Consider the following 67,338-nt stretch of genomic DNA (forward strand, 5'->3'; position numbering starts at 1 on the left):
AGCGCGGGACCCAGGTAAGCTGGCAACACTTTTTTTTTTTTTCCCCTATCCTGATCAGCTTCTAATTCCTACCCCGAGCTATGCTCGGGATTACTGCCAGGGAGGTTAAGTTATCTGAGCATTTACATTCAGCATGGCAAGTTGTCTTCTGAAGTAAGATGTCGCTGTCATAATTCCTACAGCAATATATGTTTCAGCACTCAGAATTGTCTAGCTTTAGCTATATGTTGTTACTAATCCTGATTAAATATTTTACTTGATTTGTTTCAGTGGGAAGCCTTCACAATTCCAGAATTACAAAACTTCTTGCGAATCTTAGACAAAGAAGAAGATGAACAATTGCAGAGCTTAAAGCGACGTTATTCATCCTATAAGGAGAAGCTAGAAGAAGCTTTGAGTGGAGTGCACAAACCTGGCTAGTATAAGGGCAGAGCGTTCCTCTGTCTTATAGCATGACAGAGCACTGCCGCTCTGTCCAGTGGAGACTTACTTGGCAAGGGGTTTCTATCTGAAATGTCATAAACTGACCCCAAATCTAGTCCATGTGGACAAGGCTGATGACTTTCACCTGAACTCGTTACCACTGCACAGGTGGTTTTTGCTGCAGACAATCCACAAAAGAAAATTCATCTGTTATTTTTCTCTTAATGTAAATTATTAAAGCTTTAATCTGTTAAGATTGTGTTAAATACATCAGGAACTTTTACTTATGTGAAGGCAATGTTCCTGTGGTGATTGTTTATTGAGACAACTGTTTCATAATTAGGCCAATGTGGGCGTTCGCTCAACACCTGAAGATTCAGTAGAATTAATGATGGTTGTTAGAGGCAATATAGAACGTGCTGTAAAGGGACAAGGCGAGAAGGATTCAGGCAGAGGCCTCCTGAGGGAAGGAGAGAGAGAGTTGGGCAACAATGGAGATGGGCAGTGAGGATGTGATTCAGCATCATGCCTGTGGGAGAAGTACTATGCAGTCAGCACAACATACAATTCACTGTGTGTGTGTGTGTGTGTGTCAAGCTGCTGCAAGCGAGGGTGGTGTGTACAACTTTACACTGCCTCTAAAGCTAGGTCACCAGTTCAAGTTTGGCTGCTTTTCAAAGAGAGAATCTGTTAATCTGTTGGTTTATCGTATGTTGTAATAAGGGGAAGGTCTGTTTTAAAGTTTTTAAGTCTTATTTTAAAGGCAAGTATAGTTTAGTTACAGGATAGCCATATATGAGGGTAGCTCTGACGTGCAGAGGATGCTGGCAGATGCCAGTAAATGGGCACAAGCACAGGGCATGAAAGTGGTTAAGTAGAGCATTCAGAAAGTATTCTATAGAGTGTTAGTGTTTTGCAGCAATGCAACACATCTATTGATATGAAATTATAGCATGACAAATGCATGTGTAAGAAAACCAAAGAACAAGCAAATTGGAGGTGGTGTTTTATCTCTTTAATTTTTGTTTTGTCATTTTAAAGTATATGTTTTTTGCAATGTCTAGATGTTTCTAAAGGATAAGTGCACTTTTAAAATAGGTTAACTCTTAATATACCAGGCAAATCGCAAGCTTTTACCTTTTCCACATACATCCTGTCCTTTCAGAGCCATCAACAGTCCAGCCAGTTTTCAAGCCATATACAGTATTGCTAAAGGCTCTCTCTGGACTTAGCGAGGTGTTTCATCAAATAAAGGCATCTCAGGATCCCTGTGGATGTGCCTGCTTCTAAAAGCTTGCTAACTACTTGCTGGCAAAGGTCACTTGGGTTTAGCTAGACTATCACCAGGGATGCCTTCTTTCTGCAGAATATCCATTCTTTTACTGTGCTGCTGCTTTGATACTCCTCTGAAGGCAGGAGTTGTATAGAAATCTTTTTATGCCTTTTGGAAAAGAATCCTGTAGGTAAGAGGAAGAACGTAGCTGATTATGACAGAGGCGCACTTATCCTTTTATTTTTCAGAAAAAACGGTGTAGTGTCAGTTTTGTTTACTTTTCTTTGCAGGTTGATCTGGTGCAAATATAGTGTTGCTATTTACCTATGGATTACTGATTCTAACTCAGGCCAGGCAGTTAAGCTTTCATCTCTCATAAGGGACAACTTTGACTAAGAAAAGTGTATTGGGAAACATGAATTAAGGAACAGTGTTAATGGGGATGTTTATGACCTCACAGGACAGTTGGCATACATACAGAGGCAGATGCTGCAGCCAGCATTTTCAACTAGAATACCACTATTTAATCAACTAGGCCCAAATTAATGGTATTTTTATATGTACTGTATGTAGCATGAAGCCATTTGTTTTGTCTTGGTTGGTTTGGGTTGGCATTTGGCTGTAATGTCTTATGCTGGCATCTAGGGGTCACTAGGTCACAACTGTTATCTTGTTTGAAGGGTTAATGTGGGTGTCCATGTTTGGAGAGATGGATTTTGATCTCCAGTTCTTAGATTTCACATGGGGGTGAAGGCAACAAAAGGTTTGAAACAGTCAGGTGTGGTTTAAGATGATTGGTGGTAGGTGGATAGAAGAGGTTAGTTTCTTAAAGTAGGATTAAGAGGTTAGGCATCCGGAAAGGGTTACTATTAAGGAGGGCTGTGCGTCAGGATTAGGGTATTGTTAAGGTGGGTAGCTAAAGTTGCGTGTCAGGAAGGGGTTAAGGTGGCTGTAGAGTTGGGCATCAGGAGAAAAGATAGTTAGTCATTGATAATGGCTAGCTAAACAGCTGTGGAAAAATGACAAGGGTTCAGCTAAAAAAAAAAATACTGCTGCATGGCTGATGTGATGTGACGGTGCTACCGGCACATGCACCGAATCTAAACTTGCCCCCATAAAACCCTTGCCTCGGACAAGGTAAGTATCAGTGAAGGGTAAGTTACATTCACAGAGGCTTAGTAATAAGCAGATGGCTGTGAAGGGAAGACCCCATGCAGGGAACTGTTTTCGTGATCATTGTTTCTTCAACTTCAGTTTTTAAGCTGTCTACACGTTTTCATAAAATTCTCAACTGTGAATGTCTACGTTTTGTTTTACTTGAAATATATATTCTAAAATGGACACATCCAATAATTTAGATCTAATTCTGATGCAATGTCTTATGCACTATGTATGGTCTTTGATTTATGACAGATTACTGTATTCATTTTGTCCATGATCAAGGTTTTATTTTTTATTTTTATTTAAGTAATGTTATTTAATGGCTTCCCTTTAAAGGGAAGCACATTCACTATTATAGGTCTTCATTTGCTTGTCTTTTCCACAGCCCCTTGTAGCCTTATGTATCTGTGTTTGGAGTTGGAACCAACCCAACCAGTCCTTTTCTAGCCTTAAGGTGGCCACACACTATACAATAAAATGATTACAGCAATTAAATAAAATCGTCTACACAGAAAAATCACCAGGAGATTTTTCTGATCATTTTTTTAATGAAAATTGAATAGTTTAGGGTAAATTGTTTTAGAGGACGCAAGCATTTTTCAGTTTTAAATCCTTTTTTTTTTTTTTTTCATAATTGTTGAAAAACTGAACACGTGTATGTGTTACATTGGTCAGATTTTCCAAATGTTACAATCAATCAGAAAAATAGATTGTAATTCTTGAACTGAATAGAAATTATAAAGTGTGTGTGTGTGTGTGTGTGTGTGTGTGTGTGTGTATGTGTGTGTGTGTGTGTGTGTGTGTGTGTGTGTGTGTGTGTGTGTGTGTGTGTGTGTGTGTGTGTGTGTGTGTGTGTGTGTGTGTGTGTGTGTGTGTGTGTGTGTGTGGCCACCTTTACTCTTCTACCACAGGCTAGAGAGACTGAGTGGAGGAACCTGGTTGGCTGTTGATGGAAGCTGGCAGGTCTCTCAGACACAGATATATGAAGTGTGTTCTACAGTGTGAATGAAGGTCTTTCTACATAACTTGGCACTGGAAATGTTCTGCACAACCAGAGTATGAACACGTGTGGATCTGTGGACATTAAATTAAGGAGCTATATATGAAAGTCTTAAGTTCTTCAGAGATAAATAACATTGCAATGATAGTTTCTCCTATTTGATGGTACAGGAGAGTCTAATTGGATTTCGGGATGACTTAAATAAAATGTTTAAATAGCTTCACTGTTTCTTTATTTTTTTTTTCTACCTTTCTTCTGAGAATCATCAATAAATGTCACTAAGCTTATTTATTTTTTCTTTTTAGGAAAATTGTATCATTTGTTACCTGTGTTTTATATGCTGCTAGTTGAATCACTCCTGTACACATTGTGAATGAGGAGTCTGTTGACAGGAACCCAAGGGTAAAGAGAGATCTAGAGGCTGCATTATTTATTACCTTTTTAAACCATACCAGTTGACTGGCAGTCCTGCTCACTCACCCGAAACAAGCATGCAGCTAATTCAGTCAGAAACATCTGACTGGCATACTTGTTCATATTCTATGGCTAGAATTATTAGAGACAGAGGATCAGCAGGACACCCAGGTTCGGGTTCTCTTAACCTTTTCTGCCTCCATGGCAGTATATCCATGCCCCTAAAAACTTCACCTACGCCTCAGGGGCATAGATACACCTACCTCCAGCCGCAATCGCCTCCCCGTTGCGCGCGTGGACCCACGCTCGCTCTTGCCACTGCCCAAAGATCAATTAATGGGAACGCAGTTCCCATTCATTGATCTAAGTCCTTGTAGCAATTATCGGCAGCTTCTGAGAAGCCGCTGATCATTCTGAAAAAGTTTCTCATCCACCCTACAGTTTTTTGTTTTTTTTAAAGTTTTTTTTTTTTAAGGTTTTTTTTTTCATTAAAGACCTTTTTTACATTTAAAATTTAACTCCTTCTCTCCCACACTCTCCCCAATGTTTTTAATAAAAAAAAAAATAAAAAAATTACCTTAGGGACTGAACTTTTTAAATATGTAAGTCAAGAGGGTATATTACTGTAATTTTATTTTTTTTTTAATTGTGGGCTTGTAAATAGTGATGGACGCAAAACTGACAAAAATGCACCTTTATTTCCAAATAAAATATTGGCGCCATTTATTGTGATAGAGACATAATTTAATTTAAAACGTGTAATAACCGGAACAAATGGGCAAATAAAATATGTGAACACAGAGTAGGGACACCAAGAACCAAATCTAGTGTAGCATGTACTGGTAGTTGAAATTGAGTATGATGGAGTAATAAACTATACTCACAAAGTAGTTACCTCAAAGGTAACCACTGTATAGGCAGGTGGGGAGATTAGACCTGACCCCACTCAGGATTAAGAAGTCACTCTCTGTAGATGAGGGGAAAAGGGGGTAACACCCCTCCCCCCAGGGGTGGACTTAATAAAGCCTAGTATGGATACAGAGGCGCCAAAAGGATAAAAGTATCTAAAAAGTTTAAAACCTGAGGAGGCTGTGGTGGACTTACCTCCTCCAAGCAAACACAAAAATTGCCAATGTTTGTCAAATACGAGTTCATTTACATACTCCAGGGGACAATACAATACATTTCGCAGGTTTGATCCTACTTAATCAGGCAATAACGGAGCAATAGCATATGTGGTCAGTGGAAGATACGAGGTGCCTGGCTAAATATATGTGGGTTTTAATTATGGTAGCGTGAATTTTTTTAAAACTATAATGGCCTAAAACTGAGACTATTTTTATTTCTTCTTATTCCTGTTAAAGCGGAATATAACCCTGCATTTCAACTTTGCTCTAAAACATTATTTACAGTATATTATATGCAACCAGCATTTTTTTTTTTTTTACTAGACCAGCATTGGAAGGGTTACACAGAGTTTTAAAGTTCCTGGAAAGAACTGCAGACGCATCCGAAGCTCAGATACATTTTGTTTACATAAATGTATCTAAGTGTTGAATGTTACACACTTTGGCTGTCCTCTAGCTCCTAGGTTCGCAACGTGTGGTACGCGTACCCCTGGGGGTACTTCTGATGGTTCCAGGGGGTACTCGGGCTTGATATACTTAACCAAGTATAACAAATTTAGAGTTTTAGATTATGATAAATCCTATATAAACAACACCAAATTAGTATTTTAGCTAATTAAAAGCAATAATAAATGCTTGGAAATGGTTTAGAACCAATTATTATGTACTATGATTAAAAATATATTTGTCAAGGGGTACTTGAGATAATGTTTACTATGCTAGGGGGTACTTGGTGAGTACAGTATTTTAAAAGGGGTACATACCAATAAAATGTTGAGAAACACTGCTCTAGCTCAGTCAGAGAGAGTGAGTCACATTCAACACTTAGATACATTTATGTAAACAAAATGTATCTATCTGAGCTTCGGATGCGTCTGCAGAAATCTCCTGGAACTTTAAAACTCTGTGTAACCCTTCCAATGCTGGTCTAGTAAAAAAAAAATGCTGGTTGCATATAATATACTGTAAGTAATGTTTTAGAGCAAAGTTGAAATGCAGGGTTATATTCTGCTTTAAAGGACTTCCGAGGCCAAAATCCGGGCCCAAAACATAAAAAAAGTTAGCTACCTTCATGGCTTTGTAAGGCACGGAGGACGCCGTCCGCGCCCTCCGTGCCGTTCCGCCTGGTCCCCTCTGGTGAATAGCCCCCCGAAAGGCTGCGACCCCACGGTCCGGGTCGGCATCTTCTGCCCCTATAAAGATGGCCGCCGGAGCTGGCCACGGCTGCGCAGTCCGCATAGCCGCTACTGCGGCTGCGCAGCTCTAGGGCCAACCCTCCGATCCACGCTGCCTGTTACGTGATCAGGGGGTTGGCCCTAGAGCTGCGCAGCCGCAGTAGCGGCTATGCGGACTGCGCAGCCGTGGCCAGCTCCGGCGGCCATCTTTATAGGGGCAGAAGATGCCGACCCGGACCGTGGGGTCGCAGCCTTTCGGGGGGCTATTCACCAGAGGGGACCAGGCGGAACGGCACGGAGGGCGCGGACGGCGTCCTCCGTGCCTTACAAAGCCATGAAGGTAGCTAACTTTTTTTTTTATGTTTTGGGCCCGGATTTTGGCCTCGGAAGTCCTGTAAAATGATTTAGAATAAAATAATTCTTAGTATAATGTAACACCCAAAGAAAGCCTAATTGGTGATGGGAAAAACAAGCTATAGATCATTTTGTTGTGACTAGTGAGTAAGTTATTGGCGAATGAATGGGAGGAGCACTGAAATGTAAAAATTGCTCTGGTCCTAAAGGGGAAAATGCACTGAAGGCAGAAGTGGCTAAGACAAGACAATATACTCTGTACAGCGGTGCATAATATGTTGGCACTATATAAATACTTAATATAAATAAAATAATTGGGTGATAAATCTGAACATAGAACACCTTTTAATGTACATTTCTGCCTGCCAAATTGTATAGTTATGTACAGCAAAACTAGTGTTCCAGCTGCTTTTTGAGATTGCACAGCCAGACTGTGGGGTTCATCTCACTGCATTCATTCTATGGCATCATTAGACTCCCACTCTGAATATTTGTATAATGAACAAGATTTTCCACGTCAATGAGGTCATCTCTGTGCTCTTCACATGCCTTTAGTTGTGTATTGGCATGGGGGCCATGGTGGGTAGTAGTAAAGGCTCCTGTGGCCTGCATTATTGCGACACACGCTCCTGTGGTTTTACTGCAGTCCCTATAACACACCTCCACAGCAAGATCCCATTATACCGTATGTCAGTTTGGGACAACCCAAGTGCTTTTTTTTTTTTTTTTTTTTTTTTTTTTTTGTGCCGAGCGGCTAAAGCCTTTTTGTTCTTTTTATTGATGAGGTGTGTAAATCTCTCCTGTGAGAAACTAGTGTGAATGGGGCTTTCTGAGATTATTGTGGAGTGTGCAAAACTTTATGGGATGAATATGATGGCCATCTCCCATTATGTTATCATAGAAGGGATAACCGAAGTTTACAAAAGATGAGGACATACTAGTGATACAGGTGTGTAGTAGTTTTTTTTTTTTTCTTTTTTTTTAATACAGAACACTGGTTATATCGTTCTGGAGTATAGTTATGTATGAAACAACATACCAGCCAATGAAATTGGTTCATTATGCTTTGCTTTTCATTTATTTGCATATGAAATGCAATTCTTATGCCAGAGTTTCAATGGTTCCTGCTCGATGCACCTTAATTACTCATGCAGGACTATGGGAAATACTAAGGGGGTTTCTGAGTGGCACATACACTACATGGCTTGTTTGGGGGAGAAAACTGCTTTTGGTCTTTTAGGCACTTCTAGACTTGCTTAGCTGGCTGAAAACTGAAAAGAAACATTAAACGAAAATTAGAAAAAGACTTGTGCTGCAAATGTATATCACAATGTTCTTTTTTTTTTTTTTAACTGATGTGGAATATCTAGAAGTTATCGCAGATCCCTAAATATATATTGTGCTAGTCTGAGTCACATTACTCAATTACCATCAAACGGCTCCATTAAAAATGACTGTTTTCCAACGGTACACCACTTGCTCTATGGTTTTTGTGACAGCCGATTCTAATGCTGGGTACACACTAGGCCTGAAAGATAAATCGAATTTAAACCGAAATCGCGATTGCAAAGATCACAATTTCGGAATCGTTGAAGTGATCATTTCTGTAATTACGTCATTTCCATGTGGAGGAAGTTTGAAGTGGCTTCAAACACACCCCAAGTCCAGGCGCGTGTGTGGCCTGCAGCATCGGCAGTGTTGGACATACCTTCCAAAACGAGTCCAATGCTGTCCATCCTTTATCGCCGTCTGCCAGCTCTTGTGCATGGCATAATTCCTGGTTCCGGTATGTCACATGACATACAGGAAGTATGCTGTGCATTAGAGCCTGCAGGAGGCAAAGTGGATAGATGGGCATCGCTGGACTTGTGCTGGAAGGTATGTCCAGCACTGTCGCAGCTTGGGGAACAGAGGAGATCCAGATGGGGCACAGAGGGACACGGTGGGCACAGAGAGAAAGGGCGGGCTCAGAGACAAAAGGGGCACAGAGATAAAAGGGACACAAAGTGGGCAAGAGACACAGAGGGTGCATAGAGACGAGGCTAGAGGCGCACAGAGGAGACGAACAATGGTTGATTTGAAGGAAATCGTGAATGGAATCGAAATCGTGACTTTGAACAGAAAATCGCTCAAATCAAATTTTTCCTAAAATCGTTTAGGCCTAGTACACACCATACATTTTTCCTCCATTTTATGGATTCGATAGATAATTTCCGACACTTCTGATATTCCTTCTGATCGATTCTGCACACGATTTATCATAGAAATGAATGGAAAAAGATAAGAAAAACGAGCGGAAAAGAGAATCGAGCAGAAAAATTAATCAGGTGGAAAATCGACCGGAAAAATGTATTGTGTATACCCTGCATTAAACAAAAGGGAATAATACAGGCAATCAAGTAGGTGTGTTTGCATGTGGAAAATTTTGCTGTGAACAGACCACATGCGTAATTTCGGCAGAAGCAAGTTCACTCCCCTAGCTCTTCCTTCATAGTGTCTTGCGCTCCACGGAAGGAGGAGCCAGGGGAGTGAACTTGCTTCTACCGAAATTATGCGCCAGCAGAAGCGGTGAAGAACAAACATACTGCGCATATGCGGCGCAGTATGTCCAGGTTAGAGGTTAGGAGAGTCGTCCAGACACAGGCATCTATTGGAGAAGACCGTGGCTGACGGCGGGGGAACGAGAGGTGGTAAGTATTTAATTTTTCCTCCCTAGCCACCGCAGCTTTCTTTCTTCTTCCCTTTTTTTTTTTTCAGTTATGGTATCCTTTAATCATAGCTATGATATGATTAAGGGCTGAATGGCCCGAAACATGTCAGCTTTGTACTTTTACTGCTTTTGAGGATATGTCCTAAATATAAGTGTTTTTTGAGACATAGTTGTGGACCATCACTTTTTCCTAATATTACCATTACTTCCGCAAGTTCTGCTGGTAGCATGACCCGTGGTACTCCAGTAGCATGACTATTCTAAGGTTATGCGCACATTACGGTAGTAGTGGTCGCACTACTAGAGTACCATGGGTTATACTACTAGTGTATCTTGCGGAACTTGCATGTGGCAGTGAAAATACACATACCGGCATTTGTTATGTTGTCCTAATGTCCTCTGGTGGTGCCCTTTGTATGGGCATCGGTTGCATTGTTCTGCCTAGTTTGAAGGAGAAGCTCATGTGCTCTCTATTCCACAGTGCCTGTAATTTTGCACTCCTGGCTGCTGTGCACAGCTGGCAGGGGTGTGAAATTTCAGAGAGCACAGTGTGGGTATAATATGCACTGTAACTTTGTCTTCCATGTGACTTGCTCCAGTTAGTGATGAGCTCACGAGTAGTGAACTACTCGAATCTGTAAATCTGAAAGAGTAAGTGCGCATAATGAGTCTTGCAATGCGTCCAATAGGACGTGTCCAAGACGTTTGGAATGCATTGAGGACTGCAGACTTATGGGTAAGTAACCCCCTCTCCCAGCCGCACACCTGAGGCAATTGAGCCTCATTTTAATCACTGATTCGAGTATCTCACTAATCGTGAGCTCATCACTAGCTCCAGTTAGTTACTGCCTTGAATTGTGGGGGAAGAGTGAGCAGCACATCGGAGAGGAGCCCATCCAAACTGTGGGATTGGTAAGTATCAGGTCCCAATAAGACACACATTGTCATGTTTTTAAAATTATGGGGATAGTTCCAGTGTCCTTCAAGGGTTTTGCCCCCCCCCCCCCCCACACACACACACACACACACACCTGCTTATTCTGGATTGAACTGCTTTACATGCCAACCTGTAATATCACAGATGTTGTCACTGACTTCCTTTATTTAAAATAATCTGAAGTATTGGCCCTGTAGCTGTTGTTTTTTGTTTTTTTTGTCCCAAGGTTCTAGCAACAAAGAATCACAATCCAAGTTAATACGGTAGTTACTTTTAAAAAGTGATGTGAATTGCTTGTATGTCAAATTGCTTATGCATTTTCCTTGTCTTCATTCACTTTGATACTGCTAGGTGGAGCAATTCCTACTAATGCCAGGAAATGAGATGATCTGAATTCCTTTAAGGACCACTATCACAAAAATGTGGAAAATATAAAAGGCATGTGTATGCATACGTATAAAATGTGTGTGCATAAAATGTACATTTGTTCCATTGTAGAATTCAATAAATGTATTTTTTTCTTATCTTTCACGAAGGCTCGGTTCACATCTGCTTTTTTTTGTGGATCGGGCCGTATGGATCCGGGAAACTGGTCCGTTTTTTACAGCCAGTGTGCTGTAAAACGTCAGTTTTCATTGGTTCCTATTTTGCTGCAAAACCTTCCGTTTCCGCAAGACGGTCTGGAAAATTGGGTCCTGCTACTTTTTTTTTTTTGTCCGTTCATCGGAACGGAAACTGGAACCGTACGGCTGAATCCGCAGGTAAAAGCTAATGTGAACAGGGCCTTACAGTAGGCAGTAAAAATCTGACAGGTTTTGGACTAGTCAATCTCCTCATAGGGGGTTTTCTTTGTTTTCAAAAAACTCTTACTGAACTGCAGTTGCTATGTCCTGAACTGCAGTAGCTACTGCGATGGACCTTTCAGTCTGGTTTTTCAACTGACTGGCAAGGAGGACACTGGCTGCTGTCGGCTTGCCATTAGTATTCGTTATGGGCTGTATATCCTTTCCCTTGATTATGCAACTCTAGGTAGGTAATGTAAGCGACACCAAACTCAAACATGTCGTCGAATGTTATCATTAAAGAGAACCCGAGGTGGATTTTCGGGGGGGGGGGGGGGGGGGGGGGCAAATGGGACACAGACATGCTCTCCGTCTCCTGGCTTGCCTCTGTGTCCCCACACTGCTGCTCTCTGCCCCCCGCCGCCGTGCTTTAGCCCCCCCGAGATAAGCGACAATATTTGTCGCTATCTCAGAGGCAAACATTGAGAGCAATTCCCTGTTTAACCACTTAAAGGGGGGTGCAACACCAAAAGTGTTTTTTTGTCCTCAATACTATGTATACCCCTTTAATTTTTTAAATGGGGTATGAAAATGCCTCCCCCTCATTTTCCCCCCAACTCACCCATGCCTGTGGCTGTGACGTTGCCGAGTCACTGGACTGGGAGGTTGTGAGGTAAGCCTGCTGGATTGTGGGGAAGGTTTTTTTTTTTTTGTGTGTTCCCCTTCCTCCCCTCCTTTGCAGTTTGAAAGCCTTGCAGTGTAGTGATGGAAGTCTGGATCTTTTCAATGAACCAGTTCATTCGAATCCATTTTTGAATCATTGGCCTCAATTCTGGTAGTGTTTAGTAAATAATTACCTCATGAAATTGGGTTTACCTCATGAGGGAAATCCAACTTTTGAATTCTCGTAGTTTAAGTAAAATTTACCTCATGTAATTTCATGAGGTAATTCCTGTGGTAATTTTCTACTAAAAATGTGTGCTATTTAGTAGTGAAATACCTCACACTTGAATTCTGAAGTGAAATAAGGTGCATGTTTGCATGTCTTTTACCTCACATACTTATGCTTCATACACACTTGAGATAAAAGTCTTTGGAAAATGCAAGATCACAGAGATCACCAATTTTACCCCCTTCCATGTAGTATGAGAGCCATACCTACAGTCTAAAAAATCCATTCCTGCAAATTGCATTCATAGTCTATGAGATCTGCAGATCCTCATACACACCTGGTTTAACAGACTTCATCTACATATCTGGCAATCATCTGCAGATCTGAAAATCCATCCTGGTGGATCTGATCTGCAGATGATCTGCAGATAATTGTCTGTTAACCTTCTGCCGCCTGCGTCACGCCAGTAGGCGTGGCCGCGGCGGCAGCCCCAGGGCCGCCTAACGCCAATTGGCGTAAAGTCCTGGGGCTCTGTGTAGCATGAGATCGCGCGCATGGTGCGCGCGCATCTCATGCTTGGAGGGCGGAGCTCCGCCCTGCCTTCGGTCTCCGAGCGGCTATTGCCGCTCGGGAGACTGTTAGCCGGCGATTACGCTATTTACTTGGTGTAGCGCTGCACTGGGGACAGCCGTGTGACACGGCTGTCCCCCTGGGGGACAAGAGAGCGATCGGCTCTCATAGGCAGAAGCCTATGACAGCCGATCGCCGTAATTGGCCGGCTGTGGGGAGGGAGGGTGGGAGGGAGGGAATAAATTTAAAGAAACAGGAGGTTTTAGGAAAAAAAACCAAACAATAATATTTATTTAAAAAAAAATAAACATGGGGGGAGCGATCAGACCCCACCAACAGAGAGCTCTGTTGGTGGGGAGAAAAGGGGGGGGGATCACTTGTGTGCTGAGTTGTGCGGCCCTGCAGCTTGGCCTTAAAGCTGCAGTGGCCAATTTAGCTAAAAATGGCCTGGTCACTAGGGGGGTTTAGCCCTGCAGTCCTCAAGTGGTTAAACCAGGTGTGTATGAGGATCTGCAGATCTCATATACTATGAATGCATTTTGCAGGAATGGATTTTTTAGACTGTGTAGGTATGGCTCTCATACTACATGGAAGGGGGTAAAATTGGTCTGTGATCTTGCATTTTCCCAAGACTTTTATCTCAAGTGTGTATGAAGCATTAGACCTACCTCTACCACATGATAAATGCAGTGTTATGATAGAATTGTGATATCTGTCACATAACATGGAGCCTTTTCAGCTTGTTCTGTGTTCAGGGCCCCCATATTTTGCTGAAATAAGTAAAAGTGATCTGACCAACAAATCCCCCCCCCCCCCCCCCCCCAGCTTCCATTTTGTTTTAAAAAAGAAAAAGTGCTCCAAACCCTGTACAATCCTTCATCTGCCCCCCTCCTCCTCCTCTGGTTAAAAGTGCTCCGAGGCCCCCCCCCCCCCAGCAGCCTCTAAAAGTAAAAGTGCTGTAACCCCCCCCCCCCCCCTTCCAGACCCCCAGCCTCTAAAAGTAAAAGTACTCACACCCCCAGTCTCTAAAAGTACTGACCCCTCCTCCAGCCTCTAAAAGTGCTCCGACCCCCCCCCCCTCCCCCAGCCTCTAAAAGTGCTCCCCCCCCCCCCCAACCTCTAAAAGTGCTCCCCCGCAACCTCTAAAGGTAAATGAGCTGGATTTTTTTTTTTATATAATGGATGCCTATAAATTTACTTTTCATAGGTTGCTACATAATCAAAAACACCTTCCCTCAAAAAAAATTAAATTAAAAAAAAAAAAAATCTCTTAAAGACTATCCAAACTTATGGAAGACAATTAAAGACTATTATTTGCTGCAGGCTTACCACTGAAATACCTCCATGTTTTACCTCACTCTACGCATTTACCTCACGTTTTACCTCATGTTCGGAAATGGAGAAAAATCTTTCAGAATTGATAAAAGAAGAGGAAAATACCTTATGAGGTATTTTATCTACAAAAAAAAATATTTACCTCAAATAGCTACCAGAATTGAGCCCAATGGGTCAAACTATTCAGAATGGATCAGTTAGTCTGCTGCTGTCATCTGATCCCTGAGTGAGCTCGGAGGAGTTCCTTCTCTCACTCCTTACAGCTCAGCAGCTGCAGTTCCTGTTTCATCAACAGAACTGTTACAAATGAATCGTTCATTGTGATGAATTGGATCACTAGGCTCACAAGGAAGAACCAGTTCAAATGAACCAATCGTCAATGAACTGAACAACACTACTTTTCTACTACGCTGCTTCGTTCGCAACTTTTTTTTAATTAATTGTGATTGCCGGGCGGTGTAATTCTCGTTGCAGTGGCACTACATTCCCGGAGAAAGTACAGTGCAACGTGGACAGTGGAGAAAGCAGCTTGCGCGATTGCAAGCGCAGGTGATTTGCGCTTGCTAGTGGAAAAGGGCCCTTATGCCTCGTTCACACTATACACACTGCCGTGCGCATTTCAGCAGTGCGTATAGTATGTGATCAGCAAGAACATCAGAAGTGCATAGAGCACGTCTGATGTTCATACTATGCGCGCTGCACAGCAGTGTATATCACACTATCGCACTGCTGAACGCATTTTTGCAAAAGCACATCGCTGATCCCATTCACTGCAATAAATGGGATCAGCAGCGCAACGCATATGGCTTGCGATTGGGTGGGCTTGCAACCCAAGCGCATAGCCATACGCGTTTCCTAATGTGAACGAGGCCTTAGGGAGGTTTACACATTGATGTAAGCTTGTTGTCAAGGTGATGTGTGCTGTGGGAGGGACAGCAGGGAGGGGTTGGGTTAAAAAAGAAAAGGGCAGAAGTGATGTCACTTTTGGCATCACAGAGCAGTCAAGATGGAAACCAGCATAAAAATGTTTCTTTTTTCAAATTACTTTTTTAAATAAATTCTGCCTGTGAACACTAAAATCAATGGGAAAGGTAGGCTGAACAAGTACTTTCCTATTGAATGATATTTTATTTTTTTCACTTAATTTGGACTTCCAACCCACTTTAAGCCTATCTGGATGAGTATTTTTGTCCAGATAGACGCAGCTAAAGGCAAACTGGACGAGAATTCTCGTCCAGTTTGCAAACAGCGGTACTGCGGCCTGCGCACCCTGTCGGTTTTCCATGTCTGTGATTGGGGAAGAGAAAGAAAGCTTCTCTGAACCAATTGCAATGCCTGTGATTAAAGGACATGACCCTGATCAGAGGCCATGTCCATTCATAATAATGTTTTGGTGGGTTTTTTTTTTTTTTACTGCATTTACTGTTAAAACACTGCCTTGTAAACCAAGGAGTGTTTATTGCCATCTAATGGCAAAAAGTGAAATTACCCTGCACAGATTTTGTATTAAAAAAACAAGCGCAGTAAGGCCCCGTTCACATCACAAACGCGGATGGCCACGCATGCGGAACGCAACGCATGCGAACGCACGCCATCTGCGTTTGTGTGCGTTGCGTGGCTGATCCCATCACTGAAAAGTGAATGGGACAGCCACGCGTTTTTACAAAAAATGCGTGCAGCATGCGTTCCCGGACCGCACAGGTCCGGAACGCATGCAGTGTGAACATCAGACATTGCACTCTATGCAATGTCTGATGTCGTGCGTGTCGGCCACCTGCACGCGTTTCCAAAACGCGGCTAGAAACGCGTGCAGTGTGAACGGGGCCTAAATACTCATGACATACATATTAAAAATAAGTCCCTAAGGCAACTATTAATGGATTTTTTTTGTTGTTTGTTTCTTTAATATTTTAAATTGTTTGCTTGGTAACTGGGGGAGGGGGCTGTGGAAGTGATTTAATTACATTAATATTAGTAAAAAATGGCTTCCAATTGATGGGACACAAAAAAAAAAACACAGAAAAAATGCACTTATTTCTAAATCTATGGTCGCTATACATTGTACTAGGAACATAATTTAAATGTTGTGATAGCCGGGAGTAATGGGCAAATACAATGGGTGGGTTTTATTTATAGTAGCATTGCTTATTTTAAAACTATAGGGGGTAGAATTGGATAAATAGTGTATTTTTTTCTTTTTTGTGTGTATTTGCCTTCAAAATGCATAGAAAATAAAGTAATTACTGAAAACAAGTATCGCTCACAAAAACCTTAATTTGTGGCGAAAAAACAAGATACAGATCATTCATATGTGATGTGTAGTGATAGTTATTGGCGAATGAATGGGATGAGCGCTGACAGGTGAAAAATTGCTCCGTTCCTGAAGGTGAAAACACCTGCAGGCTGAAGTGTTTAAAATGCCCCCCAGAGGTGTTCCTACAGGGTTTACAGAGCTGCCATTGGGCAGCTCTCTCTCATTGGCTGTGTCCAGGGCCTATTACCGATCAGGCAACAAAAGCAGTCGCTTGGGGCCCCATTCAGAGTCAAAGGGGCCCCATCAGCACATAAGCCAGCCCTTGCCATCCTGTCAGCGGTGGCTTGATGGTATAATGGTTAAAAGGACTCTGAGCAGTGCAGTAACTATGGAAAGATGCATATCATTTTAAAGCTCTCTTTCTCCTCTTTCCAATGATATATAAACGGCTGCTCTATGCCTTTTAGTTTTCGATATTTTCGCGATCGAAATCGCGGCCACAGGACGACTTTTCTCCAAAGTCAGCGGTGGCTGGATGGTATAATGGTTAAAGGGACTCTGAGCAGTGCAGTAACTATGGAAAGATTCATATCATTTTAAAGCTCTCTTTCTCCTCTTTCCAATGATATATAAACGGCTGCTCTATGCCTTTTAGTTTTCGATATTTTCGCGATCGAAATCGCGGCCACAGGACGACTTTTCTCCAAAGTCAGCGGTGGCTGGATGGTATAATGGTTAAAGGGACTCTGAGCAGTGCAGTAACTATGTAAAGATGCATATCATTTTAAAGTTCTCTTTCTCCTCTTTCCAATGATATATAAACGGCTGCTCTATGCCTTTTAGTTTTTGATATTTTTGCGATCGAAATCGCGGCCACAGGACGACTTTTCTCCAAAGTCAGCGGTGGCTGGATGGTATAATGGTTAAAGGGACTCTGAGCAGTGCAGTAACTATGGAAAGATGCATATCATTTTAAAGCTCTTTTTCTCCTCTTTCCAATGATATATAAACGGCTGCTCTGTGCCTTTTAGTTTTCGATATTTTCGCGATCGAAATCACGGCCACAGGACGACTTTTCTCCAAAGTTGGCAGCTCTATTCAGCACAATGCAATGAAATATAAGGAACCCAGGGGGATATAATTACAAACATCATGCTGCTAGGTGTGAGGATGTAATGAATTAGTTGTGGGTATGCTTAAAGGCATATCCACAGGCACTGCTTGGAGTCCCTTTAAGGGCTCTGCCGCTGACACAGGAGACCAAGGTTCGAATCTCAGCTCTGCCTGTTCAGTAAGCCAGCACCTATTCAGTAGGAGACCGTAGGCAAGTCTCTCTAACACTGCTACTGCCTATAGGGCGCGTCCTAGTGGCTGCAGCTTTGGCGCTTTGAGTCCACCAGGAGAAAAGCGTGATATAAATGTTATTTGTCTTGTCTTGTCAAATGATGTCGTGCGCTGCTGATTGTCTTCAGAGCCAGGCTCTCCTCCTAGGTCCCCCTCCTGCTACTGTGCGCTCTGCCGCTGCCCACTCCACCCTTCCTTCCCACAGAGAACCACAGCTGCAGCAAGAATGATAGCAGTAGATGGCAAACGCTCACTCACCTATCCATGATCCAAGCGATAGAGATCCCGTCATCTGAAACCCATCTGTCTCTTCTACAGTGCAGCGGCTCGCTCTGAACTTCCTGATTCTCAGATCAGACAGGAAGTAGTAATAGTAGTAGTAACAGAGCGGCAGCACTCTAGAGGAGACAGATGGGCTCCGGATGACGGGACCTCTATTGCTTGGCTCGCAATAGGTGAATGTGATTCATCTGGTGCTGTCATTCTCCCCCACTGCGGCTGCCTTCTCTGCTGGACTATCGTATTCACTGGGATGGAGGCTGCATGGTGGCTGTCTAGTTTGGGAGGAAATTGGTTGTTCGGTGGTGGGAGTGGTTATGTAATTCTGTCTGGGGAACGGCTTCCGGTTTGGCGGTGTCCAGAGCTTTCTGCTATTGCCAGGCTGGAGATGCAGGGGGAAAGTGCTGCTGCTGTGATATCTGGCGCCCTCTTCACAGAGGTGCCCCAGCCCCTGAGTGCAAATGTCCCAGCCATTCATCTCTCACTCTGCATTTTGCCGCTGCTATTCCCTGCATTGTGCACCCACAGAGGAAAGCGTGCTGTTGCCCATAGCAAACAGTAGCTCGGCTGCCCAGTGTGTGCGGCATATTGCTGTGCAGCTGCATCTTCTGATTCTATTACGACATGATGGGGGGGCCCAAATCAGTTACTTTGCTTAGGGCCCCATTTAGCCTTAATCCGGCTCTGGCTGTGTCCCCTGCCGCTTCCCTGCCTCCCTGCACGCTATGAGATACAACACAGTCTCTCGGTGCAGCGTCAAGCGAAAGTGGGCCATTGTGGCCCACATGAGCTGCGTTTTTTCGTGGCTACCTGATCCACTCAGCCCCGCAAATCCGGGTAGCTTGCTTTTTTTTTTTTTTTTTTTTTTTTTTTTTTTAAGCCCACCTCGAGCTCTGTTCTCCTGATCATTTAAGGCAAAATCTAAAGCATTGCACATAGCTGGCTAGTTGAGATTGTATGTAACGTGAAAGTGGGGCAATAAAGTGCATTTGATCGGCTTATGTTCAAGTGAAAAACTGACTTCCATGTTAACAGGAATGGTGTTTGTTTCAAACACCCAATTTCCTTTGTGTAGCAAATTGTGATGTTTAATAGGAGGAAAGCGCAGCACACTAAGCCTTCCACCAAGGGCTGGTTGCTAGTAACCTTGGCAATTACCATCACTCAGCCAGCTTCTCTGCAGCAGTATCTCAGCAGGTCATTCTTGCCCAGATGACAGGGCAATACACTTGCTTGAATTGTGCACTGCCGCAGTGGCCATTCTAGAAAGGCAGGAGGTGCACTTGCTCCCGTGTTTCTCCATCTATGATTTTCTGTGTTGTGTTGAAGTAGAAAATGCAAAAGAAAAAAAAAGAAAGCTTACTGATCTGGAAATGGAATGTGATCGAACACAAAAATTTCCCAAGCGAGCCATTGACTTCACTGGGGCTCACAGTGGTGCTTGAATTTTTTTTTTTTTTTTTTGTGTGTGAGTGACTCCTGCCTCAGTGGCCTACTTTGTGAATCGCATGCTTCTTTTTGGTTTTCCCCGCAATCTTAAATCCAAGAGCTTTCTGCTTTTTTCCACACAATGCGCACATTTACAATTGCAGTGTATTGTGCTACATCCTAAAAATCATGAATTGATGTAACAAATCGCATGTGGGAAAACCCGAAGGCAGAACAATGGAAATCTAGGAATCATGGGAAAATATGCCATAAAGTGTATTCCTTGCTGTTCCTTTCAAACTGTGTCCATTGCGTTCCTTCACAGTGGGCAATATAATTGCATCATAACGCAATGCAAGTAACTTTTTATGGTACGTTCACATCAGCGCATCACTGGTGCAGTGAGTTCCATCGGAATAATTCACAGCATGCTGTGCATTCAGCATGCAACGTCTGCATTTACAGTGGCGGTAAAGCATACTTTAATAAGTGCAATGCAACTTTACACAGCTGTTGCGATTGTATAATGGTGCAGAGGGTGGGGCTTCCAGGGCTCACACTGCTGCTGGGTGAAGCCCAGGTGGTAATTGGAGAATGTGAAGAATAACATTTATATTGCCCTTCTCTCCTGGAGGACTCAGTGCTTCAAAGCTGCAGCCTCTTGGGGTGCGCTCCATGTGTGACCAGGAGGATCATAAGGGAGCCTCGCCCAAAGACTCTGCGCTAATGACTAAGTGCTGTGCCATCCATTCTGATGGCCCACACATAGGATGCGACATGCAAGGTAAAATGAAAGTCTATGGACTCATGTTGCTATTCACATTAAAGTGTTCTAGTGTTGCGTTGTAATGCCACTGGGAACATTTTTATCACACAACGCAGGCGATTTGCCATTGGGTAAAGTAGAACAAGCGCCGCTAATGAGCATTGAATTGCAACTTCCTGCCATCCTGTTGTGTGTCTTAATGCACAAGTTAACTAGTGGGGAAAGGCGCTTAAAGGAGTACTGTAGGGGGCTAGGGGAAAAGAGTTGAACTTACCTGGGGCTTCTAATTATTGTTCTCCCCCCCCCCCCCCCCCCAAGATGTCCTGTTCCTGTGCAGCCACTCGCCAATGCTATGTTCCTCGCCTCTGGTTCACTTCCGGAATTTGCGACTTTAAAGTAGGAAAAACACTGTGCCTGCACGGCGTGTCCTCTTCCGCTGACCTCATCAGGAGCGTACTGCGTGGTTTTCCCAATTTAAAGTTGCACATTCCGGAAGTGAACCGGTGGCGGGGACCAGTGCATCGGTGAGTGGCGGGCACAGGATGTTTGAGGCGGGGAAGAGCAATTAGAAGCCCCAGGTAAGTTTTTTAACTTTTTTTTTTTCCCCTTACTGTACTCCTTTTAAGAAGGCAAACCTCTCTTTGCATGACATCAGATACAGAAGAAAGCTTGCATACCTACATATGCATGGAAAAATATTGCCTTTTCTGTAAATCCAAGTGTGCACCAGCGTAACCACCGGGGATGCGACCCCCTCAGCCGCAGAGGGGCCCAGGGCCCCTCCACGGCCTGCCAGCCATGTGCGGGGGGAGCGCTGCCGCCCGCCCGATGCTAGGACCCCCCAGCCAGGTGTGGAACTGGCCGCAGCGTCTAATAGATGCCGTGCCAGTTCATTCCCCGCAGCCTGCAGTCTCCCGGGAGGCAGAGCAGGGCTACGGCAAGATGGCTGCCGAAGCCCTGCTCTGGAGACTATTTTTGTCTCCAGTACAGGGCTTCGGGGGCCATCTTGCCGTAGCCATGCACTCTGCCTGTCAGTGCGGGAGATGTGCTGCAGGAGGATCGTCGGGGGATCTGAGGCCAGGAGAGGAGACTTCTGCCAGGCAGGTGAGTGAATTGTTTTTTTTTTGTTTTTTTTTTACAGGTACTGCCCACTGTACTATTTTCTGTTGACTGCTGCCCAAATTGCGATTTTCTGGTGCTTGCTGCCCACATTGAGATTTTCTGGTGTCTGCTGCCCACATTGCGATTTTCTGGTGCCTGCTGCCCACATTGCGATTTTCTGGTGCCTGCTGCCCACATTGCGATTTTCTGGTGCCTGCTGCCCACATTGCGATTTTCTGGTGCCTGTGGCCCACATTGCGATTTTCTGGTGCCTGTGGCCCACATTGCGATTTTCTGGTGACTGCTGCCCACTATATTATTTTCTGGTGCCTGCTGCCCACTGTACGATTTTCTGGTGACTGCTGCCTACATTGCGATTTTCTGGTGACTGCTGCCCACTATATTATTTTCTGGTGCCTGCTGCCCACTGTACGATTTTCTGGTGAACGCTGCCCACTGTACGATTTTCTGGTGAACGCTGCCCACTGTACGATTTTCTGGTGAACGCTGCTCACTGTACGATTTTCTGGTGAACACTGCCTGATTTTCTGGTGAACACTGCCCACATTGCGATTTTCTGGTGACTGCTGCCCACTGTACGATGTTCTAGTGAATGCTGCCCACTGTACGATGTTCTAGTGAATGCTGCCCACTGCACAACTTTCTGGTGACTGCTGCCCACATTGCGATTTTCTGGTGACTGCTGCCCACATTGCGATTTTCTGGTGACTGCTGCCCACTTTACGATTTTTTTTTATGGTGAAATGCTGCCCACTTTATGATTATTTTACGGTGAAATGCTGCCCACTTTACAATATGATTATTTTATAGTGAAGCGCTGCCCCATTACAATTATTTTATAGTGAAGCGCTGCCCCATTACAATTATTTTATAGTGAAGCGCTGCCCCATTACAATTATTTTATAGTGAAGCGCTGTCCCATTACAATTATTTTATAGTGAAGCGCTGCCCCATTACAATTATTTTATAGTGAAGCGCTGCCCTATTACAATTATTTGGTACCTATGGGGGGGGAGGGGCATCCAAATTTTCGCAGTGATTTCTAGTTACGCCCCTGCAAGTGTGATTCCTTTATGTGCCTCTGCAGCTCTGGTCTTCCAAAACTACATTGTAAAAAGATACATACGCTTGCTCAGGAACAATGTTAAGTTATTTTCAGGGCCGCCATCAGGGGGGGACAAACAGCACTACAGTGATGGGCCCCAAGCTCCCAGGGGGCCCGGGCCCCCCCTCTGACCTGCAGCACCTGTTATATGTGTCCCCGGGTCCCACTCTGGTCTTTCTCCCCCTACTTCTCTGCTCGGTAGTTAGAGCAGGCTACAAGAAAATGGCTGCCAATGTCCACAAATGCAGACATCGGTACCCATTTTTCTGTAGCTTTGCTCTAACTACACTGGACTGGAGCACCGGCCGCTCGCAGCTGCAACACCTGCGTTTATTTATGCCCCGACCCGACCTCCTGTCAGCAGCGGCAGCCAGCTTCAGGGCAATGCTACATGTGAGTGCAGCGTGCTAGGCACTCAAGTCTCTCCCCTCCGTCCCCTGAAGCTGGCTAGCCAATAGACAGGAAGGAAAAGCTCTGCTCCACGCCTCTCCTCCTTTCTTCAGCCACAGACACAATGTTTACTGCGTGTAGCTACGCCCCTAACCCCGCCCACTGCCAGTCAAGCCTGATGTCAGGCTGGACCATGCTGCTGGCCCCTGACTTTAGAAGCTGGCCAGTCTGCGCCCCCCTGCATCCCCCTGATGGACAGCAGGGCAGGAGAAGAGAGAGCCAGCTCCAGCCAGAGGGACAGGATGGAATTCCAGGAGCACAGTGACAGCAGACACGGCTGTCATGTGAGCATGTGAGAGAGAGCTGTGTGAGGAGCCCCCCTCTGATGACAGGAGATTAGAAGGTATTGCTATAAAGTGCCTGTGTGACTGCCCTGTCTGACTGCCCTGCTAGTCTCTGCTCCCATATGCCCCATCTCCCTGTCTCCCTCCCTCCTCTTGTATTCCTCCTCCCAGTGCTTCAGCATGCCCCCCTGTCTGTCTCTCCCACATTCACTCTTGACTGTCCTCCATTTCCCAACATCTCTCCTTCCTATCTACCTATTTTCTTCCCAACTCTCCTTCTGTACCTCCTCTCTTCTGTGACTCTCCCACTTTCCTGATCTGTTTGTTATCTTCTACTGTCCCTCCAATCTACCTGCCTTCTCTCTGCTGTGTTTTTTTCACTTATCTCTGTCTCATTATTCTTATGTATTTATATAGCGTTGACTGTTTTCACAGTGCTGTATAGTATATTATCTTGTTACTTAAAGGGAAGATCCGCGCTTGTAATAAAAAACAAACTGCACTTATCTGGGGCTTCTTTCAGCTCCTGGCAGCCGATCGGTGCCCTCGCCGCAGCTCCTGCGTCTCCCGGTGTCCAGCGGTGAAGAAGCCGACCTCACCAGCTCGGCTTCCGGGTCGGCTTCTGTGCGCTCCACGGTGGGGGTCACGTGGTGTAGGGACGTCATCGGGTCTCTACTGCGCAGGCGACCAGATGACGTTGCTTACACCACGTGACCCCCCACCATGGAGCGCACAGAAGCCGACCCGACCTCGCGAGGTCGGCTTCTTCACCGCTGGACACCGGGAGACGCAGGAGCTGCGGCGAGGGCACCGATCGATTGTCAGGAGCTGAAAGAAGCCCCAGATAAGGGCAGTTTGTTTTTTATTACAAGTGTGGATCTTTCCTTTAACTGTCCCTCAGAGAAGCTCACAATCTAATCTGACCAATGTCACTAATGGCCTACCAAGTTATTATAATTATGTATTATAGCTCATCTCCCGCAGCACTTTACAGAGTACATGGTGATGTCACTGACTGTCCTCAGAGAAGCTCACAATCTAATCCCACCATAGTCATACTCTAATGTCCTACTACATTATTATTATTTTTGTTGTATTTATAAAGCGCCAACATATTACGCAGCACTGGACATTAGTTTAGGTTACAGACAATATTTAGGGGTGACAGGGATATTTATATAGCACTGGCATCTTCTGCAGCACTTTACAGAGTACATAGTCATGTCACTGGCTGTTTTTGACCATTCCAGACACCAGAGCGCTGGTTGCCACAGGTCTTCTCCGCCTTCAGTGCCACTCACTGAACTTCCTGATTAGTGGAAGTACAGTGCACAGCATTGAAGGCGGAGGAGACCTGTGGCACCCAGCGCTCTGGTATCAGAAACATGGAAGTCAGGTGAGTCATTCCCCGCCCACTGCCACTGACTCTGCTAACCTATATTGGGAAGCTATACTACCAATACTTTGTCAACTATACTACCTATACTGGGGGCAACTAGACTACCTCTACTGGGGCAACTATACTAACTACCTATACTGGGGGTAACTTTACTAGCTAACTATACAGGGGCAACTATACTAAGCTACCTATACAGGGGGCAACAATATTGGCTAGCTATAGTGCTGTTAACTATACCTGGATACCCTCTACAGGGGGAACCTATTCCTTGCTGCCTACCTACCTGTACTGAAGGTGAAAATTTGGGTTGTTGTGCAATCATCCATCATTCCAAATTAGGGCGGGTTCATCGGGGGGGGGCGCCGGCGCCCAGGTCTGATGATGTGTGAGGGGCCCTAAAATTTCTGATGGCGGCCCTGGTTATATTTTATTTGCTGTGAGAAAAGTCAGATTTATGTATTTATTTACAATCAATATCGTTACCTATGATGAAAGAAATAATTTTGCATGATCAGACAGACATCTACACCATGATAAGAAAGATGATTCTTCACCATCTTGTAGGATCCACAGATAGCCCTTCCGCGGAGAGGATGCTGGGATTGCGCAAGGCTCGGTGATACAGCGTGGACTCTGTATGACCCCGCAGCCCGCACAGCTCCTCCTCTGTGATCCCAGCCGGGAGCGGCGCTGCTCTCCCCATATATGCAGCGCTATATTATTCTTGTGTGCGGCGAGAGGAAAGCGCTCCCCAGCCAGGACGCAGGATAACTATCAGGACGCCGAGCATGTAAGCAGGAGCACCGGGCTAATGATTGCGGGGTAACGGGGTGAGCTACCTGCATGCAGTTCACAAGAGCCGGTTGGTTGCAGTTCTCACAGGTGAAAAGAGGCGTCTTCATTCTAGTGGTAGCTCAGATAGATTTGTTTATTACAGTGAAACTGAACGTATAGAACTGATTTATTCACCTGTTTTCAGTGTGCATTCGTTATAAATTCACTTGCTCATATGCGGGAAGTTCTATTTGTAGCCAGGTAGTCTTGTGCCAACATGTTGGAAGATTCGCATTCACCACCAGCCTGTAGCACAGCCAGAAATAGGAGTAGGGTTGGCATCAGTGGTGAACTTCTGACCTGAGGAGATATTTTAGGCTTAACCACTTCACCGCCACCAATACAAACCCCTCTCAGTTCAGTGCTGGATTATTTTATTTATTGTTGCTTAGTGGTTTGACTCTTTCTCCAGTAATACCCGCTAATCTTGGTATCTGTGTTATATTTTTGTCCAATGTGAAATATTTAATCCTATGCATTTAAACAAAAAGCATAAAGATAAAAAAAAAAATCTTATTTTGCCAACTACTATTTTAAGTATTTTTTTTCTTTTTGTTATTTTGTATTGTTTTTTTATAATTCTCTTCAAAAAGGATTTTTTTTTTTTTTTTTTTAATGCAAAGTTATATGTATAGCGTTGTGCTTTGTTGCCACTGGTGAACTCACTGCCCATATAATTGTATGTACATGAAGAGTCCTTCACAGAGTAATTCTGCAACACCCCCCCCAGTAAAACCTTATCTGAAGCTGCCTCTCACTGTTTCTTTGATGTATAAGTGAAAATAGGACTGTCTCTGACCCAAGTGACAGTGGCGCAGCTTAGGAGCTGTGGGCCCCGATGCAAGTTTTACAATGGGGCCCCCCAAGCACTCTATACATAACAATTAATACGGCGCACCAAATTTCGCCAATGGCAACTACAGTGTCAGAGGTGCAAGAAGGGGATGGGGAACAGTTTATTAATGATTACCACTATACAAAGCATCTATTGAAGTGATTATTATGAGCACAGGACCAAAAGAGAGCCAATACTGTAGTTGAGGGTGGGCCCTTCGGGGCCCCTCTGGCCCAAGGGCCCCAATGCGGTTGCTACCTCTGCACCCCCTATTGCTACGCCCCTGCCAGGTGACCAAGTTGGTGAGAGAGCTCAGAGAAGCTCTTTTGCATAGAAACCGACGTTTCTTAACTCTTCCTGTATTGGAAACAATATGAGGCTTTGTTCTTTGCGATTAATGTTCTCTTTTTTAGCTGCCCTACACACACAGGCCCAGATTTACCTCACAGGAGCCTATAGGCACAGATGTCTGTCACCCTAGACTTCGCCCTCCATTAACCTACAAATAGCTGCCGAACCGCACCACAAGTGTGCTGCCTTGCCCAGCTTGTCCCTTCTCCCTTAGTTCCCTGGCCCATCATAGGTAGCTACATGTGCCCCTTAGCATTAGGTAGCCTGTGCTATCCTCCGTATTAAGTAGCTAGAGGTGCTCCCAATTATTAGGAAGCTAGAGGTGTCCCCGACTGAACGGAGTTCTGGTCAATGGAATGCAGGGATCCGGGTGAGTAACCTCTCATTTACACTCCGCTCAGGACTCTCCATAGGGAAGGAGGGAGGCACTTGAGGAGGGAAGTCAGCCGCCTTTCCATCATTAGCGCCAGTCGGCACGTGGCTACAATGCCTTATGGTAAAGCTGGCCCTGTACACACACCTTCATTATCTCATACGTTTATTTTCACTTCAAATTCCATTTCATGTGTATGGTATAACAAGCACATTGCAGTTCACACACACACAAAATGTGTGCGTTATGCAACATGAAAAGTGTGAATCCACCTGAAAACTAGTGCACGGAGCATTAGTGCAAAAACGGAACATTTGCTTAGTGACCCATCAGTATTTACAGGCTGAGAATCCACTTCTGCACTAGTTCTCCAATTTTCGTTGCACTGATTTTGACAAATTTGCCTCATCGTCTGCACGTTATCTCTGCATGTAAGTGACGTGGAGAATGCTGATTAGTTACACTCCTGACAGCAACAGAATCACCTTGCCAGGTAAAGGCAAGTTCTGAAGTCATTATTCTTGCAGTGTAACCCTTTCATACTGTATAGCACTTCGTTAAAAGGAAGCAGACAGCCGGTGCACAAGGGACATGTAGAGCTCACTGATCAGACTCAGCTTCTCTGTGAGCCCTTTTACACATCTGCTACATTTGTGTCTGTAGCATTATAATGTGGCAGAGCACATATTTATGCAATGCAGATGGTCAGTGTACACAACGATAAGTCTTTTGGTCACCATAAGTATGTGTATTAAAACACATACATTAACAAAACACATAAATGTGAGCATCTGGTTCCATCGAATCGGTGAGCCTTATGTGCAGCCAACGGGGGATACACCGGAGCTGCGGCGAGGGACCCACAAGACTTCTAGGGGCTGGAAGAAGCCCCAGGTACGTAAAATACATGTCCCTGCTCACCTCATTTGTCCTTTAAGAAGTCACTCTCAGTAGTATACAAGAAAAGGGTGGCACCCCTCCACCAAGAGTGTACAGCAAGTAGATTGATATAGGATAAACAGATGCCAGAAAGAATAAAATACACTAAAAACAATTAAAAAGTGGAAGGCAGTAGTGGACTTAGATTCATCAAGCCCATGACAGGAGCGCGCATTATGCTGTGGTAGTGCAGCTAGCTTGTGCTGGTAAGTTAGTCGCTCCTCCAAACTAATGGCCGCTCCACTGAACCTGCCCTCAAGCGACAGGCAGCCTACTGGGCCAATCAAAGTGCTGGGATCATGTCAATTAAAGCCACTGGACCTGCCGGTTGGCTCAGGGCGGGTTCAGTGGAGCGGCCGTTAGTTCGGAGGGACGAGCGTAACTTACCAGCACACGCTAGCTGCACTACCACAGCATAGCATGTCCTGAGCTTGCACTCCTGTCATTAAAGAGAACCCGAGGTGGGTTTGAAGAATATTATCTGCATACAGAGGCTGGATCTGCCTATACAGCCCAGCCTCTGTTGCTATCCCAAACCCCCCTAAGGTCCCCCTGCACTCTGCAATCCCTCATAAATCACAGCCACGCTGCTGACAAACAGCTTGTCAGAGCTGGCTGTGTTTATCTCTATAGTGTCAGTCTGCTGCTCTCCCCGCCTCCTGCAGAACTTCAGTCCCCGCCTGCATCCCTTCCCTCCCTGCTGATTGGAGGGAAGGGACGGGGGCAGGGACCGGAGCTATGCAGGAGGCGGGGGAGCAGCTGAGACTGACACTACAGATGTAAACACAGCCTCACAGTACGGCTGTGATTTATAAGGGATTGCAGAGTGCAGGGGGACCTTAGGGGGGTTTGGGATAGCAACAGAGGCTGGGCTGTATAGGCAGATCCAGCCTCTGTATGCAGATAACATTCTTTAAACACACCTCGGGTTCTCTTTAAGCAGCGCTACTTTAGCAGCACAGCTTGATGAATCCACCCCAATGGGTCTTTTTCAGTATAGCTCACAACTTATTGTTGCAATGCGTTTCACGACCTGCTTCTTCAAGCAATTGGTGAGTGACTAGGTAATTCATGCATTATGATTTCGCATCGTACAGTAATTGCAAATTATGATGTGAAATTCGTGCTCATCACTAGACAGCAGTAAAGTCTGCACCGGTGCTGCGAGCATGAAGAATATGCACAAAAGTAAATGCTGTGATCCCGTAACAGTGTGTGTCCCTCCGTCTCTGCATTCCCTGTAAGCTGTGCTGGATCCGTATTTCCAGGGTTATATTGCATTGTAATTACATGAGAGATTGGTGGTGCATTCAGGTAGTGAGTGCTCAGATTGCATGGGTCATAAACAGGCATTTACTTACCCAGCTCTTCAGTGACTGCATCTTCCATTCTAGACATTTGATGTACAGGACCTGTACATACTAAAGGTCGCCAAGCGCAATCGTAATTTTAAAATTGCAAACGGTGCTTGCGTTTTTGTGATGTGTTTTTGCATGCATTTTTTTAATGCGCTTGTATTTTCTTGTCATTGGTGATTGGCTAAAAATTCCTTTAATGGGAAGTTGCAAGGTCTCCTGGGATTTGACCTATAAAATATATAATGCAATCACATTTTTGTATGCAATTTTTCAAATGCTCAAACTGCGCAGCAGTCACTGCGATTGTGATTTTTCTAAAATCGCATCGCACCACTGTGCACAAGTCATCACGATTTTCATTTATTTTTAAAAAGGGTTTGAGATTGGAAAAATGCATGTGAGGCTTCACTGTATTTGTGTGTTCACCCGACTTTCCATGTGTTAACAGCTCTGTGGATTGCCTATATGTACCTGGTTTGTCTTTCCTATATGTACCTGGTTTGTCTTTCCTCATTCATTGCTGTTTGTTTATGGCAGGTATCTCAAGTGGGGGTTTTCTGCTGCTCTTCTTGCTGTTGTTCTTGGATTCTATCTGTTACCGTCTCCAATAGATCCAGAGCCATTCACGTAAGTTTTCCTGGTGCACTAGCTGTGTGTGTGTGTGTGTGTGTGTGTGTGTGTGTGTGTGTGTGTGTGTTTCACACCAACAAATGGTTTAACTCACAGACGAACTAACATGTTGGCAGATCACATGTTAATCATTAGACAACCAGTGTCCATTCCATTGACGACCTGCATGATTTTTACGGACACCAGACAGAAGTCGTGAGCATGGCCCAAAATCATTCTAGTGATGACTGTGCCTTAACATCCTTGGCTGTACTCCCGAGGGTAGCTCGGGGTTACTTATAGCTACAAATAGTGGAAACCCCGTGCTTTACTCATGGACACCGCTCGCAGGGCCGTGTGCAGAGTGCAGCAGAGCTGTAAGGATCCAGTTGTAGCAGCTTATCTTCATCAAATATTTTTATACGTACTGTCCTTCCTGCACAATTGAATAATAAAGTGAACCCGAGGTTAGAGGGATATGGAGGCTGACATGTATGTTTTCTTTTAAACAATACCAGTTGCCTGGCAACTTTGCTGATCTATTTGGCTGCGGAGTGTCTGGAAAGAAGCATGCAGCTAATCTTGTCAGTTCTGACAATATTGTCAAACCCCTAATTTGCTGCATGCTTGTTCAGAGTCTATGGCTAAAGATATTAGAGGCAGAGGATCAGCAGGATAGCCAGGTAACTGTTATTGCTTAAAAGGAAACAAATATGGCAGCCTCCATATCACTCTCACCTCGGGTTCACTGTAAGCCCGGTACACACCTTCAGTATTGGCAAATCACTGACGAATTTTAGCACCTCCAAGTAGCATGAGTTTACTTACACCATCTGCTAATAGTATGCAAAATCTGTTGACCCTCATGCTACATGGAGGTGGTAAAATTGGCCAATAAAATGTAGTGTGTAACAGGTTTTAGGGATCATTCACACTACACAACACATACAAGAATGAGATTCTGTGCATGTGTTCCCGACGCATGGAATGCACGTCTCAGTGCTTTATAATGCGGATGTTGTGGCCTCCACACAGTTGAACCTGATAGGAACACGCTGCGTCGTGCAATAAGATGTTTCTGGCCAGGTTACACACTGTACTGTGAACAGTAACATGAAAGTCTATGGACTGGAATTTCATTTTAAGGCATGTGCTGACTGTCTCTTCACATATTTCAGAATACCTAACCTCCCTCAGTAATGTTCTAATCACACAACTTTCCTATTTCTAGGTTTGATAAACCCCAGGCATTGATTGGACCACTGGCTGTTAACAGAAAGATTCATCAAGGGAAAAGACACTTCTACGGACAGCTGAAAGGACCAGAATCCTTCTGTAGCGATCGTGAAGGTATAAGCATAATGAAACAGTGGTACAGATGGGTTATTAAGGTTGTGTAAAGTAGAAATAAATTACCCTGATGCATATTCTAGACATTGTTTTTTTTTTTTGCCTGTAGGATGGTATATGGAAATAAGATTATTTAGATAGGAAGGAGCTAAGTCCGGCATGGGCAAACTTGGCCATCCAGCTGTTAAGGAACTACAAATCCCACAATGCATTTGCCTTTGAGTCATGTCTGTGGCTGTCAGACTCCTGCAATGCATTGTGGGTCTTGTAGTTCCTCAACAGCTGGAGGGCCAAGTCTGCCCATGCCTGAGCTAGGTTGTGGAGAGCTTTGAAGGCGAAGGTAAGGATTTTAAATTGTAGTCTTTGTGTAACTGGCAGCCAGTGAAGGGACTGACAGCAGGTGATTGGGCTGGAGAAGTGGGAAGAGAGGTGGATGAGTCGTGCAGCAACGTTCATGATGTACTGTAGCAGGGCTAAACGGTTGGCAGGGAGGCTGCAGAGCAGAGAGTTGCAATAGTTTAGTCGTGAAATAATCATGGCATGTACAAGAAGTTAAATAATGTCCTGTCTGAGAAAAGGGCGGATGCAGGAGATGTGTGTTAGGTGGAAGCAACAAGAGGAGGATCATTTGTCAATGTGTGGTTTGAATGAGAGACTTGAGACCAGTATTACACCTAGACAGTGAGCCTGGGGGACAGGCGCTACTTAAAGAGACTCTGAAGCGAGAATAAATCTCGCTTCAGAGCTCATACTTAGCAGGGGCATGTGTGCCCCTGCTAAACCGCCGATATCACGCCGCTAAACGGGGGTCCCTTCACCCCCAAACCCACCCCTCCAAGACTTGGTCATAGTCTTGGTCGTAAATCTTCCCTTCCTGGAGGCAGGGCTAACGGCTGCAACCCTGCCTCCAGTCGCGTCTCTCAGACGCGCATCGCCGCCTCTTCCCCCGCCCCTCTCAGTGAAGGAAGACTGAGAGGGGCGGGGGAGAGGCGGAGATATACGCGTCTGACAGACGTGCGTGGGGCAGGGCTGAGGCGGTTAGCCCTGCCCCAATGCGGAAGCGCTCCCCCGCTTTACGGAGGGGATTTGGGGGTGAAGGGACCCCGTCAAGCCGCGGGATAGCGGCGGTTTAGCAGGGGCACACATGCCCCTGCTATCTATGAGGTCTGAAGCGAGATTTATTCTCGCTTCAGACTCTCTTTAATTGGCAAAATAGTGACGTCAGACAGGGCATGGAATTGTGAGGTGGGAAGATTACCATTTCAGTCTTGGGGTTTTAGAAAATGCGAGGACATGAAGGAGGCGATTGCATTGAGACAGTCAGGGACACAAGCTGTTAGAGTATCCAAGTCAGGAAGGAAAGGTAGATTTGGGTATTGTCAGCGTATAGGTGATATTGGAAGCCAAAGGAACTGATGAGCTGACTCGAAAAGAGTAATCCCTTTATTTTATACATTGCTAGGATTAACCCCACACTTACGGGAGGTTGAAGGCAGTGAATTCACTTTGTAAGCTGCTACCTTGCACCAGGCGGGCCCTTGCTAGCTCTCTGCATGGGCGGTGTAGATGCAGCTATGCTCTGACATGACTTGCCATCAGGTAATGTCACTGCGCGTCAAATGGTAATACCTGTGGGGTTACAAATGCTGCCATTTGGCTGCATGAAACTGCAGCTGAAAGGCTCTCATGGCCCCAAGCTGGGAGGCTGAACTACCTGGCAAGTGCGCAGTCCAGCCTCCCATGTGAAAGAGACCTGACTCGGCCAATCGGGTTGGCTGTGTCCATGTGATTGCTAGCCACTTAGTGTAAGTGTGGAATGACTAAATATCTAACAAGACCTCTTGCTTTGTGCAGGGAGTGGAAATACATGAGCCTGAAACATACAGTAGTTTGTGTTAACACTAGCATACTGCAAATCATGCAGTGATCTAAAATGACCCTTCAAATAAAAGCAAACATTTTCTGTTAGAACATTCACTGAAGTGTTTCTCCAATTGTGATGATTATCATACTGCTTGATAATTAATATATCATTTATTAGGAAACCTTTACACTGGAACTGTGGATGGAAAATTGTGGAGGATTCATGGGGAACAAATAAACCTCATAACTCAGATGGGAAAGAACGTGTCGGGGTGTGGTGAGTAATCAGTGGAACTTTTTCTCGCTTATAATTGGTTCCAGGCTAGCAGGGTTTGCCTTCTGATCTAGTGATGAGCAGTGGACTCTATACTAATCCTGGAGACCCAGTTGTTGTAAACATTTACTTCACTATGTGTCTAAGTTCTAAAACAGTTTCACTTAAGGCCTTTTTATTCCTTCCAACTAGACAAGAATGTGGTAATAAAAAACAGTATGTTCCATGCTTCTAACACTGCTGTGTCTGAGCCCAAAGCAGTCTGACCCACGCACACTGCTACAGTACAAGTGGAAGATCCACAGCATGGAGTCACATCATAATGGGCATTATTCTCATCCACAAAATGTATGAGTCTGCCTGCAAAGCCGTACATATTAAACCAGACAAAGCAGCCTGCAGCACAGTTACAGTGTGCTGAGCTCATAGGTTGCACTCACTGATGCTATTAACCTGTTGTCGCCTGCAGGTGTTTTTAACCTCTTTCCCACCACCTAATGCCGATAGGCGTCGGAAAGGTGGCAGCCCCGGGACTGCCTAACGCCGAAAGGCGTCAAGACTGGCGGGCGGAGAGTTGCAAGGATCGTGCGCTGATGTGCGTGCATCCCCACTTGTGTGACCGAGCTCCGCTCCGTCAACAGTCTGCCAAAAAAAACGCAGTCTATTTACAGTGTACAGCGCTGCAATCTACTGCAGCGCTTTACTATGAACAGCCGTGTCACTCGGCTGTCCCCTGGAGAGACTCCGATCGATATCCCCTCTCATAAGCTGATGCCTATGAGAGAGGATCGCCCTGATTGGCAGGCGGTGGGAAATAGAAAAATAGAGAATTAAAAAAAAAAAATTCTAAACAGCCCTTGAGATATCAAATCTGCTTTCAGCTGCTAAACAAAAGCTGCAATGGCTTTCTTTTTGAACTTTTCAGTCCTGTCCTGCTATCAGGGATTGTTTTCTCAGCCAAATAGAAGTGTTTTGGCTTCTGTTTACTTTCCAGAAGAGTCAGGGCTGCACCGGACTGTTGTCTGACTACCTCATTTACATAAAAGCACTAGCTTATCAACCTTTGGAATGATAAAAAACGGCTCTCGGAAAAGATGTTAGTAGGACTAGTACTATATGTAGCTATGTTTCTTATGTCGCATGTCAATTCACGTACATTTTAAGGGCAGATTCAAATCATCAGCACACCAACCACTAGTTTGTTTTTCTTGTAGGCACTCCGGATTATGAACCAGAGTGTGGACGTCCGCATGGGGTACGAATGGATAGTGAAGGATACCTAATTGTAGCAGACTCTTACTTTGGATTATTCAGGGTGCACCCAGAGACTGGAGAGAAACAGATACTGATCTCTAACAAAGAAGGTGATGTCTCAAAACAGACAGGAAAAGCATATACACAGGCCGTAAGCTCCTGTGTTAGGAAATGTGTACTTTGCTTCCTGTAGGGTGATGAAATATTTGCCCCTTTTCCCTGATTTCCTTGACCATTGCATATTTTAATATTTAACTTATATAAAGTGCTAGTTCAGGCCTGTGCTGGTTTAATTGCGCTTATGTTGATTCTATAATGATTTGCAATGCACAAGCATTTCAACTTATATAAATCTCTTTTGCAGGGGTGGATGGAATACCATTCAGATTCTTAAATGGGCTTGAGTTGTCCCGGAACGGCACTATATTTTTTACAGATTCTAGTAGCAAATGGGGACGCCGTCATCACAGATATGAGGTTAGCTGACCTTTTAGTCGATGATCGTGATTCTCTTTGTTGCAGCTGTAGTCCTTCTGTAGTCATCTGATATGACATAGTCATCCACAGTTTAAATCTTACATGAACCTAATTCCTCCTCGTGCATTTCCCTTCCCTGCAATAATAATGTTTTGCTGCAAGTCTGGAAGCTCTTCATGCTATGGATGCTGAAGTATTGAATTGTTGGCATTGTGCATTTGAATGTCCAGTAGATGTCAATATTATGGGGAACTGAAATCAAAATGTAAATTATTATGGCTGTCTTCCTATATCTTCCTATAACACTTAGCATCTAGTGAATATTAGAAAAGAAACACTCCCAAGTGTTTGTGATAACTCTTCTGCAATCTCTGATATTAGCCAATCAAAGTGGAATACTATTTTAGGTGCGTACACACGCACTACCAGATGCAACGACGGGTCCGTCTTTTAGCCGACAGTAGCGCGTGTGTACGTGCTGTTGGCGGACTGATAAGGCTGTTAACGATCCGATGAGCGGATCGTTCAAAAACAGCACAGCGCATACACACGCGTGTACTGTTGGCTAAAGACCGTCCAGCGGGAGGGTCCGACGGACCCGTCATTGCCGTTGGTAGTGCGTGTGTACGCACCTTTATATTTATGTCTGTCCAGGTCAGTACAAGGCCAGGATAAAGAGCAAACAGGATTATTTGCTTATCGGTCTAAACCTTGGAGAGTTTTGAACAGCGAGCAGTCCAGGTTAAAACAACATTTGCCTGATTATTCTCTCTTAAACATATATTGCCCCCTTCCCTGTTTACACCCCTTTATCCCAATATTTGTGTATTAAACAGGCCTTGTTGGCACAGAGAGATGGGAGAAGTGGTGGTATGTATCGCCTGTGTTTGGAAAAGGTGCATGACGTACTGCATGTAGAAATGGTAAAAACAACAGGATGTAAGTAGATGTTAAAGATATCCTGCCAGACCTCCAAACTCTTATCACCAACTTAGTTTCAAACCAGTGTTCGTACAACAGGACATCAGAAACAATATAAAGAAGTATTTAGTCTCCAAGATCTTCCCACAATTTTACCACCATGCTACTTGTGTGCAGATAGTGGTTAGCGTTCTCGCCTTGCTTTGCTGGGTCCCCGGTTCGAATCCCAGCCAGGTCAACATCTGCAAGGAGGTTTGTATGTTCTCCCCATGTCTGCATGGGGTTCCTCTGGGCACTCCGGTTTCCTCCCACATCCCAAAAACATACAGATAAGTTCATTGGCGTCCCCCTAAGTTGGCCCTAGACTATGATACATGCACTACATCATACATATATACATACACATATGACTATGGTAGGGACTAGATTGTGAGCCTGTAAGGAAGAGCGGAAGCACAGCCGCTCGCTCTCAGAGCGGGGCGGCTGCTTCCGCATCCAGCATGACGGCACCGCATGGAGGAGCCGCCGCACGCCGCGTGAGCAGCGGTGAACGCGGAAAGGCCGCCGTGTGCAGTGCGGCGGCTCCCGCGGCGGACGCCAGGGACAGTGCTGGTGTGGCTGGGACTCCACCAGCGTTGGTAGTGACGCGCGCACTGAGGCAGAAAATATGACGGCCAGAAGTGAGTCAGCTGACCAGGCTGGTCAGCTGACTCTGGCTCCACTCCTCATTGGTCCAGCACTTAGGGAGGTGCTGGAGAGATACCTGTGTATATATACTGCTGGCTGTTCAGTTGCTGGTTGTCTGGCGTTGCGAACACAACGTGGGAGCACTCAGACCCTTAGTCAGATCCTTAAGTGTGCCGGGACCAGCTGGAGCTGTAATCCTACACTTAGCTAGATTCTGTTGATAGCTAAAGTACTAGTTTGATTGTGATTATCTGTTATGACCCTTTGCCTGCCTGACTATCCTCCTGAACTCTGATCTTGTACCCTGCCATTCTGATACTCTGTTGCCGAACCCCGGCTCGTTCTTAGACTCTGCTTCTGCCTCCTGACTTTGTACCTCGATATTTCTGATACCCTGTTGCTGAACCCTGCCTGTACCTTAGACTCCGCCTCTGCCTTCTGAATCTGTACTTTATCTGTCCGTGTGTTTACGACCTGGCTTGTCCGACCTTACTATTAGAGGCGGTTCCCCGTCCTGTTAGTGACACTTCCTCCAGAGTGTCACTCTCAGATATCCTTTCTACTGTCAGCTTGTCTCCTCTCGCTTTGAGTTCAGGTCTTCGGAAGGAATCTGTGCAGTACTCCTTACTGCTCTGTGTTACTGTTACTCCAAACACTACACTCTGCTCGGGTGTACAGAGGTTAGCTGGTATATCGGATTATCGGTGATACTGCAGATCACTTATAATCTGGTATATATCTGTATTCCCAGTGATACTGCAGATCACCGGTAATCAGACCCTCTCTGTGCTCCACCGTTCGTTACAGAACGCCAGACCAAATACAAAAATGGACGCAAACACTGATCGTCTGGGTGTACTTGCCGCTTCGGTGGACAACATCAATCAAGTACTGGGCACCCACATAACTCTTATTGATGCCCTATCAGGGTCTGTACAAACCCTCCAGACATCAGTGGATCATGTGCGATCCCCTTCTAGCTCTGACATACGTATGCCTGTACCTGAAAGCTTTTCCGGCCACAGATCTGACTTCCGGAATTTTAGGAGTAGAGTGTTGTCCTATTTTGAGTTGAGACCCCAATCTTCGGGTACTGAGACCCAGAGGGTCACGTTTATTAAAACTTTGTTGTCCGGCGACTCCCAGTCTTGGGCATATAGCCTGCCCACCGGAGACAAAGCTCTTACCTCTGTAGAGGAATTCTTTAACCTCCTTGCCGGTTATCCAGAGCTCAGCTCGGGGTAACCTGCCGCGGAGGATTCCTCAGGCCCTGCTGGGCCGATTTGCATAATTTTTTTTTTTGTTACACGCAGCTAGCACTTTGCTAGCTGCGTGTAACTTACGATCGCCACCGCTCCGCGCCGGTTCACCGCAACCGGCTGCATCAGAGGCTAGCTACATGCTAAACAACAATCAGAGGCTAGCTACATGCTAAACAAAAAAAAAAATGCAAAAAAACACCCTCCCTGCCGTGCGCAGCAAATTTTTATAACGGCAGGGAGGTTAAAGCTATGGCAGTAATTTACGATGATTCGGACCTTGCTTCGACTTCTGAGCGGAAGCTCAAGCTTTTGCGTTAAGGCGAAGGTCCGGTCGAAGATTACGCGGCCGAGTTTAGGAGGTGGTCAGTTACGGCCAGGTGGGACACTTATGCCCTGTTAGATTGTTTCTTGTCAGGGCTGTCCGATGAGGTCTCTGATCTGATGTTAAGTCAGCCCGAGCCCAGAACAGTCGATGAGGCCATCTCAGCGGCCATCCAAATCGACCGCAGGCTGCGCTACCAAAGACAGACCAGGGGTAGTTCCCGTGTCAGAAGGGTGTCTTACACCACGGCCCCAGTGACTCCTCCTCCTACTGTTTCATCTTCTCCTGTCTTGCCTCCATCTGAGCCGATACAGATTGCTCGGTCAAAATTGACCCAGGTGGAGCGAAGACGGAGAATGGCCGAACAGCTGTGTCTGTATTGCGCTGAAGGGGGGCATATAGTACGAAACTGCCCTAATAAGCCGGGAAACCGCTACCGCCTAGAGATTATGTATTCCGCTCACACCAGTACAACCACCCATCCAGGTTACGGCAGTGGATGACTCTCCTCTGCAAGGGAATCACCCACTGTCTCAGACACCAGAGGTGGGAGTCACCATAGGGGTACTGCACTGGGAAAAGTTACAGTTTTTTGTGTTGCATATGACAACTTCCACCATTATACTCGGCATGCCGTGGTTGCACCTTCATTCTCCACACATTGATTGGGCCACCGGCCAACTAATTTCTTGGTCAGCACACTGCTTTCAGCAATGTTTAGGGAAGGTGACATTGGGCCAAACCAGGGTACCTGAGCAATATTTGGAATATTCTGATGTATTCTGTCCCAAGGCAGCAGACAAATTACCCCCACATCGCTCTTTCGATTGCCCCATTGATATCCGTTCAGGTTGTATGCCCCCTCGGGGTCTTTGGACAATTTATCTGGGCCAGAAAAGTTGGCTATGCAAGAATATATCCGTGAGAATTTGGCCAAGGGCTTCATTCGCCCGTCCCGATCGCCTGCTGGAGCAGGTTTCTTTTTTGTTAAAAAGAAAGACGGGGCCTGTGGCCCTGTATCGATTACCGGGGACTAAATAAAATCACGGTAAAGAATCGCTATCCGTTACCCCTGATAGACGATTTATTTACGCAGGTCACAGACGCTAAGATCTTCTCAAAACTGGATTTGCGGGGCGCATACAACCTGGTACGCATAAGAAAGGGCGATGAGTGGAAAACGGCCTTTAACACGCCAGACGGGCATTACGAGTACCTGGTGATGCCCTTTGGGTTATGTAATGCCCCGGCCGTTTTCCAGGAACTCATCAACGAGGTCTTCAGAGAGGTGTTGGGGAGATTTGTTCTGGTCTATCTAGACGATATACTTGTTTTCTCCAACAACCTCTCTGAGCACAGAACGCATGTGAAATTTGTACTCAACAAACTAAGGCAAAACTCACTTTACGCTAAACTCGAGAAGTGTATTTTTGAAGTAACATCTGTCGCCTTTCTGGGGTACATAATTTCCACCACGGGCCTGTGTATGGACCCCGCCAAAGTCTCTGCTGTCTTAGAGTGGCCCCAACCCGTGGGGTTAAAATCTTTACAGCGGTTTTTAGGCTTTGCGAATTATTACAGAAGGTTCATAAAGGGGTATTCCACGGTCATTTCACCCCTCACCTGTCTTACGAAAAAAGGGGCAGATACTAACCACTGGACCCCAGAAGCCCTACGAGCATTCTCCACTCTGAAAGACTTGCTTTGCTCGGCACCCATCCTGAGGCACGTTGACACTTCTTACCCCTTTATTGTTGAGGTGGACGCTTTAGAGGTCGGGGTAGGGGCTGTGCTTTCTCAGCGATCAGGATTGCAGGGAAGATTACATCCCTGTGCCTATTTCTCTCGTAGGTTCTCTCCGGCAGAGAGAAACTACGATATAGGCAACAGAGAGCTCCTTGCCATTAAACTTGCCTTTGAGGAGTGGCGTCACTGGCTGGAAGGAGCAGAACATACGATTACAGTATACACTGATCACAAAAACCTGGAATACATCAAGAGGGCTAGGAGGTTAAGTCCCCGTCAGGCTCAATGGTCATTATTCTTTTCGAGGTTCATGTTCATTATTACGTACACCCCGGGCAGCAAGAACATTAATGCAGATGCCCTGTCCAGATGCTTTGAGCCAGAGACAGCCCAGCCTCCTGCCCCAGAGCCCATTATCCCACAGAGACTGGTACTGCCTGTAACTGAGACTTGGGAAGACTGGACAGAGACTCTGAGTCCCTTTCAACAGGATGTCCCTGAAGGGAAACCTGAAGGGATTATGTTTGTGCCTTTGCCCTTTCGTCTCCGCATTTTGCTGATGTTCCATTCTCACAAAAATGCGGGACATCCCGGGGCGTCTAGAACGCAAGATCTTGTGTCCAGATGTGCTTGGTGGCCTTCTTTAGCAGCAGACTGCAAGGAGTTCGTTAGGGAGTGTGCAGTGTGCGCAAAGAGTAAACCCTCCCGGCTGGCACCTGTGGGTACCTTGCAGCCTTTACCCACCCCGAGTGAGCCATGGACCCATTTGTCCATGGATTTTGTGGGTGAGCTTCCCAAGTCAGAGGGCATGTCGGTCATTTGGGTGGTAGTCGACCGCTTCAGTAAAATGGCCCATTTTGTGCCCTTGAAAGGACTCCCCTCGGCCCAGGAATTGGCCGACTTGTTTATCACATGTATTCCGGCTGCATGGCATTCCGGAAAACATGGTGTCGGATCGGGGAGTCCAATTCGTTTCTAGATTCTGGAGGGCATTCTGCCACCAAATGGGCATGAAGCTGTCGTTTTCATCAGGCTACCACCCACAGACCAATGGTCAAACGGAGAGGATTAATCAGTCTTTGGAGCAATTTTTGAGGTGCTACGTTGCAGAGGCACAAAATAACTGGGTAAAATTTTTTGCCTTTCGCAGAATTTGCACAAAATAATCTAAAGAGTTCTTGTACTGGGTTTTCTCCGTTCCAGATAGTGTCTGGAAGAATGCCCAAATTCTCACCATTGCCAGTAGCCGCCACTCCGTTTCCAGCTCTGGAGGCCTGGCAAAGGTCCTTTTAAAGACATTTGGTGGATGGTGAGAGATGGTTTGGATAAAGCGTTCCGAAGTCAGAAGGGTCAAGCTGACAAGAGACGCTCTTTGGAGTGGAAATTCCAGCCAGGAGACTTGGTTTGGGTATCCACACGTCACTTGACACTAAAACAACCTTCAGACAAGTTGGGCCCCAGGTTTGTCGGTCCGTTCCCGGTAGCGAAAAAGATCAACAACGTTACTTATTCCATTGATCTTCCCGCCAGCATGCGTGGGGTTAGGTCCTTTCATGTATCTCTGCTTAAACCAGCAGTCCATGTGGGCCCTACTCCTCCTCCTCCTGTGATAGTAGATGAACGACCTAAATTCGAGGTAGAGAAAATCTTAGATTCATGCATGGTACAGAACTCAGTACAATATCTGGTGCATTGGAAAGGGTATGGCATTGAGGAGAGACAATGGGTACCTGAGAACCGCATGCATGCAGACGAATTAAGGAAGGAGTTTCACGCCTTACATCTCGAGAAACCTGGTAGGAGTTGTCCGGAGTCCATCCATACAGATAAGTTCATTAGCGTCCCCCTAAGTTGGCCCTAGACTATGATACATGCACTACATCATACATATATACATACACATATGACTATGGTAGGGACTAAATTGTGAGCCTGTAAGGAAGCGCAGCCGCTCGCTCTCAGAGCGGGGCGGCTGCTTCCGCATCCAGCATGGTGGCGCCGCATGGAGGAGCCGCCGCACGCCGTGTGAGCAGCGGTGAACGCGGAAAGGCCGCCGCGTGCAGTGCAGCGGCTCCCGCAGCGGACGCCAGGGACAGTGCTGGTGTGGCTGGGACTCATAGTCCACCAGCGTTGGTAGTGACGCGCGCGCACTGAGGCAGAAAATGTGACGGCCAGAAGTGAGTCAGCTGACCAGGCTGGTCAGCTGACTCTGGCTCCACTCCTCATTGGTCCAGCACTTAGGGAGGTGCTGGAGAGATACCTGTGTATATACAGGATCTTCTCAAAAAATTAGCATATTGTGATAAAGTTCATTATTTTCTGTAATGTACTGATAAACATTAGACTTTTATATATTTTAGATTCAAATACACACAACTGAAGTAGTTCAAGCCTTTTATTGTTTTAATATTGATGATTTTGGCATACAGCTCATGAAAACCCAAATTTCCTATCTCAAAAAATTAGCATATTTCATCCGACCAATAAAAGAAAAGTGTTTTAAAAAAAAAAAAAAAAACAACCTTCAAATAATTATGTTCAGTTATGCACTCAATACTTGGTCGGGAATCCTTTTGCAGAAATGACTGCTTCAATGCGGCGTGGCATGGAGGCAATCAGCCTGTGGCACTGCTCAGGTGTTATGGAGGCCCAGGATGCTTCGATATCGGCCTTAAGCTCATCCAGAGTGTCGGGTCTTGCGTCTCTCAACTTTCTCTTCACAATATCCCACAGATTCTCTATGGGGTTCAGGTCAGGAGAGTTGGCAGGCCAATTGAGCATAGTAATACCATTGTCCTTAAACCATTTACCAGTGGTTTTGGCACTGTGAGCAGGTGCCAGGTCATGCTGAAAAATGAAATCTTAATCTCCATAAAGCTTTTCAGCAGATGGAAGCATGAAGTGCTCCAAAATCTCCTAATAGCTAGCTGCATTGACCCTGCCCTTGATAAAACACAGTGGACCAACACCAGCAGCTGACATGGCACCCCAGACCATCACTGACTGTGGGTACTTGACACTGGACTTCAGGCATTTTGGCATTTCCCTCTCCCCAGTCTTCCTGCAGACTCTGGCATCTTGATTTCCGATTGACATGTAAAAGTTGCTTTCATCCGGAAAAAGTACTTTGGACCACTGAGCAACAGTCCAGTGCTGCTTCTCTGTAGCCCAGGTCAGGCGCTTCTGCCGCTGTTTCTGGTTTAAAAGTGGGTTCATGCTTCCATCTGTTAAAAAGCTTTATGGAGATGAAGATTTCATTTTTCAGCACAACCTGGCACCTGCTCACAGTGCCAAAACCACTGGTAAATGGTTCACTGACCATGGTATTACTGTGCTCAATTGGCCTGCCAACTCTCGCGACCTGAACCCCATAGAGAATCTGTGGGATATTGTGAAGAGAAAGTTGAGAGACGCAAGACCCAACACTCTGGATGAGCTTAAGGCCGCTATCGAAGCATCCTGGGCCTCCATAACACCTGAGCAGTGCCACAGGCTGATTGCCTCCATGCCACGCCGCATTGAGGCAGTCATTTCTGCAAAAGGATTCCCGACCAAGTATTGAGTGCATAACTGAACATAATTATTTGAAGGTTGTTTTTTTTTTTTTTTTTTTTAAAACACTTTTCTTTTATTGGTCGGATGAAATATGCTAATTTTTTGAGATAGGAAATTTGGGTTTTCATGAGCTGTATGCCAAAATCATCAATATTAAAACAATAAAAGGCTTGAACTACTTCAGTTGTGTGTATTTGAATCTAAAATATATGAAAGTCTAATGTTTATCAGTACATTACAGAAAATAATGAACTTTATCACAATATGCTAATTTTTTGAGAAGATCCTGTATACTGCTGGCTGTTCAGTTGCTGGTTGTCTGGCGTTGCGAACACAACGTGGGAGCACTCAGACCCTTAGTCAGATCCTTAAGTGTGGCGGGACCAGCTGGAGCTGTAATCCTACACTTAGCTAGATTCTGTTGATAGCTAAAGTACTAGTTTGATTGTGATTATCTGTTATGACCCTTTGCCTGCCTGACTATCCTCCTGAACTCTGATCTTGTACCCTGCCATTCTGATACTCTGTTGCCGAACCCTGGCTCGTTCTTAGACTCTGCTTCTGCCTCCTGACTTTGTACCTCGATATTTCTGATACCCTGTTGCCGAACCCTGCCTGTACCTTAGACTCCGCCTCTGCCTTCTGAATCTGTACTTTATCTGTCCGTGTGTTTACGACCTGGCTTGTCCGACCTTACTATTAGAGGCGGTTCCCCGTCCTGTTCAATTCCTCCAGAGTGTCACTCTCAGAGATATCCTTCCTACGGTCAGCTTGTCTCCTCTCGCTTTGAGGAGTTCAGGTCTTCGGAAGGAATCTGTGCAGTACTCCTTACTGCTCTGAGGCCTAGCCCTCTAAGTGTTACTGTTACTCCAAACACTACACTCTGCTCGGGTGTACAGAGGTTAGCTGGTATATCGGATTATCGGTGATACTGCAGATCACTTATAATCTGGTATATATCTGTATTCCCAGTGATACTGCAGATCACCGGTAATCAGATCCTCTTTGTGCTCCACCGTTCGTTACAGAGCCCCTCTGAGGGACAGTTAATGACAGGACAATATACTCTATACAGCGATGCATAATCTAGGGCTCAATATAAATAAATAAAATTAAATATAGCGGATTTAGATTATAAGGTTGGTGTCACTATATTTAATAAAAAGAAAATTGTTTTGTGTAATAGGGTTAATTTTTTAAAGAAATACCTATGTGACATAAGATAGACATTTGTATGTACAGTGCCAAGCACACAAATAACTAGACTGTGTTCCTTTTTTCTTTCTCTGCCTGAGTTAACCAGGAATGCAAGTGACAGTTTCTGTCCAGTCGGGAGCTGGTCGGACTATAGTCTGACCCTCAATAATAAGGCATTACCGTCATAAAACACTTTCCTGGCAGAAAATTGCATTGAGATATAAAAAAGGGTTGATAGTTCATAGACTTTAGCTATGACATACTTCAATGCATGTGTCATTGAGCAGAGACAATAAAACAGTAAATACCTAAAAAGTAGATTTAAAGAGACTGAAGCCTTAATAAAAATGGCTTTTTTCCTTTATATATAGCAGGGGCATGTTTGCCCCTGCTAAAACGCCGCTATCCCGCGGCTGAACGAGGGTCCTTTCCCCTCCAAATCCACAAACAAACTTGGTCGTAGATTTTGCTACCCCTGTGCGCTTCCGTTTGAGGCAAGGCTATGAGCTGCAGCCCTGCCTCACACGCGTCTATCAGCGGCTGATCTCCGCCTCTCCCCGCCCCTCTCAGCGAAGGCAGACTGAGAGGGGCAGGGGAGAGGCGGAGATCCGCCGCTGATAGACGCGTATGAGGCAGGGCTGCAGCTCATAGCCCTGCCTCACACGGAAGCGCTCCCCGGGCAGCACACAGGGGATTTGGAGGGGAAAGGACCCTCGTTCAGCAGCAGGACAGCGGCGTTTTAGCAGGGGCAAACATGCCCCTGCTATATATAAGGAAAAAAAGCCATTTTAATTATGGCTTCAGACTCTCTTTAAATATAAAATAAAACATGGAATATCTTTAAAAAAAAATGTAGGAAAAGGATACTGTAGATACAATTGTTATCATCAGTTTTTCACCTCGGTATTCCTTTAAAAGCATCCAATATTTAAAATGGACATGCAGGACCATAGGAAAATTACAGGCCCACAAATCCAGGTACATTTTAATAACCTGTTATCAGGTAACACGATATGCTGGAGTTTGAAAATGAACCAATCAAGTTCAACCTTGGTGGTTTATTTTCAAGCTGCAAACATTTCCATACAGAATTTGAATAATCTTACACCAACTCAGAATTATTTGCATCTCATTGACCATCCTTACTTATCAGGTTTGTGCCTGCCCACTGGTATCAAGCCTCCAACACATTTATATGCATTTTGTCTGCTAGAGGATCATTTCAGGGTGATCAGCCATCCTGCCAAGCAGGCACATCTTGTAACTAGAGGCCCATACGTCTGCCCATTGCTCAGGTGTCCTATAGCAGTGACAATGGGCCACCTCAGTTCGTATAAAAATGAAAATTGAAAGTCCTCCTCAGCCAAATATTGAAATAAAGGCAAAGGCCAAATACCCACTAGCTGCAATAGAGATGTACGTAATCTCAACATGGGGAAACAATTCAAACATGCTTCATAGTGGCTTAAAAAAACATTACAAACATGTAACATAAGGTACATGTTTAGAAATGTAAACCAAACAGTGTATGTTAATAAGATTAAAAACCAGAGAAAAATTAAAAGTAAAAGATTTGAAAGGTCCAAACGAATGAACTGCAAACCATGAAAATGTGGTATAAATCCAGGTTCACCACTGAACATCAAAGCTTATCCATGTACAGAAATCTTATGAATTGCCTATACCAGGGGTAGGCAACCCGCGGCTCCAGAGCCGCATGCGGCTCTTTTTCACCTTTGCCGCGGCTCAGGTAGTGTGTGTTATTGGCTGCGGCGCGCGTGTGACGTGTGCTGCCGCTGGTCGGCAGCCTATAAGAGAGGCCGCCGGACCAGTGCAGTGCAGGGCTTAGGGCGGCCATTTTCCCGTAGCCCTGCAGTGTAATGCAGGCAGGACGTGGCGTCGGGAAGGAAGAGGATCGTGGGAGTTGCGCGCCACAAGGAGGTCGGGAGCGGAGGCCGGGACAGGAGGAGATCGTGACAGGAGGTCTTCTGACTAGGTGAGTAAATGGGTTTTTCTTATCTGCTGAAGGATTGTGCATATTGGGGTCAGATCTGCTGAAGGATTGTGCATATTGGGGTCAGATCTGCTGAAGGATTGTGCATATTGGGGTCATATCTGCTAACGATTTGTGCATATTGGGGTCATATCTGCTAACGATTTGTGCATATTGGGGTCATATCTGCTAACGATTTGTGCATATTGGGGTCATATCTGCTAATAATTTGTGCATATTGGGGTCATATCTGCTAACGATTTGTGCATATTGGGGTCATATCTGCTAACAATTTGTGCATATTGGGGTCATATCTGCTAATGATTTGTGCATATTGGGGTCATATCTGCTAATGATTTGTGCATACTGGGGTCATATCTGCTAATGATTTGTGCATATTGGGGTCATATCTGCTAACAATTTGTGCATATTGGGGTCATATCTGCTAAAGATTTGTGCATATTGGGGTCATATCTGATCCTGTATGTAGCAGTAAGGTAAGAAACAATATATGCAGTGTTAGATTTGTTTTATAATGGTTTTGCGGCTCCCAGTTTTTTTCTCTTTTCGGAAACGGGTCCAAGTGGCTCTTTATGTCTTAAAGGTTGCAGACCCCTGGCCTATACAGTACTTTGAATTTTTCTATACTACTCAAACTAGGATCAGCAGTCACCTGTTTATAGAACCAGGAGAACTATGTTATTTCTTTTTAATAAACGTAAAGATGTTTGTTTTTACTTTTACCTTCATCTGTGCATTCATTCAGGTACTGTTTGTTTTTACTTTTACCTTCATCTGTGCATTCATTCAGGTACTGGAAACCAATCACCTTGGGCGTCTGCTACGTTATGATCCAGTAAAGGGAGAGGCAAAAACAATGCTGGCGGATCTTTATATGGCCAACGGCCTGGCCTTGTCTCCAGATGAGGATTATATATTAATAGCAGAGACCAGCATTGCCAGAATTCTGCGGTATGTGTATAGTATAAAGAGCCAGCATAACCTGCTGCATTGTTCAGCTAGCAGAGTAAGCACATTTACTCAAATATTGTTTCACAGGCTTCTTCACCCCTCTGGAAATGGAAATTACTGCTCACTTTAATGACGCTTTCCTCCTCTTCCCACATAGCTTTTGGTTGTCTGGCACTAAAGCTGGCATGAAAGAAGTATTTGTGGACAATCTGCCAGGCTATCCAGACAACATCAGAATGTCCACCACAGGCACATACAGGGTTGGCTTATCAACCACCCGCTTTCCTGGATTCTTCCCTCCATTCTTGGATGCCATAGCTCCGTACCCTGCCTTGAAGAGGTTTATTGTCAAGGTATGGCTGTATGATTTTGGGGGGTTCTTTTTGTGTAGCAGGTTTAACGTGCATCTTCAGTATAAACATGGTTAGGCTTAACCACTTGAGGACCACAGTCTTTTCGCCCCTTAAAGGGACACTGTAGGGGGGTCGTTTGAAAATGAGTTGAACTTACCCGGGGCTTCTAATGGTCCCCCGCAGGCATCCTGTGCCCACACAGCCACTCACCGATGCACCGGCCCCGCCTCCGGTTCACTTCTGGAATTTCAGACTTTAAAGTCTGAAAACCACTGCGCCTGCTTTGCTGTGTCCTCGATCCCGCTGATGTCACCAGGAGCACACTGTGCAGGCCCAGTATGGTCTGTGTCTACGCAGCACGCTCCTGGTGACATCAGCGGGATTGAGGACATGGCAACGCAGGCACAGTGGTTTTCAGACTTTAAAGTCTGAAATTCCAGAAGTGAACCTGAGGCGGGGCCGGAGCATCGGTGAGCACAGGATGTCTGCGGGGGACCGTTAGAAGCCCCAGGAAAGTTCAACTCATTTTCCCCTGACCCCCCCTCCCTACAGTATCCCTTTAAGGACCAGAGCCTTTTTCTTCATTCAGACCACTGCACCTTTCACGGTTTATTGCTCGGTCATACAACCTACCACCTAAGTGAATTTTACCTCCTTTTCTTGTCACTAATACAGCTTTCTTTTGGTGCTATTTGATTGCTGCTGCGAGTTTTACTTTTTATTATATTCATCAAAAAAAGACATGAATTTTGTCAAAAAAATGACTTTTTTAACTTTCTGTGCTGAAATTTTTCAAATAAAGTAAAATTTCCTATACATTTGAGCGCGAAAGTTATTCTGCTACATGTCTTTGATTAAAAAAAAAAACATTCAGTGTATATTTATTGGATTGGTTAAAAGTTATAGCGTTTACAAACTATGGTGCCAAAAGTGAATTTTCCCATTTTGAAGCATCTCTGACTTTCTGACCACCTGTCATGTTTCATGAGGTGCTAAAATTCTAGGATGGTAAAAATACCCCCCAAATGACCCTATTTTGGAAAGAAGACATCCCAAAGTATTCACTGAGAGGCATGGTGAGTTCATAGAAGATCTTATTTTTTGTCACAAGTTAGCGGAAAATGACACTTTGTGACAGAAAAAAAAAGTTTCCATTTCTTCTAACTTACGACAAAAAAAAAATGAAATCTGCCACGGACTCACTATGCTCCTCTCTGAATACCTTGAAGTGTCAACTTTCCAAAATGGGGTCATTTGTGGGGTGTGTTCACTGTCCTGGCATTTTGGGGGGTGCCTAATTGTAAGCACCCCTGTAAAGCCTAAAGATGCTCATTGGACTTTGGGCCCCTTAGCGCAGTTAGACTGCAAAAAAGTGCCACACATGTGGTATCGCCGTACTCAGGAGAAGTAGTATAATGTGTTTTGGGGTGTATTTTTACACATACCCATGCTGGGTGGGAGAAATATCTGACAATTTTTTATTTTTTTTTACACACAATTGTCTATTTACAGAGATATTTCTCCCACTCAGCGTGGGTATGTGTAAAAATACACCCCAAAACACATTATACTACTTCTCCTGAGTACGGCGATAACACATGTGCGGCACTTTTTTGCACCCTAACTGCGCTAAGGGGCCCAAAGTCCAATGAGTAGCTTTAGGATTTCACAGGTCATTTTGCGACATTTGGTTTCAAGACTACTTCTCACGGTTTAGGGCCCCTAAAATGCCAGGGCAGTATAGGAACCCCCCAAATGACCCCATTTTGGAAAGAAGACACCCCAAGGTATTCCGTTAGGCGTATGGTGAGTTCATAGAAGATTTTTTTTTTTTTTGTCACAAGTTAGCGAAAATTGATTTTTATTGTTTTTTTCACAAAGTGTCATTTTCCGCTAACTTGTGACAAAAAAAAAAAAAATCTTCTATAAACTCACCATACTCCTAACAGAATACCTTGGGGTGTCTTCTTTCTAAAATGGGGTCATTTGTGGGGTTCCTATACTGCCCTGGCATTTTAGGGGCCCTAAACCGTGAGAAGTAGTCTTGAAACCAAATGTCGCAAAATGACCTGTGAAATCCTAAAGCTACTCATTGGACTTTGGGCCCCTTAGCGCAGTTAGGGTGCAAAAAAGTGCCACACGTGGTATCGCCGTACTCAGGAGAAGTAGTATAATCTGTTTTGTGGTGTATTTTTATACATACAGATGCTGGGTGGGAGAAATATCTCTGTAAATGACAATTATTTGATTTTTTTACACACAATTGTCCATTTACAGAGAGATTTCTCCCACCCAGCATGGGTATGTATAAAAATACACCCCAAAACACATTATACTACTTCTTCTGAGTACGGCGATACCACGTGTGACACTTTTTTGCACCCTAGGTGCGCTAAGGGGCCTAACGTCCTATTCACAGGTCATTTTGAGGCATTTGGATTCTAGACTACTCCTCACGGTTTAGGGCCCCTAAAATTCCAGGGCAGTATAGGAACCCCACAAGTGACCCCATTTTAGAAAGAAGACACCCCAAGGTATTTCTGTTAGGAGTATGGTGAGTTCATAGAAGAATTTTTTTTTTTGTCACAAGTTAGCGGAAAATGACACTTTGTGAAAAAAAAATCCAATACAAATCAATTTCCGCTAACTTGTGACAAAAAATTAAATCTTCTATGAACTCATCATACACCTAAAATGGGGTCACTTGTGGGGTTCCTATACTGCCCTGGCAAAAAAAAAAGTCAAAATAAGCATACACAAGTCATACTTACCTTCCATGTAGTCTACTCCTCAGTGTCTTTCTCCTGTCCCACATCCTGTCCACTGTGATCAAGGGAATTTTCCGTCCTCCATTTTGAAAATGGCCATTACCCATAACAGCTTTCTGGTCAGCACACAGTTAAACTGAAACTTCGCCCACTTGAGCCATAGGGAAACATGGACATTACCTGGTACATCAGTTTTCCTCTCAGCTATAACTGACAGCATCTGATATTTTACTGACAGAAACTGATATATTTCAGACCTGACAAAATATTGTCAGAACTGGAAGGGATTATTGTCAGAAGAAAATGGTGAGCTTCTGAGAGGAACTGATGGCAAGGTAACTATGTAATGTTCATTTGTAGTTACTTCATGTGTTTATTTTAAATATTTTTACTCATTACAGGTTCTCTTTAAGGTTCCTTTAAATCTGATAGCCTGTTAGAAATTATTTCTTTATATACTAAATGTAAAATTTCTATATTCCTGTATGAGTGTCTGCCTGACCCTGACCATTGATTCTGTAGAAGTTTTTTGGAGTAAGTCAGAAATCGCATAAATGCAGTACACACTAGCTGTTTTGCACTGCAGTTTTAAAGTTGCATACATTTTTTTAAAAAGCAAGGTCTTTTAAAAAATCATGAAAATTGTGATGACCAGTACACAGTGGTGTGATGCGGGTTTTTTTTATATTTTTATGAAGGTTTTGTGATTAAAAATTGCATGAGATTATGCAGCCTGTGTGTACAGGGCCAGTGTTCTCATATCTAGACTGTTTACTCCTCCTTATCACCCGTGTCTGATAAATCCTTATTTAGGGCCTTGAAAATGTTTGTTTAGTTGCGTTGGTGAAAAGCAGAGATGGAGAAAACTGGGAAACTGTCCATGATCCTTTGTTTTTGACAGATGGTAAAAGTTATTTGCTATTGGTGTGCTTTTAAGCCGCATCTACACGCGTAGATGCAGCTCCGATCCTCCTTATAAATCGAGCCGCTGAGGCGGCTCAATTGATAAGATCCGACCGGACGGATCTTGCTTCCGCTGATTCCCTGCTCGCTCCCCGCAAGGGGACAATGGCAGGGAATTCGAGCGGAAGATAAGCGGCGCCGGCGGGGACGAGCGGGGAATCGAATGTGGCGCACGCGCGGCGAGCGGGGACGCGGCGGGCACGCGGAAGAGGCGATCCGGCGGCTAATCGAGCCGCCGGATCGCAGCCTCATCTACTTGTGTAGATGACGCTTTAGAGGTGAATCTTCACCTGTTACCTGCACAAGTGGGTCATATACAAGATGATGCTGATTTGATGAGTGGACATGCTCATCCCAGCAGGACCACCCAGCAGGAATTCAGGAACAGAACTTTATAAATGTACACACTACAGATGGTGACTGCAGCTGTTGGTTTACAGTCATAATTTTTCAGTACAGAACGGCTTTTAAATCTTACCTTTTTAAGTCAGCATTATTTTGTAGATACATATTGTACATGAATGGGCTTGATTCACAAAGCGGTGCGAACCTACTTAGCACGTCTAAAGTCTTTAGACGTGCTAACCAGGGTGCTAAGTAGGTTAGCACCGAATTTCTGAATCAGATCGCGCGCTAAGTACCGCAGGCTTTAGTGGGCACTTCGCACGGAGCGCCCTGCGCTCTGTGCAGTGCGCGCGTAAAGTTTTACGCGCATAAAATTTTTGCGCGCGAAAAGCTCGTTTAGACGTGCTAAGGGGGTTTTCACAGGCGTGCTAACAGTTAGCACCGCTTTGTGAATCAAGCCCAATGTGTGTTAACACGTGCCTTTTTCATGGATTGGACAGTCCTGACTATCTGCTCTGTGCTGTGCAGCAGTGGACAGTGAAGATTTTTCGTATACATGTAATTAAGGCATCAGGAAATTTTGGTTGCAGAGTAAAGCCGAAAAAACTGCTTATGTTGCTCCTGCAAAAGTCCTGCCCGTGTTAATTACTATTCCCCCTCCAGGCCGCCATTCAGTTGAGGGTAAGAAGCAATTTGGCTTCCAGGTATTGCTGGTGCTGAATTATGCTGCTTTTACCGTAATTTGGGCTTCGCCTTCTGACAGTGCCCACATTTTTGACTGAGCACCACTATAGTCGTAATTTACATTATGCCCATGCCCTTTTTACCTGCTTCAGATTTCTCTACTGATTCTACTTCTGATTACTTTTGGTACTGAATTACTATGGTACTGCAGGAAACCAGCAGATAAGAGAACATTGCCTGACACCCCTGAAACATCAGTCTTACCATGTCTGTTATTCTCCATGTGGCTGGGCTGAAATCCAATGGCCTGTTATTATGTGCTGCTGCCTGACACCTGATGTTGCCCTTGCTCCTTTAGAAATGTCAGGTCAGAGGGATACACTGCTAGGCTTACCCCTGACTGTTATCTTTTATCTAATCAAATCTCTCTGCCTTAAAGGCTCATACACATGTCCAAATTAATGCACAACCAACCACACAACAAGTTGTTACCTGACAAGTACATACACGTACACGCACACCAACCAACTCACTTAAATACTATGCGTGCAAGCTAAATGACAAACTTCACAACATGTCCCCAATCAAAAACAATAAAGTTGTTCAAAAGACTTGTACACACATACCAACCTGCCTGATAGTTGGTCAGATTGATCCAATGGTTGGATCTGGCAAACAACCTGTTATATGTTGGTCATCTGGTTGTTTGCCAGTAGAGATGTAGCGAACTGTTCGCGGCTTGCGGAAGTTCGATTTGCCCCATAATGCTCTATTGAGCAAAACTTTGAACCTCTATATCACTGTCAGCAGGCACAGTATTGCCAAACACACAGGTCTCACTGCTGTAAGCCCACCCACCCTCCCTCCTCCAAGCAAGGTCCTTATACCATTTGACTCCGTTGTCTGCCTACACTAATTAGTTATGGGACAGCTGCTACACACTCTGCTAGGGAGATTTTAATTAGCCTCTTGTGGGTCCCCTCCTCCCTTCTACCCTTCTACCTATTCCCTCCTCCCTCCTACCGGTTAGCACACTAACCACTGTACCACAACAGTAGTAACTGAAGCTGGCCTAAAATTTACCATGTATGCTCTATGCAATAGAAACATTAGGTTGCTTAAAGGGAACCTTAACTGAGAGTGATATGGATGTTTCCTGTAAACAATACCAGTTGCCTGGCAGTCCAGCTAATTTTTGTGACTGCAATAGTGGCTGAATCACACCCTGAAACAAGCATACAGCTAATCCAGTCTGACTTCAGTCAGAGCACCTGATCTGCATGCTTATTCAGGGGCTGTGGCTAAAAGTATTAGAGACACAGGATCAGCAGGCGATTCAGGCAACTGGTATTATTTTAAAAGGAAAAATCCATTTCCTTCTTCGTTTAGGTTCCCTTTAAGGATTTGTAGCATAAAAGCCAACTCACATTGGCTGGGATTTGAACCTGGGTCTCACTGTGTGGTGGCAAGCACACTAACCACTGTACCACAACAGTAGTAACTGCAGCTGGTCTAAAATTTACCATGTATGCTCAATGCAATAGAAACATTAGGTTGCTTAAAGGGAACCTTAACTGAGAGTGCTATGGATGTTTCCTGTAAACAATACCAGTTGCCTGGCAGTCCAGCTGATCTTTGTGACTGCAATAGTGGCTGACTCACACCCTGAAACAAGCATGCAGCTAATCCAGTCTGACTTCAGTCAGAGCACCTGATCTGCATGCTTGTTCAGGGGCTGTGGCTAAAAGTATTAGAGACACAGGATCAGCAGGCGATTCAGGCAACTGGTATTATTTTAAAAGGAAAAATCCATATCCTTCTCCGTTTAGGTTCCCTTTAAGGATTTGTAGCATAAAAACCAACTCACATTGGCTGGGATTTGAACCTGGGTCTCACTGTGTGGTGGGCAAGCACACTAACCACTGTACCACAACAGTAGTAACTGAAGCTGGCCTAAAATTTACCATGTATGCTCAATACAAGAGAAAAAGTAGACAAGACAAATAACATTTATATCACACTTTTCTCTTGGCGGACTGGTTTTTAAAATGGTATAATTCCCTGGCAGATGAGACCCTCCTCCCTCCGGTAGGAGGGAATAGGTAGAAGGGAGGGAGGAGGGGACCCACAAGAGGCTAATTAAAATCTCCCTAGCAGAGTGTGTAGCAGCTGTCCCATAACTAATTATTGTAGGCAGACAACTGAGTCAAATGGTATAAGGACCTTGCTTGGAGGAGGGAAGGAGGGCGGGTCCTCCAGCAGTGATGTGTATTTCACTCAATCAAGTGTGCCTCCAGGTATTAGAGCTCTTGAAACATGTTTTCTATCATTTTTCCAGCCGGTAGAATGTTTTAAAATTTTCAAAGTTCGCCTCCCCATTGAAGTCTATTGCGGTTCGAACTTTTTCGCGAACCGAACCTTTCGCGGAGGTTCGCGAACCTAAAATCAGAGGTTCGCGACATCTCTATTTGCCAGCTGTACACACTCCCAACTTATCTTGCAACAGACAAGTTTGAAAGATAGTTGGACAGATTGTTGGTAGGTATATATGAGCCTTTAGCAAGGAGATATAGCAGCTTGATTTATTTTCAGCTGATTGTTGTTGTATTTCCTTGCGTAAAGTAAACCCAAGGGTACTAAGGTCAAATAAAACAGATACTTACCTAAAGGTGCATACACACATCTGATATTTCTGAACAGCTTGTCCTTAGAACGACTTGTAGTTCAAACAACAAGTCGTTCAGACATCATGTACAGAGGTGCCAAGCTATCAATATACTCAGAGCTGTGAGATACTCCGTTCGTTTATGGCCTGATGAAGTGGGATGTTTGCCCGTGAAACGCGTTGCACTTTTATGTAGGAGTATGTGAATAAATTGTGATTTTTTTTTTTTCTACAATCAACAGCGATTTTTTTGTCTGTTTGTGTGTGGACGGTCCACCACCGCCACCTAAACCGTTTTAAACCTTTTATCTTGTTTTATCCTACTGGCGCCTCTGTATCCTTGCATATTAAGTTGTCCACCCTTGGTGGAAGGGTGATATACCCTCTTTTCCTATCTACAGAGAGCGACATCTTAGTCCTGAGTGGGGTCAGGCTTAATCTCCCCACCTGCGTATACAGTGGTTGCCTTAGAGCAACCCAGGTTTGTAAGTATAATACTTACTTTTAACATTTTTCTCTATTTATACAACATACTACACTATATTGGGCTCTCGGTCTCCCTTTTCTCAGACATCATGTACACACTGAGCAACAAGTCCTTTGATATGCTAATTTACTTGTTGTTTAACCAACTTGGTAATGGACAATGGACTGGATAGAACAATGGACTCTAGATTAAATCACTGATCAAACAACTTGTTGTTTGAATGTCTTCTAATAGACTTTCAAACAACAAGTCGTTTGTACACATGTACGGACTTAACTGTCGTTTGAGTGGATCGTTCAAAATCCGCTCGGTGGATCGGTAAAAAAACAGCCTCTTCACCCGGCCGACAGACTGTACACACGCGGAAACTGTCATCAGAACATCCGCCCCGCGGGGCGGGTCTGACGACTGGTAGCTTGTGCCACTCCGCCGTGTGTACACACCTTTAGTTCACGGATCAGTCAGACTGCTATCAGTCTAAAGATCGTTTGTACTTATGCCAAACTGTTGTTCAAACGACCGGTTTGTTCAGAAATATCAGACGTGTGTAAGTACCTTAAGAAGAGGGAAGCCTCTGGATCCTCCAGAGTATTCCCGTGTCCTCCTCCTCCCAATCATCGCCCTCCTACTCTTGCTGAGTGTGGACCCCTGAAAGAAATCGGACAACTGTGGTCTCCAGGAGGACGTGTGAAGTCTTTGCAGGATCTAGAGGTTTCCCTCTTCTTATGTACAGTAAGGGTCTGTCTTTTATTACCTTGGGTTCACTTAAAGCAAGGAAATACAATAACAATCAGCTGAAACAAATTTAGCAATAATATGGATAATGGATTTAAGGATCTAATGCAAAGGTGGTCTAACCTAGACACTGTAGACCAGGCTCTCAGCCAAGGGCAGTCCAACTTTTCATAGCTCTGATGATGGCATCTTTTGGTAAATATATAAAAAGTACAACAGTAAGTAAATAACCTAACTGTAACATTTCAAAAGGGATACATTACCGGATTATTTAAAAGAAAAACTGTATTTATGAAATAAAATAGCTGTATATAGGCTTTTTGGTATTTATTGTGCTTTATGCAGAATGTACCCAAGTAGAGCAACTGTTTCCACTCACTATTTTTTCATATACATTTCCAGATGACCCCACTGGCGGCGTACAGCGTCCTGCTGAGGAAGCACGGCTTGTTCCTGGAAGTGAACCATAATGGAGAAATAGTGGATAGTTTCCATGATCCTGATGGGAGTGTAACGTGGGCCATCAGTGATGTGTATGAGCACCAAGGACAGCTCTATTTGGGTAACACAGATTTACCCTTCCTTGTTGTTTTGACAAAAGACAGTAAATAATCTGATATTTCACATTTGGGTGATAACTACCGCCCACTCCTTGCTAGTCTATAGCATATGGAAGACCTGCAATGGTTGTAAAAACTATGACGTGCTCCACACTGCAGACACAGCTGAGAGAGAATTCTTCAAGGCCAACTCTTCACTGAATTATTAATGTTGGGAATGGCATCAATGTTAATACCAGACATATTGAAAACACTCCATCCAACATGTTGGTGACCTGCTTTTATGTAAGTATATTGCAATAGGTCATACCTCTTTGGCGACCTTTGACCATTTATTTTAGAAATTGGCAGTATCCACCTTTCTGGACCCAAAGTGCATAAGCTCATCTCACCTCAGTAAATAGTGATATGTACAGGGGAAAAAGATGTGATCATAAATGCCAGACTAAACAGGTGGCTTTTCAGTTTTGATTTAAACATGTCCAGGGTTGGACCTGTCTTGAATATGTTTGGCAAGGCATTTCAAAGGGTAGAGGCAGCATAACAGAAAGCTCTTGCTTCAAAGGTTTTTAATTAGACTCTGGGGATGGTCAAGCTATTGGATCCCTTTGATCTGAGGTTGTGGGAGGTGTGACACAGTTGCAACAAATCTTTCAGATATCCGGGGGGCCTAGGTCGTGTAGAGATTTCAATGTTAGCATGCCAATTTTGTAAAAGGACTCTCCATTTTATGGGTAGCCAGTGTAGTGAGCAAAGTGAGTAAAGGATTGATGTTATGTGGTAATGGCAAGGCTGGCTAACACAGCATTCTGTACTAGCTGCAGGCGGTGTTGGTCTTTATTTGGAAGGCCTGCATAGAGGGCATCGCAATTGTCCAGCTGCAATGTGATGAAGGCATCGGTTGGAAGATCCTCTGAAGCATTGGTTCTCAACTTTTTCAGTGCATGTACCGCTATTGTGAGTCATCCTGAGCCAATGTAGCCCCTATGTTCTCTTGTAAGCCGAAAGTGTATTGCACACTGTACATTTTTGGAAAGAAAAATAAATAAAAAATTATATATATATATATATATATATATATATATATATATATATATATATATATATATATATATATATATATATATATATAATCCTGTATAATAATATCCCTGTGTCCCATGTCCCTGCTGTCCTACACAGTGCAAAGAGCTGGGGACATGATGCGGCTCTCAAGTGATTTAAAAAAAAAAAAATGGCTCGGGGGAGGCCCTATAATTTCCCCACAAAATACACATAATGTGGCACTGGTTGACCCAGATATACACATAATTTCCCCCAAAAGTATACAATTGGGTAACGGTTTCTCCGAACATATACATAATTTGGCAGCATTTCCATTCAAAAGGTACACATAAAGTGGCAGTGTTCCTCCCCCCCGCCCACAAAAAAATTGCATAATGTGGCGGTATTTCACACAAAATACACATTATTAGGTGGCAGTTGACCCAGAAATACACATAAATGGCAGCACCCCCTACCACTCCGCATCCCTTCCCATTACACAGAATTAAGACAGAATTTCCCCCAGGAACATTAGGCACACAGCCAGGGGCGTCTCACCCACCAGGCAAGTATAGGCGGTTGCCTGGGGCGCCATGAGGTGGTGAGGCGCATTCCCCCGCCGCTGCTACCGTGACCATGTTTTTTTTTATATTATATTACCTCCCGACTCAGTCCCCGGTGCTCGGCACGCTAACCTGTGCTCAGCAGTGCCTCCACCTCCACTTCTCCCCAGCCAATAGAGCAATCAATACTGCTCTTCTCTGCCAGGCTCCTTCTTTAAAGCCGTGCCCCTTCTTCTCAGTAGCCACACAGGTAAAGTGTTTACCTCGTGTGGCCCAGCCTTTAACTCCGCCCCACGCCAGTCAAACCAGGAGCCAGCGGCCAGCCAGCTTATGCCCCCGACAGTCTGACCCCCCACCTGTGTCACTGGCTGCACACAGACACTGGAGCGAGACAGCCAGGGGACTGATGCAGTCACAGAGAGAAGAATGTGATGTGTCCGTGTTGGAGCCCCGCCCCTGCACAAGACAGCAACACAGCCCGGGAGAAGGGAAGTTTCTGCTCCAGACAGAGATAAGCTGCATGCACAGGCAGAAGAGAAGGTATGCAGGCAGGCTGCTAAGAACACTTCCTGTCCTGTGTGCAGACTCCCAGTACTGTTATAACTGCTAGAATGTGCCCTGCTCTTTTGATACTAGAGTTTTCTTTGAAAGCTGGTTAGACTGTAGGCTGGTAAAGCTGTAAACCTGTGCTTTAGTGCTGTGCTGTCTCTCCCTCTCCCCTCTCTGTTCCTCTGCCCCCTCTTCCATCTTATGCTGTCTCTACCCCTCTCTGTTCCTCTGCACCCTCTTCCATCTTATGCTGTCTATCACTCCCCCTCTCTGTTCCTCTACCCCCCTCTTACATCTTATGCTGCCTCTCCCTCTCTACTCTTTCCCTCTGCTCGGATTACGTGTATTTTCTGGTGAAACGCTTCCGCATTACGATTATTTTCTGGTGAAACGCTGCTGCCCTATGATTAATTTCTGGTAAAATGCTGCTGCAATAAGTGTATTTTCTGGTGAAACGCTGCCACCTTACGAATATTTTCCGGTGAACTGCTGCTGCAATAAGTATATTTTCTGGTGAAACACTGCCACATTACGATTATTTTCTGGTGAATTACGATTCTGAATTACGATAATTACTATTATTTTCTGATGAAACACTGCCGCATTATGATTATTTTCCTGGGGGGAGGGGCTTGGGGGGGGAGCGCCACAGGTTTTCTCGCCTGGAGTGACAAAATGACTAGAGGCACCCCTGCACACAGCCTCATTTTCCCCACAAAACACATTAGGCAGAATTTCCCCTTTAGTTGTTTCACTTTCCCCCAGTTAGAGCCCCCTAATTTCACTGGTTTCAGTAATGGCATCTGAAAATGAAAATGATGTACTCATCTCGCAGGTGACTTTTCTCCTGTCCTCCAACACTGCTCCCCGATCTTCATGTCAGCAGCAAACCTCCCACGCTATGCTGACAGGGAGGGCTGTGCTACAGGAAAATGGTGTGCAGAGCCAAGCAATGGAGACACAAATATGCTCCAGCTGGCTCTGGATGCCATTTCCCATAGCCCATCTGACAGACTGCCACTATAATGTCGCTTTGCTGGGTGCAAGAGCTGCTATTTGGTCTGCAGTCTCTGGGGACCCCCTGTCAGGTGCTAATGTACTCTCAACCTGCTTAATTTTTACAATATTCCTTAGGTAAAGAAAGGAATGTTTCACAACAGCTGAAATTTGATTCATGAAGTTTAATTCCCCATCAATCAGTAAACCCAAGCTGCACACAGTAAATATCCCTACCTCCCCCCGCCAGCCAATCGGCTCAATCGGCTGTCATAGGCTTCAGCCTATGACAGCTTATCGCTGTCTTGCCTCCCCAGGGGACAGCTGCGTGACACGGCAGGCCCCAGTACAGCGCTGCCGTAGATCGCAGGGCTGTACACTGTAAATAGACTGTGGTTTTGCCGTCTGTCTCCTAGTGGCGATCGCTGCTAGGAGACTGTTGGCGGAGCGAAGCTTCGTCATCCAAGCAGAGAAGCGCGTGTACTAGTGATGGGTCGTTCGCCTTTGCTGCGAACGACAAGAGCCGGTTCTCAGTTTTAAAAGAGCCGATGCCTCAGCCGCCCCACACAGCTCTGCTTTGCTCTGTGATAAAGAGCGGTGAGGCATGCTGGGAGATGTAGTCCTCCTCTTTCAGCTTGTAGGAGTGTATGGGGGGAGCAGAGCAGTAGCAGGGGGGATTGCCCCAGTCAGATAAGCAGTCATGGAGACGGGGCGGGGCTTTTACTCCAATTCTGAGTGGTGTCTAGTGACATTTAATGAAGAGCCGATTCAGAGCAGTAAGAGCCGGCTCTTTAATGGGAGCAGATTCTCTGAGAAGAGCCGGAATTCCCATCACTAACGTGTGCTATCTCCAGCAAAACACGCCCCCCAGGACTCCACACCTATCGGCATTAGGCGGTCCTGGGGCTGCCACAGCATTCACGCCAATTGGCGTGGAGCAGTCCTTAAAGTGGACCTCCAGACTAAAAATCGACTCAGCAGCACTGAAAAGGCCTGGTGTTTCTTTAACAGCTTCACAGCATCAGAACTTTGTTTCTCTTATACAAGCCTCATTTTTAGCTGCACAGAAGAAAACTGCCCGGGAATTTTTCCCCTGATGCTGTGCAAAGCATGATGGGATTTCTGATGTTGTTGCTCTCGTTCTGCTGTTTTGGTGCAAACATTTTTTCTTACATTTTGAATTTGACATTTGAAGCCTAGCGCGTGCAGCTGCGAGGGGTAATCAGGTCACAGGACAGTTGGAACTGTGTCTCCTGCTCCCTGTCACCTCCTTTCAACCAAAAAGATGGCTGCCCCATGACAAAGATGGCAGCCCCCATGAATCACAAACATTTGCCTGTTCTTTTAAAACATGGTGAGTAAGAGATTATATTACCTATCCATTCTAATTAACATAACTAATGTAACTTAATGACAGTATGTTTGTTTAGGCTGAAGTTCCCCTTTAAGCTAAGTTCAATACAGGCATTAAAGATAGTCAATGAAATGCAAATAATAATTCTGGCTTGCATGCAAATTTAATGCAGACTGTAATTGTGCCAGTTAAAAAAAAACAATTTTTGATTTCCCCAGTTTTGAGCTACATGCAAGCCAGCCTTACTTGCATCGTATTGACCGTAGACCTTTACCCCCATCATATTATATTTAATTCTCTGTAGCATTAAAGGATACCTGTAATGAGACGTTCTGTGCCCGCGCCGGTACTCAAAGATCCTCCAGTCATCTGCCGTGGCTCACTTTCCTTACTGCCAACTTACAAGGCGATGGCCACTGTGCGCGTCCTGCTCTTGACGCCGGTAGTGTCCTGAGCAGGCACAGTACGAGTAACCCTCGTACTGCATAGGACACTCATCGCGACCTGAGCAGGAACGAGGGTGAGAATAGCCAGGGCCCCGGCAGGTTCAGTGGCCGGGGACTGAAGTAAAAGGTGAGCCGTGGCGGGGAACCGGAGGATAGTTTTGTCCCGGTGTGGGCACAGGATGTCTGCAGGTGGGGGGTGGTAGAAGCCCCAGGTAAGTTAAACTGGTTTCCCCCTCATTACGTTTCCTTTAAGTTGATATCTCCTTGGTACAGTGACCATTCTTCAATGACTTCAGTTGACAGCTAGGCTTATAGTCTGACACATGAGCTCCTCCCAGTAGTGGAGCTGAGCACAGTATGGTGCAGTTCCCCTCCCTGCAGTGGCCAGTGGGAGGATCTCAGGCACGTCCTAGAACAAACCTGCATTAAGAATTGTGTTGGTCACATGAATACTGGTATGAAAATGGAGCTGCTGATCTATTTCATTTTCTAAATTATCCCATACTGTTATGTGGTGTACAGAGTGTGGGAAAGCAACAAGCTGAATGCCACAATTCTTGAAATTTAGTTTTAAAGAAAAGGATAGACTGTTTTTTTTCCTTTTTAATGTTGTTTATACAATGTTCATTTATTGGGCATCAATAGCTGCAGGCCATTTATATTGTGTATATAATTTTTTACATTTATAATAAATTTAAAACTCCATTATCAGTGTGTTCATTTTCCTAAGATAAAGAGACTATACAGTTAGAAATAAACATCATCTTTGTAGATACATTTTATAATCACCTCCGTGGTCTGTTTCCTTTTGCTTACTCCCCGAGTCCCCGTATAGGCCGACTTCTGATGCTTAGGTCTGCCCCTTTCAGATGGGAGCCATGGCACTCTCTCTATCCAAGATAGAGCGTGCCACAGCATTTCTCTGAAAGGGTCGGGCTAAAGTGCCAGAAGCCAGCCCATATGTGTCTTTTTGAAGCTCATTTTCCCCCCTCCCTGATGCTTATGTTTGATCTTGGCTACTGTGCAATAAAGACTAATTTATTACAGCAGTCCTTATCTGCCTGCAATTTCTGCAGCCCTGCAGAACACTAAGCATTATGCTGGGAATACACCATGCGTTTTTCCAGAAGATAGATGGTTCGATAGATAATTTCTCCCGTTCAATCATTTTACCACTTGATTTCTCATAGAATTGAATGGAAAAAGATAAGAAAAAAGAGCGGATGATAAGAGAATAGAGTGGAAAAAATGCATTGTGTATTCCAAGCATTAAAATACAGCCTGAAAATGAACATGTAAATGTAAAAAGATGAGGTATAACAGAAGTTTTTTTTATTAATTAGCATACATTTGTAATGTTATTGAGCTGCCCTGGGAGTGAAAAATGCTGCTTGGTTCCCTTTAAGGCTCTTTCACACTTAGACGTTGCATTAGATGCGACGTTAAGGTCGCATAATGTGCCCCTAACGCCACGCATAGAAGTTGGACGTTGTATAGAGCCGCGTTATGCGTCTGTGATGCGTACTTTTTGACGCATACTATCAAACAAAAACGGCGCATGCGGCAAAAAAAAAACCAGTACTGAGCATGTGCAATAATGAGTATAATGCACAGCACTTTCATTTACCATGCTGCATTATACTCTAACACAACGTGGGCACTGTGAACAGCCCATTGATTTCTCAGTGCTGTGAGCTGGGCTGCGTTACAGGCTGCTCTAACGTGCGCCTGTAACGTCCCACTGTGAAAGCAGCCTTAATGCTGAACTTGCAGTAATAGGATTGCGCCAGTCTTGTCATTTTGCGAATGGGCCTGTGTCCATTTGCATTTCAGGATTATTATGCAGGTGTAATTGTAGTGTGAGCAATTTAGTCTATATAACATTTGAGAAAACCATGCACAGAATCCGTTATCTGCGAGTAAAAGATGTAGTTCATAGGAACAGGTCAAACTAATAAAGAGCTAGTCATAGTTTCATTACAAGGGGGCTTTACACAGATAATTTTGGCAACTAATCTGCACAAAGCCCAGATTTGTGATAAATATAATTGCATGGACTATATCTTATGACTGGCATTCTGATTTGTTCACTCAGATCCTATTAGTGTTATGGAATAATAAACTACACTACAAGAGCTTTTCTGAACGCTTTGTGATGTTAAAAGCTTGTGAGTGTTCACACTGAAGCGATGTGATTTTGTAAATTTCCCATTGCATTAGCAAGAGCTTTTAAAATCTCTAGCGTTTGAAAAGCTCTTGTAGTGTGAATCAGCCCTTAAAGAAAATCTGTAATGAAAAAAACCTCCCGTGGGGGAAGCCTCCAGATCCTATTGAGACTTCCCCCGCCCTCAGCGGCGGCGATAAAGCTCCCCGAACAGCGGGGATGTAAATATTTACCTTCCCGGCTCCAGCGCAGGCGCAGTATCGGCTCTCCGCCTTGGAGATAGTCGGAAATAGCTGATTGCTGTCGGGCCGCTCTAGAGTAGAGCGGACCCAACAGAGATTGGCTATTTTCGCCCATCTCCGTGCGGAGGGACGCAACAGCGCCCCCGCTGGAGCCAGGAAAGGTAAATAAATCAGCACTTGTTGAGGGAGGATTCCGGGACACTTCAGGAGAGCCAGCTCTGGACTGCCTGCAGCTACAGGGGTGGGGGAAGCCTCTTTGGGACACTGAGGCCTTCCCCCTCCCGAGGTGAGTACTCTACAGTGGAACTTTTTTTTTTTTTTTTGTTTTTTGTTACAAGTTCTCTAAGTTTTCTTTTATGGACAAAATGGTGACAATCAGAACTACTTCAAGGGGATGCTGGTGGCAGGTACTTGGAATGTGCCATGTTTTGTTAGTTAGTGCTACCTCATCTAATGTGCTCTCCTCGCACCAAGCTGCCACCACCTGGCAGGTTCCTCCTGGGCCAAGCCACCACAATTTACTGGGTTCCCTGGTCCCCCCCCCCCCCCATCTAATCTGCTCTCCACAGGCCAAGCCACCACTGCCTGCCAGGTCCACCCCCCCCCCCCCCCAATCTAATGTGCTCCCCGGACCAAGCTGCCACTACCTGGCCTAGACTATGATGGACATATGACTATGGTAGGGATTTGTTTGTGAGTCCTAGTGAGGACAATGACATGACAATGTACTCTGTAAAGTGCTGCAGTAGGGCTAATGCAGGTATTCTGCCTATTGCACTATTTGATGTTAATCCAACTCTTTCCTCATCACAAAATTATGTGAGCACATTTTTAATATTTGCCATGGTTTGAGCTTTACAGCTTGTGGGTGGGGCATCCAAGCATCAAACTTTTGTTGATCTGAAGCAAGACAAACATTCACCCAGCCTCTCTACAACAGCGCACGGACACTAAATGGTATGATTGGTTTGCGCTGCAAAAAAAACAAACACTCAGTCTGTTTATAGTTTGAGATAATTATTTTTTTTTATGAACAGACTGATTTTTGCAGTGCAAACCAACCATACCATTTAGTGTCAGTGTGCTGTTGAAGGTCGGCTAGGTGAACTTATGGCCTTTATAAAAATCTTTAATATCTCAAACTATATTAGTTTTGCAGCACAAACATAGCACTATAAAAGCATTAGGGCCCTTTCACACCAGAGGGATTTTTCGGCGTTTTAACGCCACGGCTGAAGTTGGCGTTTTGCTAGGTAAAAGAAAGTCCATAGACTTTCATTTTACCTTTCACATCTAACTTGGCGTTTTGAAGCGTTGCGTTTCAACGCTCCCAGGAGCTTTTTCAGGGCCGTTAACAGCCAAAGTTGGCTGTTGGCGTTTCAATGATAGTCAATGGAAAACGCCAACTTCAGCGGTTTCAAAGCCTTTTCAAAGCGTTTTACAGCTATCTTGTTCACTTATTTTTATAGAAGAAAAAAAAAAAGGACGTTTTCATATGGGCTGTAAAACTCTTTCAAAAGGCTTTGAAAACGCTATGTATTGGCGTTAAGCAAAAGGCTGACTTTCAGCCTTTTCTACCGCAGCCTCTAGTGTGAAAGAGCCCTTAGGGAATTTTTATTTGTGCCGATTGTTGGGGGCCAGCTTGACAGAGCCGCTCACAGATTGTATCAAAAATGTTCTAAACATTTACAGTAGAATCTGTTTTTAGTAAGCACCAAAGGACCAGGAAAAGTAGTTTACTATATCAGAATTAGTCATACGTTGTATATTTAGACAGATGCATTTGCTAGGACCTGAGGACTAAGTTTACTATAGCCAGAGGTTTATTATGAGATTCTACTGTATTATTCAATGTGCATGTGTAATAAGGTGTGCCAGCTTCATCTTACCCCAAATACTGCACAGTAAAGTGCATGCAGTTTTATCTGACAGGATTTCAGGCTGCCATGCATTGTGTGTGTGCGCGTTAGATCTGGTGATGATACATGTACGATGCTGGGACATGTTGGTCTCATCTCTTGGACTTCAAGCAAGAGGCTCTTCATTCTCAATAGATTGTACAGTGTTTTTATTGCACTGAATATCTAACCTGTTAAAATCTTAAAGTGTATGGTGACCTTTACCTGTCCTACCCATGCCAGGTGTGTCCTCCCATTTACATATTCTACTCACTCAGTATTACCTCTGATCTCATTCATCTGAATTTGAGGGCTCCTCTACATAAATCAGGTTATGTATTGGTGAATGAACTAGGAATGTATAAATGTTTATTTTGAATAATTTATTATGTTTGATAATTGTTGTTTTGTATTTTTGAGGTTTATATAAATGTCAGGTTGCCAGTTTTATGTTCTTGCAGCCTAGAGTGCATGTGTGATGTCAGTGCACACAGGGAAAACCTCCACAGGAAAGCACTTTACTGCAGCAGTAAAGTGCATGTTCAGTAGGTGCTTGTGTAACAGGATTATTTCTCTACTCTGCAGGATGCACATTGACATTCTGAATTTTGTTAGCTGTTAGGCTACTATTGTAATGAACTTAAATCAGGATCATGTACTAAACAACATTAACCACATAACACAGAGATTTGAAATTTTTTTATTGAAAAGTGCAGCAGTGAAAAGGGTCAGTTAAAGGGCACTTCCTATATAGTTTGACCAAATC

General features: G+C 44.7%; 2 protein-coding genes across 5 annotated transcripts in view; both read left to right on the forward strand.

The window, feature by feature from the left end:
* The window catches only part of RASSF3 (Ras association domain family member 3), a 218,750-nt gene extending 214,674 nt beyond the window's left edge, over positions 1 to 4,076 (forward strand). For all 4 annotated transcript variants that reach the window (XM_068276744.1, XM_068276745.1, XM_068276746.1 and 1 more), the window contains one exon: positions 271 to 4,076. In XM_068276744.1, coding sequence (XP_068132845.1) covers positions 271 to 420 — 150 coding nt within the window. In that variant the 3' untranslated portion in view covers positions 421 to 4,076. The remainder of the gene's footprint in view (positions 1 to 270) is intronic.
* Positions 4,077 to 25,262: 21,186 nt separating this feature from the next.
* On the forward strand, positions 25,263 to 58,396 carry LOC137563798 (adipocyte plasma membrane-associated protein-like). The gene is made up of 9 exons (XM_068276748.1): positions 25,263 to 25,374; positions 29,812 to 29,901; positions 31,115 to 31,233; positions 33,275 to 33,373; positions 34,585 to 34,734; positions 34,989 to 35,101; positions 47,596 to 47,756; positions 47,914 to 48,109; positions 57,159 to 58,396. Coding segments are annotated over exons 1-9 (1,140 nt in total). The 5' UTR covers positions 25,263 to 25,372; the 3' UTR covers positions 57,369 to 58,396.
* Positions 58,397 to 67,338: the final 8,942 nt, after the last annotated feature.

Source organism: Hyperolius riggenbachi, chromosome 3 (genome assembly GCF_040937935.1).
Source record: "Hyperolius riggenbachi isolate aHypRig1 chromosome 3, aHypRig1.pri, whole genome shotgun sequence".
NCBI classification, from domain to species: Eukaryota; Metazoa; Chordata; class Amphibia; order Anura; family Hyperoliidae; genus Hyperolius; species Hyperolius riggenbachi.

Excerpts from the sequence above, each read along its gene's own strand:
- LOC137563798 (XM_068276748.1), top strand. Across the intron at positions 31,234-33,274 it reads CTTCTGTAGCGATCGTGAAG|GAAACCTTTACACTGGAACT; the intron begins GTATAAGCATAA and ends ATCATTTATTAG. Across the intron at positions 33,374-34,584 it reads AAAGAACGTGTCGGGGTGTG|GCACTCCGGATTATGAACCA; the intron begins GTGAGTAATCAG and ends TTTTTCTTGTAG.